This window comes from Panicum virgatum, chromosome 3K, assembly GCF_016808335.1.
Source record: "Panicum virgatum strain AP13 chromosome 3K, P.virgatum_v5, whole genome shotgun sequence".
Lineage (NCBI taxonomy): Eukaryota > Viridiplantae > Streptophyta > Magnoliopsida > Poales > Poaceae > Panicum > Panicum virgatum.
The window spans coordinates 22,548,768-22,620,283 of record NC_053138.1 but is presented as its reverse complement, the minus strand read 5'-3'; the positions used below and the strand labels follow the sequence as shown (position 1 = coordinate 22,620,283).

The 71,516-nt window shown below is 47.7% G+C and overlaps 2 protein-coding genes across 3 annotated transcripts; both read right to left on the bottom strand.

Annotated features, from left to right (window-relative positions):
* Positions 1-41,077: 41,077 nt before the first annotated feature.
* On the bottom strand, positions 41,078-49,291 carry LOC120698409 (TBC1 domain family member 10B-like). 2 transcript variants are annotated; one of them, XM_039981988.1, is made up of 18 exons: positions 49,067-49,291; positions 48,359-48,428; positions 47,814-48,278; positions 47,574-47,723; positions 47,363-47,476; positions 47,017-47,075; positions 46,867-46,933; positions 46,720-46,771; positions 46,517-46,609; positions 45,984-46,067; positions 45,456-45,874; positions 45,236-45,297; positions 44,502-44,571; positions 43,842-43,922; positions 43,662-43,763; positions 42,753-42,886; positions 42,279-42,396; positions 41,078-41,787 (listed from the first exon to the last, which is right to left on the bottom strand). In XM_039981988.1, exons 1-18 carry the CDS (start codon positions 49,108-49,110, stop codon positions 41,527-41,529), a joined length of 2,445 nt encoding a protein of 814 aa, XP_039837922.1. In that variant the 5' UTR covers positions 49,111-49,291; the 3' UTR covers positions 41,078-41,526. The 2 variants fall into 2 exon arrangements, with proteins under 2 accessions (XP_039837922.1, XP_039837921.1); XM_039981987.1 differs by having other exon boundaries at positions 41,078-41,796; positions 49,067-49,280.
* Positions 49,292-54,040: 4,749 nt separating this feature from the next.
* On the bottom strand, positions 54,041-55,047 carry LOC120701333. Its single transcript, XM_039985433.1, has 3 exons — positions 54,880-55,047; positions 54,569-54,786; positions 54,041-54,452 (listed from the first exon to the last, which is right to left on the bottom strand). The coding sequence occupies exons 1-3, from the start codon at positions 54,970-54,972 to the stop codon at positions 54,200-54,202; spliced, it is 564 nt and encodes a 187-aa protein (XP_039841367.1). The 5' UTR covers positions 54,973-55,047; the 3' UTR covers positions 54,041-54,199.
* Positions 55,048-71,516: the final 16,469 nt, after the last annotated feature.

The window sequence follows — 71,516 nt, the reverse complement described above, 5'->3', positions numbered from 1 at the left end:
AAAACAATCTCCTACCTGGGGCATCTCTAGGCAGGCTGACGGTAAAAACACTGACAGCAACCACAGTGGTCGATGAGAGTGATGATGGAGAAACAAGAAGACAAGAGGTCACTTTATGCTCTCCTCCTTACTGCTCTAAGAGCAAGGCTTATGATTCAGCCAGCTGCCAGTTGAAGCAACCGCTACCGTGGAGAGCAATAAATACAATAGCAGCAATGACAGCATGCAACCCAGCACATGCAGCGAACCAGAGTCCAGCGCGGTAGCAGTTCGGCCAATGAGCCGCATGCATGCGCATATGCTCGCTTCGGCCGGCGTTTCACGAACCACCCGCTACGCACTCTCTCTCCATTTCTCTCACTGCCAGCGGTGATTTTTCTGATGTGGCACTGCTCCCAGCCCGCCTTGCTGGCTTCATAATACTTGCTCTAAGAAAAATCACCCCAAATCCTTGTGCCGCCTCCTGTTGTCTGCACAATTGCATGTGCCTTTCATAGAAATAGTTTATCCTAAGTTAACTACATCGTGATTTTTTTTTAAAATCTTAAGAATTTTCATTACTTATAAGTAGTACAGGGATTGAGCAAAACAAGCCGGCCCCATTGAAAGTTGTATATGCACGATTCCCGAGGAGAGTGGTTATGAGTAGGGACTCGCCGAGATCAGAACGCGATGGTGCAAGGAACATATGGATTTAGACAGGTTCGGGCCGCCGGAGCGTAATACCCTACGTCCTGTGTGGTGGTTTGTATTCCCCCTGGTATTGCAAGAGCAGAGACACGATGGCTTTTGATCTTAATAATAATAACCGAGTACTGCATTATAACAATCTGGTCTAGAAAAATAGCTAAAATCCACTTACACATTAAATGGACCACATCTACCTATTTAAGCTGTTCTAACTGTCGGTGTTTTACCGTCGGATTCTCCGAGGGCTATCCCGAGGAGAGTGGTTATGAGTAGGGACTCGCCGAGATCAGAATACGATGGTGCAAAGAACATATGGATTTAGACAGGTTCGGGCCGCCGGAGCGTAACACTCTACGTCCTGTGTGGTGGTTTGTATTCCCCCTGGTATTGTTCGATGTTTTGGAGGGGTCCATGTTCGCCTTTATATAGTCTGGGAGAACAGGGTTACATGGAAAGTTCTAGCCGAGTACGTTTAGAGTCCTACTCCGAGTGGATCGGGTAGTTTCCTTGTACTTAGGCTAGTTTTACTGCTGTACGAGTAGTTACAGTAGAGGTAGAACGTACCCATACAATACTCCCTACTTTAGAATATTCCACACCCGTGAGCAGTCCTGTGGCCCCGGGTCTGACAAGCCTCCGAGCTCTTCGTAGTCGAGTCCTACAGGCGTTGAGTACTTCTGAAGATGTCAATCGAGTGCCTTCGAGTGCTTCTGGAATCCATTGCTCAGGCTTGGTGTAACACCCCGGTGGTAATTTTGACGCTAATATTGTACTTAATAGCTAATTAAGGTTAATCACTGTCATTAGCGCTAATCGAGTTCACGTAGTAAACTTCGATTAGCCATGTTCGACAGCGTTTTTCTCCCTGATTCGAGCCTCAAATCAACTTTCGCCCAAAACCAAAGTTGTAGATCTTTTCTTCCTCTACAACTTTTATTTTGGCCAAATTTCATGTTCCCATATAAAATTTTGGGTTTCGGACAGTCAAACGCGAGTCAAAATCAGTCAAAAGGAATCACTGTTCCTCCCTGTTCTTCACTGTGTCGCCGCGACGCCCATACCGGCGACTGTCGTCGTCGGCGAGCCTCCACCACGCGTCGAGCATCCCGGCGAACCTCGTCCTCCGTGCTGCGCCGTTCTTATCGCGTGCGCGCGACCCTATCCATTTCCCCTCCCTTCCTTCTTCCTCGCGCGCACACCGAGCCCTACGCGAGCAGAGCTCGTCGCCGGCGCCCCTCCGGCCGATCCTCGCCGCTCTTCTCGATTTCCTCGCGTCCCAAGCCGAGTAACCTCACCCTCCAACTTCTCCACCCATCCACGAGTTCGATTAAGCCGTTTCCCGGCCGAATCGCGCTCGCCATCGCGGCCGCTATTAACGCTCGAGGGCTGCTGGATATAGGCATCAGAGATTTATTTTTCAATTTTTTTTTGGAAAATAGACTGAAGTGACCCTCAGCCTGATTCTGCGATTCAACCTAAGGCTCGGGGGCTACTCCATATGGAGCGCGAGTACTTCGCGCACCATATATGATCAAGATTTCAGGGCTTGAGCACCTCACAGCCTCGAAGCAAACGGAAGTACTTGAAGGACTACTCGATGTATTTGAAGGAAGGACCAGGAGCAACTAGAAGGATGTTCTAACTACTTGAAGTACTCGAAGACGCCCAGCCAAGTACTCGACGCCTGCAGAGCTCGGCTACGAAGAGCTCGGGGGCTTGTCAGACCTGGGACAGCGGAACTGCTTATAGACATAGAATGTTATAGAGTAAGGGATAGCTCATGGATGTACCTTACCTCTTTTGTAACTACCCGAATAGGCATAGAACTAGCTGCAGTACAAAGGAAACTACTCGATTGTATTGTAGTAGGACTCCAACTGTACCCGGCTAGGACTTTCCATGTAACCCTGTCCCCCCGGATATATAAGGGCGGGCAGGGACCCCCTCCAAACAATCATCAACACCTAAGGCAATACAAACCACACAGGACGTAGGGTATTACGCAAACTCGCGGCCCGAACCTGTCTAAATCTTTGTGTTCTTTGTACCATCGAGTTCTAGAGCAGCCGATCCCTACTTACAAACCCTATTGTTAAGGGTATCCCTGAGCAGGCTTGGCGGTAAACACCGACAGCTGGCGCGCCAGGTAGGGGATTCAGCGAGTTCACCAACGAATTCGATGGCCGGATCAAGCAACGCCAACAGCGTGCCAGAAGGCACGACTTTCATTTTCGGTTCCTGGGCTTGCACGGCTGATGGAACGGGAGGCTTTTCCAGCCACCTTGTCACGCCTAACTCGCCTAAATCGAAAACCCGCTCCCAACTCGCCGACATCCGCGAGTCCGCGGATATCGACGAGAAAAGAGTTCCACCCGAACTCGACTCGGACAACCCAGGAAACGTGACAACTCAAAACCGAACTCTTGGTTTGGTCGAGTTCGACACAAATTCTGATTCTGAAAAGCCTTACTTTTCCAAAACTCTTGGAAAATACCTGGCTCATCTGAAGACAATCAAACGCCCTAAGATCAAAAACTCAGAACTACTCGCCGGAGTGGATCAAGTTTCACGATCGATAGAGGGCTGTATCAAACTTGCAGAAACCGCTCTCAGCCCATCTGCGCTACAGCAAATGCCTAAAGCACTAAACCCACCGCAGAAGAGGTCGGGCGACATGCTCTCAGGGATCGATCGGGTAAATTCAAAGATTGCTAACTGCATTAAGGTGGCTGAAAGCACTCTGCAAAACAAAGAGCAGAAATCGGGAGGAGAAATCTGTGGGGGAGCTGGTGAGACAAACCCTCGGCTTGTTCGGATGGGACTGTCTATCTCCAGGATACCTCAGAGCCCTTCACCGAAACCTACTCACACTCGGTCTCCGAAACCAGTCGAGTCCAAGTTCGATCAGGACTTCGATCGCTTCATGAACGGTCTCAAGAACTTTGAACCATTTGATGATCTTGAAGAGTGGTCAGACAATGTCGAGCTGTTCATGGACGCCATGGCCAAACCAACCAAGCATGCCAACGCTCTTTTGGAACTAGCCAAGCTTAAAAAAGGAAAAGCCAAGGCCCCAGAACAATCCAGCGACTCAATCTATGACAAATCCTGGATTAAGGAGCCTGAGGGGCTAACTCCTACTCAATCATGGCTACACTGGATGAACGAGAACACCCTCCGTGTAGAGATGGGCATACCGCTTCTCGCTCACCCAAAGCATACATACTCAAAAATCGGTGGGCTAACCGACTCCGAATCCGAGTACTCCTCCGACCCGGAGGAACAACTGGACGACCTAATCCAGTACAGTAAACAAGTCGAGTCCAACTCGGCTAAGAACCTCAAGTCTGATCAGGACTCCCTCCCTAAACTGATTATATATGCAACGCCGCAAGGACGAATAGTGTACCTCAGGAAGGCACAAGATGCCAACGCTTCTGCCTCACAGCTAGAGGATCTGCCCTACCAACAGAGCACTCCTTTAGACCCGTCATCAAGCAAACAAGACCAAGAAGTTCAAGACCTCTGCCGTGAAATCCTCATGGTTCGTATCGCCGAAGAGCCTGAGGACGATCCCTCGGAGCATCTTAACCTCGACGACTACAATTCTGATGATTTCAACGAGTACCTTTCCGACAATATGGAAATTACCCCTCCTACAATCACAGAAGCCCAAGTCGCTACCAAGGAGGATCTACCTGCTCCTCCTCCTCCTCCAGCAGTGACCGTCACCATCCAACTGGACGAGCAGCATCCAGCAGAAGATCTCTATGAACGTCGTCGCCAGCTCAACCAGAAGTGGGCGTTCAGGTGTCAGCGCCTCGCTAACACCCTACAAGAACAACAAGTCGACAACTACGACTACTCCAACTGTGATCTCCGCAGTGTGATCAACATTGGGCGCGATGCGCGCAACGTCATCATCTCAAGAAGAAAGGAACGGGAGGAAGTCGAGGCATACAGCCCTTCTTCCAACTACCGCATCCCGCCAAAGGCTTCCGCATCTTTCAAGAAGTACAAGCCGGCAACCACCAGTACTCGTCCTCAGGGTAAACCACGCACCCAGCATCAAGTTGAATCGTCTCAGAACGGAAACAAGATCAATAAAGTACTGCTACGCAAGTGCTTTATCCACACAAAGAGCTCTCACACAATCTTCCAGTGTGACTCACTCCGCAAGGCCCTTGGGGCACCTCTCCTAAAGGAGACACCACCAATAAATCTAGTCGACCTCTGTGTCGACTAGTGGTACTAGTCGACCATCATATCAACTAAGTTCCTTTTTCGAATAAGTCTTATTCAGTCATATAAACCATTGTTCACATCCAACGAGCAAGGGGTAGGTCTTAAGAGTCAGAGTCTGTCACTTTACAGTTATTGTAATTTCGACAAATACAAATAAAGTTGATTTCTCCCATATCGCCTACTTGGCTCTCGCTCACACGACCAATACCCCACCTTGAAAGACCTGCTCAGCATTAGAGCAGCTATCGAGTAGTTTTTATGGTTCTCACTCGAGTGCTTTTTTGACATTTACGTCTTGGGCAACCCGACGGGGTTCGTACCTAATAGTTCTGTCCTAAAAAACACTCTTGTCCTCCGGTAGGACACCCTACTCGCCCCGCTCGAGTAGGTCTTGGATACTCTTTCGGCACCTTCATCTTGGGCAACCCAATGGGGTTAGTACCTAACAGACTTGCCCTAAGAGTTACTCCAGTCCTTGGTTAAAAGGACACCTTACTCGCCTCGCTCGAGTAAGTTTTGGATATCTTTTTGACATTTATGTCTTGGGCAACCCGACGGGGTTCGTACCTAACAGTTCTGTTTTAAGGATTACTCCAGTCCTTAGTTAAAAGAACACCTTACTCGCCTCGCTCGAGTAAGTTTTGGATATCTTTTTGACATTTACGTCTTGGGCAACCCGACGGGGTTCGTACCTAACAGTTCTGTCTTAAGGATTACTCCAGTCCTTGGTTAAAAGGACACCTTACTCGCCTTGCTCGAGTAAGTTTTGGATATCCCTTCGACATTTACGTCTTGGGCAACCCGACGGGGTTCGTACCTAACAGTTCTGTCTTACGGATTACTCTAGTCCTTGGTTAAGAGGACACCCTACTCGCTGGCTCGAGTAGGTCTTGGATACTCTTTCGGCACCTTCGTCTTGGACAACTCGACGGGGTTAGTACCTAACATACTTGCCTTAGAGTTACTCCAGTCCTCAAGTAGGACACCTTACTTACCTTGCTCGAGTAAGTTTGGGATGTTTCTAGAATATTCACATCTTGGTTAACTCGACGGAGTTCAATCCTAACAGTTCTATTCTAGAAATCAATCCAGTCCATTAATAGGACATACTACTCGATACGATCGTGTAGTTTGGGATATTCTCACAAACAGTTGCATACTATCGGGGTAACCGGACAAGGTCTATCCTAAATGGTCATCTGTGAAAACCGCTCAAGGAGTACAGATAAGTTCTTGATACTCTAAAATAAGTTGACACAAGTTTCCCGCTTGCTTAGTTTACTATGGGAATCTCCGTTACAGAATCTTTTTTGCCTCGAGTACTTGACGGGTACTACTCGCTTGCTTGAGATACAAAAAGAACTCCTGTTTTCCCTTAATAATCTAAGTATTTGTCGAGAGCTTCCCGTCTTCTTATCTATCGAGAAACTTCTTAAAACTCCTAAATACTCAATAAGAGTTCTTCCCCCATTTGAACAACAAAGTTCATAGTAGCCGCGTGCTAATTGAAAATTTTTCCTCCAAGAAGGAAATTGATACTAAGCTACGGCTTCTCACACCTTTAAGTGTTATTCCCACTTGGTTAATCCCGCGGGATTCAATCCTAACCGGTCAGCACTATAGTTACGATTCAGAAACATACAAACTCGATTTGATTCGAGAATATGTTGCCTCCTAAGGCACCCACGGATACAATTCATCGTATCTACTATTATGATTGAGTGGGCCCGATACTGCCTACACTCAGAACCCACGAGTACAACTATTCGACACATCAAGGGATTCCACAATCCTAACAAGTATTTGACTTTACACAAACATCCAGCATTTGTTTAAAGTATTTCTGGCTCACACGCCAACTCAAATACAAGAAAAGCTTAAGGAGACTCTACTTTGCTCAAGGCTTCTACAATCTGATCAGCCACCCCGGAAGTTTCCGCCAAGTACTGACGGAACTGATCATCAGTACAATCAGCCTTGGCTCCTCGACCAAGAGCATCCAGACGAGTGGTTGGCCAATAAGATTTCACCAGCCAAAGTACGTGACCTACGTACTGGCGGGTAATGTGGGAAACAAACCTCTCGAAGGCCCCAGGCACCCTGCGAAGCCTCCCGGCCAGTGTGAGTGGACCATCTCCATCTCTAACTGGGATATCCACGGCCTCGGCTACCTCTAGGGCGGCATCTCTGACTTCTTTCAGCTCGACAAGCTCATGCTGCATCGAGTCTCGAGACTCTGAAAATGTCTTGAGTTGTTGCAGCATCGATGCTGCCTCACGGTCAGAGTCCTCCTTGATCTTCTTGAGCTTCTCTATTTCATCTACATTTCGGTACATAAGAATCTTTAAATCCAGTACCAAGCTTTCCTGAATCTCTAAAGATTTGGCACAATCTGCGTACTCGATAGAAAGAAAATCTTATAAACACTAAGCAGATCTACTAGTCGAGATGCATATCAAATGCTAAAGAATAACCTTTCTTAGATTGGGAAAGCTTTTTCAGCTTCCCCTCAAGAGCAGTCTTCTCAGATGAGAGCGTCTTAACCATCTCTTTGAGAGCATTTAGCTCTGTCTCATCTGGCGTCTGGACACCCTTTCGTCCCAGTGCCTCCTGCAAAACAAAAAGATCAGCATACTACTCGATCTTCTATAAAAAGTACTCGAAGCATTCGACTACTTACCCCCAGCAGCTTAAAAGCATGCTCCACCTTCTCTAGCGACAAGTCACCTCCCGATGTGACTTGGGAAGTACTCGTCACAGCAACAGCCTTCTTGGGCACTTCTTCAACCCTTCCTACAGTATTCCTCGTGTTTTGGGAATCTAAAGGAAAAACATGCTACTTAATTACATTAAGAGCAAACAAAAGGATACCTTTCTACAAGGCACTACAAGTTTACCTGCAGGGGTCTCCGCAGGTTGTTTATCATCGCCTCCCTCAGGATGCTTCTCGCCTTCTCTTTCTCTTGGAAGCCTGCCGCTTCCTCCATCCTCTGGGATTTCCTCATTGGCCCTCTCCAAGTTCGGCAATGGAGAATCTAGAAGCATAGCATTGGCCATCGCCTCCGCATCACGAGTACTCATCTCAGGAGTACTCGGGGGCTTCTCCAGCTTCGGCTAAGAATCCGAGTGGCTCTCAGCCCCCACGTCCTCTCCCAGGACCGCTGTTGGCGCTCCTTAAGTATCCATTTTATCCCCTGTTTAACTTTGATAATTGCATAAATTTAATATCAAAATCACTAACCATCCTAACCTCGGCCCAATTATTGGTCATTTTCACGTTTGCACATATATTTTGGAGGTACTTCGTTTTTGCAGGTTTTTGACCAATTTTGGAGCATGAAATGGCGAGACCCACGATCACGCGATGACACAAAGAAAGACGAAGGCCAAAGCCCGAACAAAGGATCAAAGGCCATGATGATTAGAGGCCCGTTCATGCACATCCACCCTCCAATGAAGCCCAAAAGACAAAGCCCACAAGATAAGATCAAGATACTTCGGGGCTAAGCAAAGCAAAGAGATATTTAAGGAAGGATTTTCCATCCTATCCTTCTCCTCGAAGAAATCTCGAAGATAACGACGTCTAAAGGGGTGCAATCATGAAAGACATAAACTCTAGAAGATTCCAGGAGGCTTGGGGAGAAAGTTGAGCACGAGCCGGCGAAGGAAAGTGCTAGGCCGGCCGGCCTAGGCTCATTGGGTCGGCCGGCCCAGGCCTTTTTTAGGTCGGTTCGACCTCCCCTTTGACCGAGGGTTCCCTGAGGCTATTTAAAGACCCCTCCCCAAGGTTCACGCAGAGATCAATTCGGGAGACGACGCCAAGGAGCAGAGAAGATAGAGGGACACCTCTCGGAGAGCCGAGGGTCATGCTAGTTGTCTAGGGTTTGCCCTAGCCGATGTGGGAACCTTGCAAGGAAGACCATGTCGGAGTTCTGGAGCTAGGATCATCAAGATCAAGGTAGGGCCCCGGTTGTGATCTTGAAATGTACAATCATTTATGGTGAAGTTATTTGTGTTTCCGAATGTTTAGCGACCATGTTCTCCTCTTTCAATTTCGTTCTTTTCTTTGGGTTCGCTTCATCCTAGATCTATTATCGAGATAGATCACTTAGCATGATCTTGTAGTCATGGTGGCTAGAGGTTTATGGCGGAACTACCAAAGGGGGTTCGACTTGCTTCAGGGTATCTCGTTGAAAGGGGTGGCGTCGTGACAGGCCGTTGCCACTTGGTAGGTTGGGTATCGAGGGATCGGATTGGAGATTTTGGGTTTAAAGAGGCTTTTCATTGAGATTCACATCTATCTTACTTCACTTTATCTAGCTGGAACTACAACATATGCATGATCTAGGTGATCTAGATTGGTTATCTCTAACTTTCTCTTGCTACCTTCGGTGTTTGTCGTGTTTTTAGTAGATTAGATTCGTTTTCACCATCTCAACACAAAGGAATCTCTATGCTAGTATATTGTTTCTTGTCTCTTTGGTTCCGTGGATTGATAAACCTTGGGGGAATACTCTGAGGGAAAAGCTACACGAAACCGTGCGCTTGCGGTATATAAATCGGGGGCGCTAAGGAGCGTCAACAAGCTTTTCTGGCGCCATTTCCGGGGAACCATCGATTTAAGATCCAATCTTACTTGCATTCGTAAATATTTTTTGATTTTTCGTTTTGAACTTTTTAGATCTCTTATTTTTCTGTGCTAACTAAAAAAACGGATCTATTCCACGAAAATCAATCTGATCTAGAGTTTTCTTTATTTTGCTTTATTTTTCTTTTATGTTTTAGATCTTGTATATTCATCTTTTAGATCTCGTATATATTTTTTCTTTTTCACTAACCCCTAACAGGAGATTGACAGGAGCCTCTCCAACAAACCCGAAAATTTTGTGGATGATCCAAAAAAAATTTACAGGCAAAGGAGACGAGAAGCACGATCAAGGAAGCCAGAACTAGTAGATCCAGAAGTTGAAGCCGACGATTCGTCGTCTTCACCCCAAGCAACTCCACCAACAAGTCCAAAGGAGGCGCCACTTCACCAAGGGATGGCGCTACAGGAGCCGGAGCGTACGATCGGAGAGCTATGCACTCTAGACGTTCGGGACTTGCCGATCCAAAATCTCGACAACATCGGAGTTCCGTTCGAGATCAAGACTTCAATCATAAGGATGGTGCAAAGCTCGTCCTTCACCGGAAAAGAAGACGCTAATCTACACCATCAATCGTTCCTCCAACTATGCCGCACCTTCGACATGCAAGGGATGACTCAAGATCATATAAAAGCGAGGTTCTTTCCGTTCTCTCTACTTGGGAGAGCGCTGCAATGGTTTCATTCTCTACCACCGCGCACGGTGCAAAATTGGGAGTCCTTGATGAAAGAATTCATGACGGAGTTCTACTCGCCGGGCAAGACCCAGATTCTGCGCAACAAGATTGCAACATTCGCGCAAGCCCCGACGGAGACTATTGCGGAAGCCTATGAGCGTTTCAACGACTACATCCGCGCCGTACCTCATCACATGTTCTCAACGGAGGATGTGGTCCAGAAGTTCTATCAAGGCCTCACTACTGCATCAAGGGCGATCATTGACGCATCGGTCGGAGGTTCTATCATTGAGCTCACGCCCACTCAAGTTTTCAAACTATTCAAGAAGGTGGCGGACAATGACGCATGGGCATCATCGGGGCGCCTACAACCACTCCAAGCTGTGGGCGCCGCGAAGAGTGTATTACAAGTGGAACGCGAAGAAGTGCTGGAAGGGAAGATCGACTCGCTCATGAGAAGGTTGGAGAAGATGGAAGTGGAAAAGAGAGAAGCCCAAGCTATCGATTTGATGACGGCCGAAGCAAGGTCTACATGTGAAGAATGTGGAGAGTACGGCCATGTCCAAAAGAATTGCCCGGAGGAAGCCAAGATGCTCGACTACATGAAGAAGGGAGAATGGATTCCGCCGACCAACTTCCGCTACGGGCAAGGTAGACCCCAATTTAATGCAAGCTCTTCCATTCAAAACTCGGTGCCTCTTCGTATACAATTGAAGGAGTTCATGGAGGAGCAAGGCAAGATCAACAAGGACACCGTCACCAAGTTCAAGGCTATGGACAAGATTTTGGAGAACACTGATGGCAAGGTGACGGAGGTCGGGAGCTCTAACCTTCAAGTACTCAACATGATGAAGATGCTAAAAACACAAGTAGCCCAGCTCGTCGGACGCCTATCTAGCAACGAAGGAAAATTGCCTGGGCAACCTCAAAGTCCGGAGACGGCTAAGGCAATTCAAACTCGCTCGGGAAAGGAGACCGAAGAACCCGAACATGCAGCGGGAGCAAGGAAGCCTAAGCCAAGAGTTGAAGTGGAGACCATCATCAAGGAGAAGGCACCTACTCCTATGCCAGAGATAGTCACCGAAGAGCCGGAGTTTGAGCTAGATGATATAGACACCAAGATTCTACCGCCAAGGCCACGATACCGCAAAGGTAAACATGAAGATGAGCAATTCAACAAATTTGTTGACATGGTACGCAGGTTGAGCATCAATATGCCGCTCTTGGACGCTCTACAAGTTCCGACGTATTCTCGCTACTTCAAAGACATCATGGGAAACAAGCGCGAGATACCGCCAAGCACTGTCAAGCTAACCGAGGAATGTAGCGCGGCAATCGCTAATGACGCTCCTGAAAAGAAGAGGGACCCCGGATGTCCTACCATCCCGTGTTCCATTGGATCTCTTATGTTCGAACGATCACTTTGTGATCTCGGTGCAAGTGTGAGCGTCATGCCAAAGAATGTGTTCGAGAAGCTATGCTTACCGGAGCCGGAGCCCACCGCCATATGCCTAGAGTTAGCGGACAATTCCGTTCGCTATCCTTTGGGAATCGCCGAAGACGTGCCCGTGAAGATTGGAGAACACTTAGTCCCCGTTTACTTTGTGATTCTCGATATGGGAGAAGGGAGCAAGGCGCCTCTCATACTTGGGAGGCCTTTCCTCAAGACCGCAAGGGCGAACATCGACGTTGGCAAGGGGGAGATAAAGTTCGACATCAATGGCACCACAAGCGAATTCAAGTTTCATCCACGCCTCGAGGTATGCAACATGATCAATGTCAAATATGTTCCGCCTCACCGCCGTGTCACAAAGGAGAAGACAAAGAAAGAAGAGGAACCGAACAAGAAGGAAGCGAAGAAGGAGATAGAAGTCGTCGCGTCCATCGCGACAAAGAAGATCGTTGCACCCGTCAACAAGAAAGCTAAAAGCCCGCCTGTGAAGACCAAAAAGAAGACTAACGTAGAAGACAAACCCGCACCAAGGATTGTGCGGAAGTGGGTACCCAAGACTGCAGCGCCATCACCGAGCGTTGGTCTGAAGTGAAGAAGAAGAAAGTCTAGCTATAGACTATAAACGAAGCGCTTTGCGGGAGGCAACCCGTTCGTCGAGTCAAGAATAAAGCTGCCGGGAGTTCAACCCGTTCATCGAGTCAAGAATAAGCTGCCGGGAGGACAACCCGCGAAAAGTTTAGGTAAGTGAGTCGAGAATTTTGCTACGCAAGAACATGATATACTTTTGAACAATTGGTAGTTCGGTCAAACAATTTGATTTGGATTTTATTCGCTCGGTCATTCCGATGTTATTTCTTATTTTAAACCAATGACATGAGCCATCCTATGATTTATTTGCCTCTTCTCGAGAAAGCCACATCCAAAATTCCATACCTATTTTTGGCGACCGTCCTGTCCATGACGGCCGGACCAAGTTGAGACAAAACACACGAGTAGACCTATTTTTCGACTTACAAATGTAAAGATGTTTCAATTCCCCTCTAATTATTCATTTAAACTCATTGCATGCTTTGAGTCAATTCTGAAATTTCGAAGTTAGAGGAGGATTAAACATCTAAGCATGATTTGGAAAGGGTTTATGTGCTTGATTAACATCCATTGATCAAAGTGAGTTCACGGGAAAGAGTTGTGCTCTCTACCTACCACCACATGCAAATAATTCAAAGGAGGGAGCAGCCATGCATGGGAAGGACAAGTGATTTTCAGCAAAGATGGCACCATGTGATGAATGATTAAGCATGGGACAAGGTGAATGACACAAAGTGGAGAAATAATGTTGCAAGTGGACATCAAAGGCAAAGAAGGAGTGGTTCACATGATTTGGGCGGTGCAAAGCATACAAGATCTACTGGACAAAAATAAATAATTGCACCAGGAAGCCACCAGAGAAAATTGAAGTGGAGAGGAGCCAGAAATGCCCTAGGCCGGCCGGCCCCAAGGCCCTAGGCCGGCCGGCCTGGCCCCTATTTATGCCCTCTGGTGCTCCCCTTTGGCAGGTATAGTCTTCACTCAGTTCCTTGCTTATGTTCTTCAAGTTCTTTGCCCAAAAAAGTCAGTTAGAGCTCTGAAAAAATTCGTCCACCAAAATCTACTCCAAAAATCTCAGAAAATTCACCACAATTCCTAGTTTGTTCCACTCTTCGATATATTATTCTTCCGCCGGCAAGAAACCCCCGGTGTGTTTGTTTTTGAGTGTGTGCAGCAAGGAGTCACCATGAGTGGCCTCATGAAGTTCATCGCCGGGAGGAGAAGGATGCGTTCATCAACATCCGACGCATCGGCAAGTTCTTCGCGGAGGCACTTGGTCTCCGAGTCTCCGCGGAGCATGGAGGAAGACAACCCCGCACCAAGGAACGACATGTTGCTCCTTGGTGGGATGAGAGACCCGAGAAGCTCCTCCATGAGATTCACTGAAGGGATGCCACCTCCTCCACGGCGTTCAACAAGGCCATCCGCACCACCACCATACAAGCCCAAGAATTCAGAATATGGGTTTATTATCTTGTCGAAGGAAGAAGAAGAAAGGCTCAAGTTCATGAAGGGAAGACTACGAGCAAATTATGATTTTGATGATGAAGCATTGGTGAAGCTGGGATTTCATCATGACATCTATGAGCTATTGGAGAACATCGGTTGGAAGTTATTTTCCGATGGTGTCACGGTTGATATGCAAGAAGAAGTGGCTCTTGAGATGTTCATGACATTAGAAAAATCAACGGAAGTGGTGGATGATGAAGAAGTTCCATGTCTGAAATTTAGGCTCAAGAATGAAGAGAAAGTAATCACCTATGGAGAAATAGGAAGCTTGCTCGGATTAAAAAATAATGCATATGAAATGGTGCAAGTTGAAGATGAAGAGCTTGATGAATTTTGGACAAAAATAGCAAAAGATGTCAACCGCCAAAGAAAGAATATAAGTAATGTTACCCTCCAAATATTCCACTCTTGGTTGAGCAAGAGAATTCTCGGGAGGATGAGAGAATCGAAGGTCACCGACCAAGAATTAAATTGGATGTATGCTGCATTGGTGAACAAAACAAGTAATTGATCCCACCAACATCATGGTTGAAAGGTGGCTTTGTGAAGCATCATCCGGCACAGGAGAAGATGGTTCGGGATGTTATCTCACAATGATAGCCCGAGCAATGAATCCGAGGTTACGAGTGATCCAAAAATTTTATGTCCCGGGAAGAGATATTGGGATTGAACATTTGAGGCAAGGCCATTATATCGGAGGGGATGAAAAGAAGGGATTTACTATTTCTGAGATGGATATTTCTCTCCCCGATCAAAGGCTGAAATTATTTGCAAGAGGGAGGACTGATTGTCGAGTTGAAAATATTGGAAAAAAGGTGAAGAAATCAAAAAGAGGAAGGTTAATTGAAGGGACATCGGCATCGGCACAACAAGAAGACATGGAAGTAAACCTTCCACCGCCAAGTTCTGCTTATTGGAGGAATGAATTTCAAGGTGCATCAAGTGGACAGGGATACCCGCAAGGATGGACTAGTCAATGGGAAGGAAGCCAAGAACAAGCATGGGGGCACGCTGCGGCGGCACCCCCACCGTTTAGCAACTACAGCTACCCACCCTCGTCATATCAAGGAGAGATGCCCGACCTGTCATTTGGAGCACAATATTTTGACCTCCCTCAACCAGAACAAGGAATGAGAATCATGGGTGCCTATGTGAGAAGAAACATGGAAGATATAGACCTCAACCAGAACAAGGAATGAGAATCATGGGTGCCTATGCGAGAAGAAACATGGAAGGTATAGGCGCCATCCGGAGGCATACAACACAACTAGAGGATGGAACTGCAGGAATTGCATATCAAATGGGACTGCCGGCTAATTCAATTGTGGAGGTTATGATAAATTAAGACCCATATCTTTTACTCTTGCTCTCTTACTTAAGCTTGTCAAGGAAAATTTAATTTGGATTTAATTCTGAGCTAACCTTGTCAATGATACCTTTTGCAATTGCTCTACCCTTCTACAAGCCTAAATGATATATCATAACAAACCATAGAGCAAGAATTATTTTCAAGTGAATTAATTCAGGATTTATCTTCTTTGGTACGAGACTAAGAAGCTGACCATTCCGTATTTTTGCGTACCTCTCTTTTGCTAGCCATTCTATCCATTCATTGTGAGTTTCTATACCGGGAACATCGCAAACCTCGCTGGATATCCACCCTTAACCAAAAACATCTTTTTGTGCAACACCTCCTTGACCACATCCTATATATTGAGTATATATTTATTTCAACGGCAAAACAGTGGAATCAAGAGCAAAATTCAGTAAAACATAAGCTTGGGAAGCATCAAAGAGTTCGCAGAAGAAAAATCCGAAGAAGTGGAGGCCTACAGGCAGTAGGCCGGCCGGCTCAACACCCCTAGGCCGGCCGGCCTGCCCCTTTTCCTCCTCTGTTGGCTTCAATCTTTCATGAGGAGATGCTCCCTTGAATTTCAAAGTTGAGTCCAGAGAATTGATAAAGGTTTTGTGCACTCACTCCATCAAGTTATCATCACTTCATTGCTTGAGGACAAGCAAACGTTCAAGCATGGGGGGAGGTGGAGTAAGTGCATTGTGTTGCCAACGGTTCTGAGGAGCAAAAAGAAAGAAAAAAGAAGAAGAAGAAGAAGAAGAAAGAGAGAAAAAAATGAATGATGATGAAAAGCGCTTCGGTCCGTTTGCTTCATTAAACTCCAGATACTTTGAAGATTATTCTATACTCAATAATTCCAACCATGTGGAATCCGATAACAAGGACTTCAGTCGTGCCTTGGGATCAACCGTTGCCATTTGCACATGTCCACCATCTAAAGTGTGTGTTCCATTCTCTCCCTCTCCACAAAGAAATTATTTTCCAATGGTTTTTTTTACGAGTCTCGGTAAATCCATAAGAAGTATTTCTTGTTTTGATAATATCTTAATTATAATATCTTTTGTTAGGACTAACCTTTCCAGAGCTCCAGATAAAGCCTCACACATACATATGAGAGAAAGAAAGGAGAGAGTTCTAGCAAGATTGAGAGATAAGATGAGTTGAGAGTTTCCATGAGTAAATTGCAATGAGGTTTGAATTATTGATCTTGGTTTAGCATTACTTATGGAACTTACTTTCTTAATTCTGAGACTTGTATAATTTTGAGAGCATGTGCTTAATAATTGTGGGGAAGCATTTAACTTGTATCTACCTTCCACATTGAAAAAGCTAGTTACAACTTGAATTATTAACTACAAAATATTTTTGGGAGCATTGTGTTTTCTCGTGTATGATCAAGTGCAGGGATTGGACACTGAAAGGCAGCGCTGATTTTTATCAAAGACTTACTCGAGGACGAGCAACGTTTAAGCATGGGGGGAATGTTGGCGCTCCTTAAGTATCCATTTTATCCCATGTTTAACTTTGATAATAGCATGCATTTAATATCAAAATCACTAACCATCCTAACATAGGCCCAATTATTGGTCGTTTTCACGTTTGCACTTATATTTTGGAGGTACTTCGTTTTTGCAGGTTTTTGACCAATTTTGGAGCATGAAATGGCGAGGCCCACAATCACGCGATGACACGAAGAAAGGCGAAGACCAAAGCCTGAACAAAGAATCAAAGGCCATGATGATTAGAGGCCCGTTCATGCACATCCACCGTCCAATGAAGCCCAAAAGACAAAGCCCACAAGATAAGATCAAAATACTTCGGGGCTAAGCAAAGCAAAGAGATATTTAAGGAAGGATTTTCCATCCTATCCTTCTTCTCGAAGAAATCTCGAAGATAACGACGTCTAAAGGGGTGCAATCGTGAAAGACATAAACTCTAGAATAAGAGGACACCCTACTCGCTGGCTCGAGTAGGTCTTGGATACTCTTTCGGCACCTTCGTCTTGGACAACTCGACGGGGTTAGTACCTAACATACTTGCCTTAGAGTTACTCCAGTCCTCAAGTAGGACACCTTACTTACCTTGCTCGAGTAAGTTTGGGATGTTTCTAGAATATTCACATCTTGGTTAACTCGACGGAGTTCAATCCTAACAGTTCTATTCTAGAAATCAATCCAGTCCATTAATAGGACATACTACTCGATACGATCGTGTAGTTTGGGATATTCTCACAAACAGTTGCATACTATCGGGGTAACCAGACAAGGTCTATCCTAAATGGTCATCTGTGAAAACCGCTCAAGGAGTACAGATAAGTTCTTGATACTCTAAAATAAGTTGACACAAGTTTCCCGCTTGCTTAGTTTACTATGGGAATCTCCGTTACAGAATCTTTTTTGCCTCGAGTACTTGACGGGTACTACTCGCTTGCTTGAGATACAAAAAGAACTCCTGTTTTCCCTTAATAATCTAAGTATTTGTCGAGAGCTTCCCGTCTTCTTATCTATCGAGAAACTTCTTAAAACTCCTAAATACTCAATAAGAGTTCTTCCCCCATTTGAACAACAAAGTTCATAGTAGCCGCGTGCTAATTGAAAATTTTTCCTCCAAGAAGGAAATTGATACTAAGCTACGGCTTCTCACACCTTTAAGTGTTATTCCCACTTGGTTAATCCCGCGGGATTCAATCCTAACCGGTCAGCACTATAGTTACGATTCAGAAACATACAAACTCGATTTGATTCGAGAATATGTTGCCTCCTAAGGCACCCACGGATACAATTCATCGTATCTACTATTATGATTGAGTGGGCCCGATACTGCCTACACTCAGAACCCACGAGTACAACTATTCGACACATCAAGGGATTCCACAATCCTAACAAGTATTTGACTTTACACAAACATCCAGCATTTGTTTAAAGTATTTCTAGCTCACACGCCAACTCAAATACAAGAAAAGCTTAAGGAGACTCTACTTTGCTCAAGGCTTCTACAATCTGATCAGCCACCCCGGAAGTTTCCGCCAAGTACTGACGGAACTGATCATCAGTACAATCAGCCTTGGCTCCTCGACCAAGAGCATCCAGACGAGTGGTTGGCCAATAAGATTTCACCAGCCAAAGTACGTGACCTACGTACTGGCGGGTAATGTGGGAAACAAACCTCTCGAAGGCCCCAGGCACCCAGCGAAGCCTCCCGGCCAGTGTGAGTGGACCATCTCCATCTCTAACTGGGATATCCACGGCCTCGGCTAAATCTAGGGCGGCATCTCTGACTTCTTTCAGCTCGACGAGCTCACGCTGCATCGAGTCTCGAGACTCTGAAAATGTCTTGAGTTGTTGCAGCATCGATGCTGCCTCACGGTCAGAGTCCTCCTTGATCTTCTTGAGCTTCTCTATTTCATCTACATTTCGGTACATAAGAATCTTTAAATCCAGTACCAAGCTTTCCTGAATCTCTAAAGATTTGGCACAATCTGCGTACTCGATAGAAAGAAAATCTTATAAACACTAAGCAGATCTACTAGTCGAGATGCATATCAAATGCTAAAGAATAACCTTTCTTAGATTGGGAAAGCTTTTTCAGCTTCCCCTCAAGAGCAGTCTTCTCAGATGAGAGCGTATTAACCATCTCTTTGAGAGCATTTAGCTCTGTCTCATCTGGCATCTGGACACCCTTTCGTCCCAGTGCCTCCTGCAAAACAAAAAGATCAGCATACTACTCGATCTTCTATAAAAAGTACTCGAAGCATTCGACTACTTACCCCCAGCAGCTTAAAAGCATGCTCCACCTTCTCTAGCGACAAGTCACCTCCCGATGTGACTTGGGAAGTACTCGTCACAGCAACAGCCTTCTTGGGCACTTCTTCAACCCTTCCTACAGTATTCCTCGTGTTTTGGGAATCTAAAGGAAAAACATGCTACTTAATTACATTAAGAGCAAACAAAAGGATACCTTTCTACAAGGCACTACAAGTTTACCTGCAGGGGTCTCCGCAGGTTGTTTATCATCGCCTCCCTCAGGATGCTTCTTGCCTTCTCTTTCTCTTGGAAGCCTGCCGCTTCCTCCATCCTCTGGGATTTCCTCATTGGCCCTCTCCAAGTTCGGCAATGGAGAATCTAGAAGCATAGCATTGGTCATCGCCTCCGCATCATGAGTACTCATCTCAGGAGTACTCGGGGGCTTCTCCAGCTTCGGCTAAGAATCCGAGTGGCTCTCAGCCCCCACGTCCTCTCCCAGGACCGCTGTTGGCGCTCCTTAAGTATCCATTTTATCCCCTGTTTAACTTTGATAATGGCATGAATTTAATATCAAAATCACTAACCATCCTAACCTCGGCCCAATTATTGGTCATTTTCACGTTTGCACATATATTTTGGAGGTACTTCGTTTTTGCAGGTTTTTGACCAATTTTGGAGCATGAAATGGCGAGACCCACGATCACGCGATGACACAAAGAAAGACGAAGGCCAAAGCCCGAACAAAGGATCAAAGGCCATGATGATTAGAGGCCCGTTCATGCACATCCACCCTCCAATGAAGCCCAAAAGACAAAGCCCACAAGATAAGATCAAGATACTTCGGGGCTAAGCAAAGCAAAGAGATATTTAAGGAAGGATTTTCCATCCTATCCTTCTCCTCGAAGAAATCTCGAAGATAACGACGTCTAAAGGGGTGCAATCATGAAAGACATAAACTCTAGAAGATTCCAGGAGGCTTGGGGAGAAAGTTGAGCACGAGCCGGCGAAGGAAAGTGCTAGGCCGGCCGGCCTAGGCTCATTGGGTCGGCCGGCCCAGGCCTTTTTTAGGTCGGTTCGACCTCCCCTTTGACCGAGGGTTCCCTGAGGCTATTTAAAGACCCCTCCCCAAGGTTCACGCAGAGATCAATTCGGGAGACGACGCCAAGGAGCAGAGAAGATAGAGGGACACCTCTCGGAGAGCCGAGGGTCATGCTAGTTGTCTACGGTTTGCCCTAGCCGATGTGGGAACCTTGCAAGGAAGACCACGTCGGAGTTCTGGAGCTAGGATCATCAAGATCAAGGTAGGGCCCCGGTTGTGATCTTGTGATGTACAATCATTTATGGTGAAGTTATTTGTGTTTCCGAATGTTTAGCGACCATGTTCTCCTCTTTCGATTTCGTTCTTTTCTTTGGGTTCGCTTCATCCTAGATCTATTATCGAGATAGATCACTTAGCATGATCTTGTAGTCATGGTGGCTAGAGGTTTATGGCGGAACTACCAAAGGGGGTTCGACTTGCTTCAGGGTATCTCGTTGAAAGGGGTGGCGTCGTGACAGGCCGTTGCCACTTGGTAGGTTGGGTATCGAGGGATCGAATTGGAGATTTTGGGTTTAAAGAGGCTTTTCATTGAGATTCACATCTATCTTACTTCACTTTATCTAGCTGGAACTACAACATATGCATGATCTAGGTGATCTAGATTGGTTATCTCTAACTTTCTCTTGCTACCTTCGGTGTTTGTCGTGTTTTTAGTAGATTAGATTCGTTTTCACCATCTCAACACAAAGGAATCTCTATGCTAGTATATTGTTTCTTGTCTCTTTGGTTCCGTGGATTGATAAACCTTGGGGGAATACTCTGAGGGAAAAGCTACACGAAACCGTGCGCTTGCGGTATATAAATCGGGGGCGCTAAGGAGCGTCAACAACTGCATCTCTGTAAAAATAAAGTAGTTACAAACTACTAGATTTAAAACAGATCCTACACATACAAGTTCTAAAGAACTTACGCATGAGCTCTTATTAGGGCAAACTTCTTGATGCCAAATTTGCGGGAAGGCTTTGCGATCATGGACAGCTTACCCGCATCGACTGTCTTATTTATATTGGAACTACTCATTGAAATAGTAGCCCCGATCCCACTTGATGGGTCCACTATGGTGGAGGGGACAGTTTGTCCCACCGTAGTATCATCCCCAGATGGAGAAGTCTGTGGCATCTTAGCCGCCGGACTGGGAAAAGCAAAAACACAAATCAAAATTTGCAAATCGACAACTAGAAAGTACTCGATTGCAAAATAACTAGCCATTTACCTGTCGCTAGTAGTATGGGAGGAGCTGTTACGCTTCCTCACCACTGACCGAGTATTCCTTGGACGCTCGGTCTGGGCATCAGCGCTTGGAGTGGGGCTGTGCTCCCCATCACTCCTTTCCCCAGACGTTGCCTCATCTACACAACCAAATCTGGATATCAGTACTGTTTATATGAAATCTCATATAAGCATACCAAGATTTGGTTAAAAGATCGAGAAAGTTAGAATAACAAAAGGACGAACAAATGCCTGGTAGCGAAGGACTACTCTTAAAGCGATTCACGTCCTCTTACAGAAAGCAAATCCTATCAGTTTTATACTATGTTGACAGATCAGTTGTTCCCTGATACTGGAATCCAAGTGATTCCCGAGCCTGCAACAGCTGGATTCTTCACCTCATCCAGTCAAACATGATTGCTTCCCCAATCAACATACTTTGCCTTAAAATGGCAATCCGCGCGTGTAGTTCAGAAATTTCACTCTTGACGGTAGGTTTTTTATTCCACTCGGGCCATTGGATCGGAGGGCCGGGAGTAATGGATGGAAAACATCCCGACTGGTTCTCGACATAGAGCCACTTGGGTTTCCATTCGATTACTTTATTACTAAGATCATAAGGGATATACACTCTATCCTTCCTTTGCCTAAGTTGGAGACCTGCGCCCCCTACTACATCTAAGACGAATCTATTGGGCTGCGGTTTCAAATGAAAAAGAAAGCGAAAGAGCTTAAAATAGGGCTCGATGTTCAGAAAAGCTTCGCATAAATGCACGAAGATAGAAATATGGACAAAGGAATTTGGGGTCAGATGATGCAATTGGATCCTGTAGTAGCGCAGGAGTCCAGAAAAGAAAGAAGAGCAAGGAAACCCCAATGCGTGTTCCAAGTATGAGGTGAAAGCAACGATTTTCCCCGTATTTTCATACGGATGATCTGAACCCAAGGCAGGACGCCATTGGATAATAGATTTGGGAACTAAAAGACCCAGCGACACCAGAGAATCTAAGTCAGATTGAGAACACTTACTTGTGTTCCAACCCTCATCACGAGTTGGCTCTGCAGCCACAACCTTCCCCTTGGTCGCTTTCTTGGGGGCCATCTGGAAATCTACGGATCGCTTCACTCGCATACAATGGCAAAAATCCTAGGGCGATAGTGGGGAGCAAAGGGAAATAAAAACTTTGGATCTGGGAGCTCGAGAATAAAAAGACAGATCTGAAGCAAGTGGCGGCCGGTGGGGTAAAACCTAAGTTACCGCTTTATTTTATAATGATGGTGGTAACATGATAAAAATACCCAACAGGCCAACAGTATGTTGCAAATAGAGGAAATAATGGGATTTAAAAGAGACATTCCTTTTTCTGAGATTATATTCTGGAAAAGAAAACACTCACATCCCTAGTCGACTACTCGACATTCTTTTCCTTAACTAGGATTACATCCAAAACAAAGATAAGTACTCGACATTATAACTCGAGTACTTTTTACATAACTTTACAAAACGACTCGGGTCTGCACGCACACTTCTTGGCTTCCTGAGAAGCATGCTGCAGCTAGATCGGCCCGAGGCCGTGACAAAGTACAAGAGTATTTAGGGAGATAAGCTACAAGAGTTTGGAGGCAGATTACAGTAATCACCTCGCAAGTCCTCTTGTAGCATCTTGCAGAGAAATTTCTCTTTCTCCCTAAACACTTTGTGGCAAGATCAAGCTTCCCCGCTAGAGATGTCAGTTCTTGGGCACCTAGAAACAGGCAACCCCAAGGATGTGACACAACAAGACTCAACCCAACGACTCCAAAACTGCCTCATTGGAAGATGCAAGGACATGATGTCCAGCATGGATTCGGCGAAGGCATTAGGAACGCAGGAGGAGGCAGCGGAGACTTCTCTTGTCACTCGCAAGTTCTCTTCTAGCTTCTCAAGAGGGCGAGAGCAAGAACACCAAGGAAAAGTCATGGTCGCTACACTTTGGTGCTTCTGACAAAGGGCTCTTCCCTGCCTTTTATAGCCACAAGGAGACTTGCTGAAGGAGAACTCGTGAATCAACAGCGCACGTTTCACGGACGCATTCATGACAGCATTCACGGACGCAGTCAAAGCTACAATAATGCAGATTCTCCAAACAGTAACGTCTCATGTGAGCACTGAATAAAGAGGCGTACATCCCGGGTTTTATTCCTGAAATTATTTTGGGTGCAATCAGTGTGGCGGATCCAATTGTATCATTTTTCTGGGATTTTACCCAAAAAAGAGGTCTTTTCGGATTCCGGATCTGATGAATCCTGCAAATAATCTGAAGGATAAAATCTGATGCCACGACTTAAAATCCTTAATTCCAAAATGGATTTTGATTTAATAATCTACACTCGGGGGCTACTCGCAGCAAAATGGATTTTGATTTAAGGCTCGCGGGCTGCTGGATATGGGAATCAGAGATTTATTTTTCAATTTTTTTTGGAAAATAGACTGAAGTGACCCTCAGCCTGATTCTGCGATTCAACCTAAGGCTCGGGGGCTACTCCATATGGAGCGCGAGTACTTCACGCACCATATATGATCAAGTATTTCAGGGCTTGAGCACCTCACAGCCTCGAAGCAAACGGAAGTACTTGAAGGACTACTCGACGTATTTGAAGGAAGGACCAGAAGCACCCAGAAGGATGTTCTGACTACTTGAAGTACTCGACGACACCCAGCCAAGTACTCGACGCCTGCAGAACTCGGCTATGAAGAGCTCGGGGGCTTGTCAGACCCGGGACAGCGTGACAGTTTATAGACATAGAATGTTCTAGAGTAAGGGATAGCACATGGATGTACCTTACCTCTTTTGTAACTACGCGAATAGGCATAGAACTAGCTGCAGTACAAAGGAAACTACTCGATTGTGTTGTAGTAGGACTCCAACTGTACTCGGCTAGGACTTTCCATGTAACCCTGTCCCCCCGGATATATAAGGGCGGGCAGGGACCCCCTCCAAACAATCATCAACACCTAAGGCAATACAAACCACACAGAATGTAGGGTATTACACAAACTCGCACCCCGAACCTATCTAAATCTTTGTGTTCCTTGTACCATCGAGTTCTAGAGCAGCCGATCCCTACCTACAAACCCTACTGCTAAGGGTATCCCGGAGCAGGCTTGGCGGTAAACACCGACAGCTACCGCCGCCGGTTCGCTGCCGCGCTGCCGTGGGCACTCTGCGCCGCCGCGGGGCCACCCTGCGCGGGGCCGCAGGCCGCCGCCGTGCGCCCTGGGGCCGGCATGCCTCCCTGGCCGCGAGCCAGTGTCGGACGCCGGCCGGCCCCCGCCGGCGGGGAACACCGCCGCCGCGGTGTCGCCCGTGGCCATGGCCACGGCCATGGTGTGAAGCAGGGGAGCTGGGCTGGGCTCCTCCCACTGACAGGTGGGGCCCAGTCGTCAGCCTTTTTTAGGTTTTGTTTTGTTTTCAAAATCCTTTATTTCGGCTGAAATTTTATAAATGCATAATAAATCACAAAAAAATGCTTAAAATACAAAATAAATTTTGTTGGTTTGCTTAGATCAAGATCTTCAGAGGAAAAATAATCATGCTTGTGAAATGTCAATTTTGCCCCTGCTAAAATTTTAGTTTGTGCTTAAGCTGGTTTATTTAATATCGGTTGTTCTGTTGCTCTAAAAATCATAAAATTTAGGCAGTAGTTCAATCTTTGTATGTGTAATCCATCGTAAAAATTTCATGTGCAAGTACTATGCACTGTTGAGTACATCTGTTTATGTTTAGTTTACCTTACTAGAGTTAAAATAAATACTTTATACCATCAATAAATATTGGAAAATTTATGTGGCATGCTTTATCAAAATCAGGTTATTTTGATAAATTCTTATTGCTAGATCATATCTACAAGTTGGGTCCTTGCTTTTAATTTGTTCCTAGCTATGCTCTTTCATTTTATAAATGTTGTTAGTTAATTATTTCATGCATGGGTAATCTCCATAAAACAAGCTCCTATTTTAATCATTCTACACTTGTAGGACCAGGTTGATGCTTGTTGTAAGTACTTTGCCTGGGTTTGCTTGATAGAAATTGTTGTTAGGTCCATAGTTTAATCCATGTTACTCTAGTGTTGTGTTTAATCCTTCGAAGAAAGTTTAGTAGCTGTTGTTTGGAGGAAACACTTCAGGCTAAAACAAGTTGAACTCTGAACCACACTTCAACACTCAAATCGTTCAGTTGTTACTTTCGTTGTGGTGGCTGCTCAGTCGATGCCTGTCAGTTTTATCGGTTCTTTTATTGCATTGCCTGGAAATGCATCGCAATGTGTTCTAACTGTTGCACGGCATCCTTTTTCATACGTGTAGACGCCGCGAACGAAGCCGCCTACGAGCTAGTTGCTGAGCTGGTCCAGGAGCCACAAGTAGAAGAGCAGCAGGAGGAAACCGTTGAGCACGCTTCAGAAGAAGTTGCTAACCCCGCTGACCTGCAAGGCAAGCCCCCGAGCATAACCCCTAATTTCAGTATCTAATGTTTATTATATAAGTATTTGTGCATTTACGTTCTAGGAGTTGTAAGGAACCCTAGTATGCATGTTTCCCATAGGTACCTGTGAGTCTCTACTAGTTTATAGGAGACGTTAAAAATGCTTTGCTAAGTAGGAATGCGATAGAAGTCGAGTGATATGTTGTCACTCGCGAGAGATAGGGCTATGCTACTTGTTAAAGTTCTTGAGTATGAACCCTGACGGAAAGAAAAGTGGAGACCGGGCGGAGACAAGTTAAAATAAGGATTGAGAATGAATGGAAAGTAAGTCTCCGTCTGTGTCGGTTGAGGACGGTACCATTGTTGGCACATTGATCGAGGCTTGAACAGTACTGACCACATGCCGGGAGTAGGAGGTAGTCGAAATCGGTAAGCTAATTACCTGAATTGCAATGATAATTTGAATCGCGACCCGCTACTCTGGGAGTGGAATGATGGCAGGTGTTGGATAGTATATCGCCTTCGGGTTCTCTGGGAGTTCGCCGTGAGGGGCCCTTCACCCAGGTTTTGGCAGGCGTGATTCAGATGTCAGGGCGAGGATGGGAACAGTTGAAGTGTGGGGTCTGATGGGGTTTTCACGTGTCGTGTGAATTAGGTCCACCTTGCAAGGTTAAATCAGATCGATTCGCCATCTCTCTCGGTTAAGAGAATCTTGATCTCTCTGTCACATCGTAGTAAATGATGGAAATGAGAATGGAAGGAAGATGTTTGATTGTGTTTTCCTAGAGGTTTAATCTGACCTACCATGTGTGCTCTAGGTGTTTTAAAAAAATCTAGTTGGTACTCCAATACTAAACTTGAGCTAAAATATTAAAAGTAAGGATCTCGTATTAGCAGCCTTTCAGCAAAAGAACTCCAGAGCCAAAAAGCTTTGCATGTCTAGATAATGGACTAAGTATACCCCTAGTCGGGTGAGCCTTGCTGAGTATTAGAATACTCAGGGTTGTTGTTGTAACCCTCCTGAGAAGGTTGTGTTCCTGCTGACTTCGAGGAGGTCTGTGCGTCCTGGATTGGACAACCGCTTCCCCCTGGGTGGACCGCCGAGTGGGTCCCGTCTTCTCCGTGAAGTTCGGGCCAGTTGGCAGCACATCGTGGGCAAGATGTGAGGCCCACTTTTATCATCGTTCATAGTACCTTATGGTATTTCGAACTCCGTTTTAAACTTCCGCTGTATATTTGAACTCTCTAGTTTGTAATCAAAACTTTTATGTAAACCCGTGTTGTAAATTAATTTGGGAATTTTTGTATGCTTGTATCATCTGTGCTTGTCTTCGTGCAAGACTTCTAGTGCAAATGTGATCCTGGAGTACAGTAGTTTAATCGGGACCTACCCGACGGACTGCCAGATTATACCGTTTTAAGTGTGTGGTAACTTGATTATTGATTAAGATGATAGTTAGTGCACTTAAGCCGGTTTAATTTGGGTGGATCAGCTACACTTGGATTCCTTTGAGTGCCTCGAGTAGTCTTTCGAGTACTTCCCTAGCTGCATCGAGGCTATGAGGTGCTCTAGCCCCGAATTTCTTCTTCTGATATGGTGCGCGATGTACTCGCGCTCCATATGGAATAGCCCCCAAGCCTTAGGTTGAACCGATGGATCAGGCTGAGGGTCATTTCTGTCTTCAGGTCTGTTTTTGAAAAAAGTTCGCCATTTATGACGTCTATCTTGCAGCCCCCGAGCCTTGACATGAAATCCCTCAATTTAGGGTTAAGGTTCCCAAACCGAGGCATTCTTTGTGACCTTTGGTTTTCCTGGTATTCCCAGAAATGCCATTGTCCTATTTATTTAACAGCGGAGATCCGATCTGTGTGTTCATCTTTTATTGCCTCCGGCCATTTTTTTAGAATTCTGTGTTAGGCTTTGTCTTCTATCTTCCCTTGATTTCTCAGCCCCCGAGAATATGCGTGAGAAGAGGCACGTGACCTTCCGGATGGCGCCGAAGAAATCCAAGCACTAAGTGTCCGAGAGGGAGGCGACGATGGCTAATGGGTGGAAGAAGAGTGAGTTGTCGGAAGCTGCGATCTCAGCTCTTGTTAGTCGCCATCATTTGCAATCCAGGACTTTGATTCAGTGGCAGTCGGCCGAGGGTCATGGGAGGCCATTTGAATTTTTTTTTTGAATTTGTTCTTTTTAATGTCTTTGTTGAGCGTGGCCTTGCCATTCTCGCTTGCGACTTTTTGTGGGGTCTTCTTTTCTTCTAGGGTGTACAGCTTCATCACTTAACCCCTGATTCAATTCTTCATATAGCTATTTTTGTCCAGCTATGTGAGGCATTTCTTGGGATTCATCCCCATTTTGATCTTTTCAAAAGTCTCTTTTCCTTGAATCTGTATCCCAATCTTAGGAATATTGCAAGGGTGGGGGTGCTGATCTCCAGTTTCGCCCTAGCATGGTGGAGAAGTATATCCCATATTCTTTGCGTCGTCAGATTGGGGATTGGAAAGTGGAGTGGTTTTATATCGATAACCATGCTCCTGCTCTTCCGGAGAGGACTCCTGGACCTCCGAAGCAGCGTCACAACTGGTGTGTGCCTGCTGGTAATGCTGATCAGGTGGGAAAGCTTCTCAAGCGAATTGCTAAGCGGCGAAGGGAGGGGGTGACTGGGCATATAGTTGTGTCGTCTTGGCTTAGGAGACAAATCCAGCCCTTGCAAAGCCGTATCCACCCTGGGTTCGAGTATACGGGATTGTATGATCCCTCTCAATTTTTCGGAGAAGACTGGTCGAGATGAGGCTATGGTGCTTCTTTATAACCTTTTTGAGGGTGTTACTTCCATGCCTGAGCTTCTGGATTTATTTTGTGCGAGTAATCTTCCGAAACAGGTAAGGTTCTCTATCATCGAGTGCTTTTCTGAACTGTCCTTTTGCGCTTTGGCTGACTCTCGGTCTTTTGTAGGATAATTTGTTGGTCTATTGGAGTGATCCTGTGTTGCCAGAGGTTCATCGGCCAAGCCATATGATGCCTAGCACTCATTTGCAGCCTCATGATTATCGGCCGGATTTGGATCCAACTATTTCGGAGACTCTGTCGAGTTCTGACTCAGATGATCGTGCTACCCTTGCAGACTTGATGAAGGGTAAGACGGGAGGAGTCAAACTTTTGGCTCGTGAGGGGAGTCCGGGACCCGAAGCCGGCATTAGTTGTCCCAAGAAGCCGAGGACAACTGTGCGGAAGAGAAGGGCTAGCGACGATGTCAAGTGACCAGTCGGGTGGTTTTTGTCTCACTATGAGTTTTTGCTGTCTGACATCTTTGCTTCTGATTTCGGCCCTGGTCCTGTGCCTAAGCATAGGCGAGTGGTTGAGGAGAGGGCTCCTGCTGCTGCTGCTCCATCTGATGTTGCGGAGTCTTCGAGGAGGGCTGGTGGGGCGGGATCGCAGCCTTCGGAGGGGTCCCTGTTGGTGAGCCCATCACTCCTCTTTATAATGGTTCGAAGGTTCTTCCATTTGCTCGGCTGCTTCATGAGGATAGGGCAGCAGGTATTTCACCAGAGTGGAGTGATAGCCTCCTGGAGGAGATTGCGGCATCCCCCCTCACTTCGAGTGCAATCATGGTGAAGAGCTTGAGGATGATCCGCAGTTGATGGATGGAAACATGAAGAAGTTCCAGGCTATTGTGCGGGAATTCACCAAGTTTTCTATGGTAAGTACTATTGTTGAGTACTTTTTCCTTGTGTGATATTTCTCTGTAGACTGATTGTGTTGTTGCGGCAAATGGCGAACCAGTCATATTTGAAGTCTTAGAAGCTGAAAGCGACTGAGGCGGATCGCCAGAAGATCACTCTGCTAGAAGCAGAGAATGCTGCTTTGAAGAAGGACAAAGCCGCGCTCGAGCAGAGGGTCAAGATGCTGAAGGAGGTGATCCAGAAGAACCGAGGTAACCTCTTGATCTTTGTTCTGAGGCTTTCCTTTTTGGTTATACTGGTGCTTACATCCTTTTTTGTTGTGGTTGCAGATGGTACTGAAGAGCACCAAAAGGAGTTGCAGGAGCTTCGGGTGGCGGCTCAGACTGTGGTCGAGTCCGTAGGTTCCGCCGAGGAGTCTGATGGCTGTTTGGCTGATCGGCTGCAGAAGGTTCCTCAGAAGTTTGCCGAGTACTTGGCTAAAGTTTCTAGGAATTATGTAGCACAGGCCCTTGATCTTGTCAAATCATACTGGCCTTGGGCCAAGATTGGTGTCCTTGGCGATGGCATGTGCTCGACTTGTGACCATGACAAATTTGTCAAGTTTGTAGAGGAGGCGGAACCTGTGACCGACCAAATTGTAAAGTTGATAGATCAGTAGGATGTACTGTATCTTCTTCTTTGATGTGTAAATATAAATTTTTGGTCAATGAGTTGGTAGGTTCTTTTTGTAAGAACTTTTCTTGATTGACTGTCTTGTGTGAATGTAGAGATCGTGTCTCTTCCTTAATTTCCATCTTCTGTATGAGTAACTCTTCTTGAGATGGTCGAGTACCGTAGTAGTCGATAGTTATTGTCTCATAGACGTGGAGGTCCTCTTGGGAGATAGGGAGCTTGTCTCATCTGAATGTCGAGTACCAAAGTAGTAGATCAATTGTCATCTCGTAGAGGATGGAATCCTCTTGGGAAATAGGGAGCTTGTCCCATCCGAATGTCGAGTACCGAAGTAGTCAATCAATTGTCATCTCGTGGACGATGGAATCCTCTTGGGAAATAGGGAACTTGTCCCGTCCAAAAGTCGAGTACCAGGATAGTCGACAGGATGATGGGTGTGCAACTCCTGAAGGAAGTAGAGAGCTTGTGAGGCTCATGTCCCTTAGCCCCGACTACTCGATTTGCCGTGCCTTTGACTTTAAGTGAGAAAGAAAGATTGGTATTCGAGGTAGCCGATGGAGTTATGACTCCTGAAGAGGGTAGAGAACTTGTCTCTAGGGCCGCAAGGCTCATGGCCCTTAGCCCCGACTACTCGATTCATCGTGCCTTTGACTTTGAGTGAACAAAGAAAGGTTGGTATTCGAGGTAGCCGATGGAGTTACGACTCCTGAAGAGGGTAGAAAACTTGTCTCTAGGGCCGCAAGGCTCATGGCCCTTAGCCCCGACTACTCGATTCGCCGTGCATTTGACTTTAAGTGAACAAAGAAAGGCTGGTATTCGAGGTAGCCGATGGAGTTACGACTCCTGAAGAGGGTAGAGAACTTGTCTCTAGGGCCCCAAGGCTCATGGCCCTTAGCCCCGACTACTCGATTCGCCGTGCCTTTGACTTTGAGTGAACAAAGAAAGGTTGGTATTCGAGGTAGCCGATGGATTTACGACTCCTGAAGAGGGTAGAGAACTTGTCTCTTGGACCGTGAGGCTCATGTCCCCTAGCCCCAGCTACCCGATTCGTCGTGCCTTTGACCTTAACTTAACAAGGAAAGGTTGGTATTCGGAGTAACTGATGGAGTATTGACTCCTGAAGAAGTAACCCCTTGGGAGGGAGGAGCTCATGGCTCCGGTGACGAAATCTTCTATTTCATCCAATTTTGAAGCACTCGATTTCTTTATATTGGAATCTTGTTCGGGTGGACCCATCTTGGTCTTTATTGGATATAAGATCGGGGATCAGCCTGAATATTTTGTCTTCTGCCAACATGAGTGATGATCTGAGTCAGAGTTCGGGTGAACCCATCCTAGCATTTATTGGGTGTGAGACGGGGGTAAGTCCAATAGATGACTCGAGTCAGAGCTCGGGTAAACCCATCCTATCCTTTATTGGGTGTAAGACCGGGGGTAGGCCCAATAGATGACTCATTTTAGTATTTGCCTTCTGTCAACACCAGTAGTGAACTGAGTCAGAGCTCAGGCGAACCCATCCTAACCTTTATTGGGTGTAAGACCGGGGGTAAGCCCAATAGATGACTCGATTGCCATTGCGAGTAATTTTGGGGTTGAGTCAGAGCTCGGGCGAACCCATCCTAGCCTTTATTGGGTGTAAGACCGGGGGTAAGCCCAATAGATGACTCGAGTCAGAGCTCGGGCGAACCCATCCTAGTCTTTATTGGGTGTAAGACCAGGGGTAAGCCCAATAGATTACTCGTTTGAGTAACTGGCATGCTTAATTCCTCATTGGAAAGGATTTTGCTCGTGTTGGCTCTCTTTTTTGTTGTCTTTGTTGGCAGAAGTTGGAGGTGCTCCGAGTGCTTTGCGAAGAGTGCTGCATTGGAAACTCGAGTGCTTTCCTTTGGGATGCAGGAAGCACTTTGAATGGATTTTCTGTTGAGTAGAATCAATCGTTGACTGCTTTGGTTGAGAAGGAGGTGCTGCCTTGTCGCGACGTCGTTTTCGCGGGTTGTACCCGTAGATATCAGGTATCCGGTAATTAGATGTTGGACTGTAGGCTTCGATTTCCTCATGACCTTTCCTTTTGTTGATGACGACTATTTTTGCATTACGGCCAATGTTGATAACATTGTGTAAGTCACTATTGGAGTAGTCGAACGAGTCGCCAAGTTGTTGATGGTGCTCTGTCTTGAGGACCATCTTTGGGTTGCTGTCCAAGTGGACAGTGACCGTGATTCTTCGCGGAGGTGAGATTTCAGAGCTAGCTGCTTCAGTTATCTCCGGTTCAGAGAGGAATTCATCGTAGTTCAAGTCTTCCAGTGCTGTGGAATCAACTTTTTGGTTCGTAGCGTCCGAAAGGAAAGCCTTGAAAATTTCGCGATTGTGGCCGCGAATTTTTAAATTGATGTTGTCTTCCTTGAGTGGGAGACCTTGCCGGAATGGTAGTTCTTCATCTTCTGAGAGTTGCTGCCTCTCTGAGGACTGCAGTTCCATTTTTGTAGTGGCTGTAGAAGTCGACTCCTTGTCGGATTCAGTCCTCTTGTCCGAATTGGGTTGTGATGCGAGTCGGTTTCTTTTAATGTCTTGAACCGAAACCGGGTAGGTTTCCTTGTCTTCCTTGACTCGGGGAGGGAGTTCGAGAGTATGTTGCAGAAGGTCTTCGTCGTGTGGGATGTGGTCTGCTGGGGGCCATCCGCCTTCGACTCGAACTCATAGTTCATTTATGAATTTGTTGTATTTGTCCAAATTGTCCTGTTTTTCTGAAGAACTCGTCCACGGCATGCGGTGATCTTCTTGCGGGGTGGGGGAATTTGGAGTTTGAACAATGTTACACCAGCGACTCATGTAGTTTTCGATTGATACAGAGTCTTCTGCAGGGTGGTGGTGTGATAAATGTTGATCCAATGACCTGTGCGAGTCGTCCCACGGCTTCTTCGCTTTGGACTTCTCCTAGAGAGCTTCAAGCTTGTCGGGATTAGTTAATCCTTCCATGAACATGTCAATGTCGTTTGACCATTTAGCTAGTTCGTCTTTAGAAATTGGTTCATCCAATTCTTCGAGATATTTGATGAAAGCTTGATCTTGTTCCAGTTCTGCAGAGTTGAGAGTGTTGATGTTGTGTCTTCAGCTTTCTGGAGACAGTTCTCGATCTTTTCATCGATATCATCGATGTTTGAAAAGGTATTTTTCGGCTGCTTCCTTTTGCGAGTGGTTTTCTTGAAGCTAGTCTTTGACTTTTTCTTCCGAGGACTTGGTTCAGCGGGACGGATGCAATTGGCAGGTAATGTCTTTCCATCCGTGGCAGTTTCTTACTTGGAATCTTAGTTTTTCCAAGTCCTCTTCCAATTTGGAGAGTGTTTTGGCTTTGATTGCATCGAATTTGGTTTGAATCCGGGGCTTCGTTGCTGAGGTTCGAAAATCCGATTTCTTCGAGTTGATCGATGAATTCGTCGAATTCACGGCATTTTGCAGCTTCTGAAACTTCTGGGGGATCATGATTGACTGAATAGCTTTTGAAGCCACCTGATCCGTCGGTGATGAAGATCCAGGAGCCGACGCGAGGGAGGTGCCCTTTTCGAGCACCGAGTGTCGTCAAGAGAAGCCATCGAGTTCTTCTGACGATTGTTGACGAGATGCCCCACAGTGGGCGCCAGCTGTCGGTGTTTTACCGTCGAGTTCTCCGAGGGGTATTCCGAGGAGAGTGGTTATGAGTAGGGACTCGCCGAGATCAGAACGCGATGGTGCAAGGAACACAAGGATTTAGACAGGTTCGGGCCGCCAGAGCGTAATACCCTACGTCCTGTGTGGTGGTTTGTATTCCCTCTGATATTGTTCGATATTTTGGAGGGGGTCCCTGTTCGCCCTTGTATAGTTTGGGGGAACAAGGTTACATGGAAAGTTCTAGCCGAGTACGTTTAGAGTCCTACTTCGAGTGGGTCGGGTAGTTTTCTTATACTTAGGATAGTTCTACTATTGTACAAGTAATTACAGTAGAGGTAGGGCGTACCCATGCAGTACTCCCTACTCTAGAATATTCCATGCCGTGTGCAGTCCCGTGGCCCTGGGTCTGACACTAACTCATCTTGCATAAACAATATGAGATTATTTCCTCTTGCCTGCTGCTAGTGCTGCACCTGGTCGCTAGCACGCCAGCCACACGGGCTAGCTGTTACATGCTTGCTTTGGGGGACTCCTGCAAATTCGGAGAAGATTGGTCTCGAAGACCAATGCCCAGGATTATGATCCCCTATGTGCAGGTTTCAATGTAGAAAATAGCGCGCTATAGCATCGAAATAGCGCCGCTATAGCTGCTAGAAGCAGCTGCCGCAATAATATTGCACATTTTTGCGCTATGAGCGCTATCGCCGCTATAGCGCCGCTAATGAGAATAGATTAGCGTTTCATATAGCGGTGGTATTTCCTGATTTGTAGGTTGCGTCCCAAAACTGAAGCTTTAAAATTTTAATAATTTTTGTTATTACTTTATCAGTTTATCACTTTTTGAGACTTATGAGTTATGAGTTTATGGCTGTTTGACTATAATAATTGAGCGCATGACAGTATGAAACTTATGGGATATGTCATTATGAAGTAATGAAGTATAATGCCATCATCTCATCCTGATGTTTGCTTATTATGTAAAAAATAGCGCGCAATAGCATCGAAATAGCACCGCTATAGCGTCTATAAGCAGCTGGCGCTACTGCCTATAGCATCTGCTATGGCGACTATAGCGTTTTGGTGAGCCTCCCGCTAAATTCTACAGCTCGGGATTTTAAACCTTGGCAGGTTTTGATGATTTTCTGTGAGATAGTGGCATCAGTCGAATAATGTATTCACTCAATCCCAAAACATGCACAAGAATGGAATAGGAAGGTCTACTCAAGTTGCTTAAGGCTGTTTCCAGCAATGTGTGAATGCAAACGCGCATTTTGGTCTGCATGCGAGATGTGGCCCCACACACAGCCTTCGCATTCGCAACCTGAGTTCCAGCAGACTGCGAGAACGCATGCACAAAAGGCCTGTGGACCCCACCACGATGGACCTTATCTCCAAGGCTCCAACGTCCAACAACTGCACATCTTCTCTCTGGTTCTCTCCGCGAGAACCAACGCGACAGGCTGCGGCGGCGAGGTCGGACTCGAGAGGCGACGACGGCCAAGCTCCAAGCTGCAGCTCCTATAGTTCGCCTGGCTCCGGCTTGGCTCCACTCTGGCGGATCTGGCGTGGCTGCGCAGCCACACGCGACGGTGTCGAGGCTCCGCACGGCCCCAGCAGTGGCAGCGTGGCCTGTAGCCCGTTGACGGCCCTGGCATGCCTTCGCGGGGTGAGGCAGCAGTGGCTTGGCGGGAGTCGGCGGCCCTATCGCGGGCTGGAGCATCGGGGCGCCGCTCCTCCGTCGACGGCGCAGGCCACATCCGGCAGCCTTGTGGGACTGTGGCGGCGCAGCGACGACGATGCCTCGGTCGGCAACGCAGCTACATCTGGCGGCGGGGCCTATGGCCAGTACGGCAGCAAGCGGCGGCGGCCCCGACTTGGCGATGGCTGCTAGCGGCGACGGGCTGGGGCGGTGCGAAAGTTTCACCGTGCGGGAGACCAGCTAATACAGCGGGCGTGATGTTTGCGAAGAGGAGAGAGAATACGTAGGGATCCGCATCCTCTCTCCTCGCCTCGGGTTTTGCGATTCCGCATCTGAGATCTGCTGGACGGAGGAACAGTAGCTCCCGATCCCCATTTTACGCATGCGAGACGGGATGAGGGGAAACAGCCTAACGACAACACAGCGCACTAGCCCCTGCAGAGCTAAAGCGTACATGCACCAACGCACGCGACTCCATCAGTTGTTGCTCGGTTCTCTTCTGAACTTGCGGTCCGCCGCCGCCTGGTTTGCGCCACCGCCGCCGCCGCTCGGCACCACGAGCTCACTGATGGTCCTGACGATCTGCCGCTTGAGCTGGCCCCTCTTCAGCGGCGGTCTCTTTTCCTTCTTGCTGTAGCCTCCGTCGCTGAAGTACTGGTGGTAGAACTCCATGGCTCCTCTCACTCTTCGCCTTGCTTCCTTTTCTTCGATCTCTGCTGCTGCTTCGCTGTGCGCCTGTGCGTGTGGTCTGAAGTGGAGTGCTCACTTCACTAACTCAAGGATGCGATGCGATGCCGGAACCCGGAAGGTTTGGTTGGACAGGATTTATAGGCAGCGACAACCAGTTCGATAGTTAAGCTAATTCTATGAATGCATACAGCCGTTAGTTCGGCCGGTGTGGTCTTTGAATTTTCTTGATAGGAATAAGTTGACTACTTTTAGGAGCAGCCAAGACCGGGTCTCACACGGGTCACGAGGCTTATGTGAATAATGGGATCACAATTCACAAGTAGTTAATCGGCCGGGAACTTATGCGCTTGAACCGCACGGCCGGGAGGCCCTGGATTTGTTTAACCGGACGCCGAGTTAGACGTGTGGGTTATGGAGGCGGGGTGTGTTTCTGAAGCATCCACGCATGGACCAATCGTCAATCAGCAGGGACATCGACCAGCACCATTTTTATTAGCTGATGGTGATTTGAGATGAGGTGTTTCTTCCTCGGAAAAGAGATGATGTGGTGTCCCGTGTCTGATTTTTGTTAAGCTGCTGGCCTGGTCATGTCTTTTCAGTTAACCTTAGTGCTGGGCTCCATCAGACTATCAGAGCACCACGCGAGGTAGAATCAGATAAATTTCCTTTCAGATTAGCTAAAATACAAAAGCCATCATGTTGATGATAATGAGCAAGATGTTGCTGAAGATATTTCGCTTATAGCTTGAGATATAGTACCATGTATTATCACTCGTATTATTTTTTTAAAAAAGGAAAGATAAATGGAAGTCTGAAACGAAAGAGCATGACAAGTTGTGTTTAGATTCATTTAGTTTGAATTTTGAAAGAAGATCTTTTTATATTTGAAGTAATAAATATAGACTAATTACAGAACTCATCTATAAACTACGAGGCGAATCTAATGAGTCTAATTAATCCATCATTAGAGCATGTTTACTGTAATTTCACTGTAGCAACTTAGTGTCTAATCACGGTCTAATTAGATTCGTCTCGCGAGTTACAATTTATTTGTGTAATGCGATTTTTTCGACTATATTTAATATACCATGTAGGTGATTTACAAAATTTTTAGAATTTTAAAAAATAAATCTAAACACGGCCTAACCAGCATGGATCACATGGCAAATTGCCGATCGGGAGAAAAATGCATTCGCTTCGCGCTGTACGAGACAAGCTGATAAGGTCACGGCGGCGGCTGCTGGCATTTTGGACTGTTGGGTCAAGGTGTCGCCCCGTGAGCCGGCGCATGGCAGCCACGCTAGCTGACACCTCATGTCTTTGAACCCTGTCTGACACCATCGAGATGCACTGAACCTTGCACTGTGGAAGGCGCCACTGAACATTTCAGAGACATGTCTCTCACAGGAATGGTCACGTTTATGGTCTTGTCCGGTGACAGGGATTTTTTTTTAAGTTTCTGTCATATAATAAAAAATCTTACTATTTTATAATATCAAATAAAATTTATTTATAAATATTTTTTAATAGCTGAGTGCAAATTCGTGAGACAAATCTAATGAGCCTAATTAATCTATAATTTGCTATAGTGATGCTACAGTAATTATTCACTAATCATGAATTAATATATCTCATTAGATTTGTCTCGCAGTTTAGCCCTAGGATTCTGCAGTTAGTTTTATAATTAATTTTTATTTAATACTTTTAAATACTAAAATTCTATATGGTCTAAAATTTAGCCTCTGGAACCAAACAACCCTACAGCCAGCACGTGCTGCTTAACCGTGTTTTCAGTTCCACAGTCCAAACTCAACCGCGCTTAGTGCTGTGTCTTTTCTCGTGATAAACAATGATTATGCCATGCCGGGCTTGACTTCGCCCCTATTTAGTTCCCAAAAAATTTCCTAGAAATTTTTCACATCGAATTTTTGAAAACAATCATGGAGTATTAAATGTAGTTGAAAAAATAAACTAATTACACAGTCTAACTGATTAGCACGAGATAAATATTTTAAGCCTAATTAGTCTATGATTGAACATTATTTGTCAAGTAACAACAAAATGTACTACAATACCAAAACACAAACCTTTTTGCGAACTAAACACAGCCTTCATCTCCCGGTGCAGCACTGCAAGGTTCGATTCAACTGTTCAGCCAAAGTTGCCAGAGCAAACGTGACGGTGAAGATGAACCAACCGTAAACCGTTCAATTATGCCTATGAGGTTCTTATAAAAAAAACTATGCCTACGAGGCCGAATAATTTATTTTTCAACTTTCTACTGTTTGACATGAGCTCGAATTAGTGCTGATCTGACCGGTCAGTGGTCTTCGGATGCTTCTGATCAAAGATGCACCCCTGATCTGACCGGTCAGTTAACAGTTTCCGTCTCTTTCAGGGCCAGCATAAGTTCCCTTATTAGTGCGTCGATCGCACGTTCACACAATCTCAGTAGAGTTAGCCACCGTTGCCCAGCAGTAGTCAAACTGTTCCTGCGAAGAATGGCAACAGAAAAGCGCATCACATGATTTTTTTTTAGATGATAAACGAACTGAAAACACTAGGCGATAGTAGCACTTAAAACAGCATGCGAAACACGTCAGTATGCACATGGTATGCTTCGCCATTATAAGTACCTGTCGCCTTCTGCAATCAACTTCACAAGAGAGCATCTGGCTCAAGCACTGAACGCTCGCAAGAACTGGAACACGAGAAGGGAAGCGAGAAGAGAGGGAGGCGGTCAGGCAGGCCAGCCATGGAGTGCTACTCCTGCCAGTACCAGCATGGCGGCGGCGGCAACTTCGGCTCGAAGGAGAAGAGGCCTCCACTGAAGAGGGGGCAGCTCAAGCGGCAGATCGCGAGGACCATCAGCAACCTCGTAGCGCCCAGGAACGCTGCGAGCGCTAGCGCAAGGGAGAAAGCTGGCCGGGGCAGCGGATTCAGCAGAGAGCCCAGCTACAACTGAATCTCAAGGGGGGTAGCAACAGATTCACAGGGTGTTTGGTACTAGTTGATGCCATGGCCGGACAAAGTTCGTCTGTTCCTGCTCTTGTAGTTTTTTTTTTTGGACTTGTTCTGTGTTCCGTTATGGTACAAAACATGCAGGGTTTTTTTGTAAGGCTGCTTGATAGAGTTTTTGGCATTATTATCCTAAACCTTAAACGCAAAATAGCTCTTTATTCAGACCAAACAGTCATTTAAACGAGTTAACAGTCATTAAACAGGATAAATATGTGATTAAACAGACACTGCTAGTCGGCGTATAAACTGACTAAACGGTCGTACAGACAAACAGTGCTCGTTGGTCGCATCTTCTACAAAGAAAACAGACCCGTTTAACTCGTGAGAGTCTTTACCCTGATTACACTAGAAATCTGGCGCGGCTTTGCCGCTCCCTTTGTTTATTGAATACAATTAAAATTTAAACATGTATGAGAATTATGAATTTATTATTTTATCTATGGTTGGAGCGGCTTTGCCGCGCTCTTTGTTTATTGAATAGAATTTGAATTAAACATGTATGAGGACTACAAATTTATTGTTTTATCTATAGCCGAAGAGCATATTGTGTGAGCATAGAGAAAACCTTTGCACTAAAGGTCAAATATATATGGCCATGTGTTGAAACTCTATTGTTATAAAGATATCAGGAGTTCATCTAAATTTCAAGACATATATACGCATGGTACTTGTATCAGAATTTAAATATGCTATGGACTCACCTGAACCTACCAGGAATGAAAGTGGAAACAACATCATAGTAACTCTTATCTTAACTATAATGGATTGAGAAGCATGTGTGTTTATCTACAATGAAATTAACGTTGATTCTTCATTGGACAGAAAAACTAAGAGTATATGTGAATAAATGGTAATCCCACTTAAAAGTATATCTGGTATTAAATGACTCACTCCTTCCACTTTTATAAGGCATAATCTAACATAGCATGGTCTTCTAAATAACATTTTGACCATTGATATATTATATATTATGTCATTTATGGTTATAAATTTATAATCATGGTAAAGTATATTTAATTATGAATCCAATCATATGAAGTTTACATTATAAATATAAAAAATAATAGTAAAATTGTTGGTCAAAGGTAGCAAAGTTAATTTGAATCTTGATATACATGTGTGCCTCATAAAAATGGAAGGAAGGAGTAGCATTAAGTCGGGCATATACAACAGTTTAGACAGCTGCTATCTGTTTGAGACATACAGACAACTTTACAATGAGTTATCTATTTTGTTGTCTGTGTAATATTTAATGCCTTCTATAATTGGTGTTATTTTGCCTAAGAGTACGAGCCAGAGCAGTAGACGAAAGAGTAGACAATAACACACTCTTTTCTCATGTAATGATAGCCATGTCAGCTTATTTTGCCAATGTATTCTCCCACATACTGCTGCTATCTAACTCTTGTACGTCCTCTTCGATGTTGGTTGTGGACCGTGACCTTGCTCCGACGAGTAATGCGCTTAGATTAATGGTGCCGCATGATAGCTTGGGCGTGTGTTCAGGAACGATCTAGAACGTGGGAAACCAATGCTTGCGCTAGTTTGTGTCCGGCCTCCTGCTCATACTGCGGCCGTCCGATTAAGCAATACGGTAATCCAACGGTTAATATTTATTATAGACGTGGCCTCACGGCTGCTTGATTTTGGCAAAATAGCAGGGTCAGCTTTCGTCTTTTAAAGATTGGCTTTGCGTTGGTCCGAGGAAACACAGCGGCCAAAGTCATACCAGACCAAAGAGGCCGAAGTGAAGGTTTTTCAGAGACAGGCTGAACAGATTTTTTTTTTGTAACATCAGGCTCAAGAGATTGTCATAGTAGAAGCGAGTGCCCAAATTATGGCACATAGGAAAGCCAAATGCACCGGTTTACTGAGAAAACGCCAGAAAGAAGCGCGGCATGCCTCTTAAACTGGGTATTCAAAACTCTGTAGAGCACCATCAGGCAACTACAGTATACTATGCCAAGGCTCGAGGGCGCTCGAGGGCATGGTTAACGCCAACAGAGTTCCCTTCTCTTGAAAGAGACAATAGCTTACATCCAGCACACCGGCTAAAAAATATGATAATTTACAAGAAGCGAGTTACAGTTACCCAGAATTCTCATCCATTTCATACAATTCTTCTGATGCATTTGCATCAGAGGGCAGCAACTGAACAACCATACAATCTGCTCCTTTTTCTCTTCTCAGATGATAAAAAAATGGAGAGAAGAAACAACCTATAGATCTATAGACGTGGTACCTAAAAGAATTTAAGAAACCACAAAGGGCAAGGGGGAGGAGGGAACCAGACTGGACATGAACAAGTACAGCAATACATGGTAAGAGGATTTCAAAATTTAAGCCACCCTCAGAGATACCTCAGCTGTCACCATGTTTATATGATATACCGGTATAAAGTGGTGGCATAGATATTTCAGAAAGCGCAACATTGTGCTTATCAATCCAATTTTATTTCTTGCATCTGTTCATGTTGCCCATTTAAATTGCTCATGGCTATTTGGACCCCTGGCAGCTCGAGCTCATTGTCTTTCTCAGGCATCTCTGCTCTCAGCTTGCCATCTTCTTCAGTTGACTCTGTTCTTTGTTCAGAATCTATCTCTAGTGTTTCTCTCTGCTTCTCATCATCTTTGTTGGAGGTTTCTACTGTTTCATCATTATTGTTGCTAAACTTTGTGTTTGTGGAGTCATCAGCATTGTTCTGTTTCTCCAGTGAGGAATCCATGGGGAAAACGAGTTTAAAAGTGAGTAGATAGCACCAGCATACTTTTTGCCAAAAAAGGACCAACGATACAGAATGATGTGTATGCTAAAAGAATTCAAATTCCACAACTATTACCAAAACGTACTGTATCAGAGGCGCAAAGGTCACATTTGAAAGAAATGAAAAGCAGCAAGGTAATTTTCGGTACTTGGTAGAAACAGGTTTATACAGAGCTTTACCATTGAGGTTAGGCCATGTGAACTACAAAGATAAAAATAAATCTAGCACTTTTAACTCAAAAGGATGGGGAGTACCGCCACAAAATTTTCGTTTGGAACACGAAATATTGCAAACTTGGCTATTTGCAGTGCAGACTAAAGTGTTTAAATTAATTTTCTATCTAAGCAATTTATGTGGCAAAAACAACCATATCTAGTATGCCTCATATCTCAGAATTTTTATATTTTGGTCAGAAGAAAAAAAAATACCTTGTTCTTATCACGCCAACTCAGTGAAAATGGACCGAGCAAGTTTTTCCTTCTTGGCTGGAACTCCTGTGATGAAGTCTGGCTTGCCTGACTAGGGGATGCATCTAACATTGATGTTCTAGAAGGGGAACAGGTCCAGGAAAGTTATCAATATTAGAACATTATGACAACAAATGATAGGAAGATACGTAACTAAAATTCATCATCATAGTATTAGTACACTCTGTTTTCAGTTAAAAAAACTATAAGAGGACAGATGCAGCATTAAGCACAAGTTCAATTATCAACAGTGAAATGTTAAGATATAGCATTTTTAAACATAAGCTAATTTCAAAATTAGCTTGCCCTAAACATCATATATTTAACAGATGGAGTAGCAAAAGGTGATTGGTAAATTAGCACTGCCTTATTACTAGTTTTAAGGAGCTGTTCATCTCACACAAAGAATATTGAGAGAAGATAAGACTGAGATACCTTGGAGAAGGGCAAGGGGACAATGCCTTCTGCTGGCTAGATTGGTACTGCAGTGTAGCCTCTAACATTGTTTCTGCCATTACTGCTCGGTTCTCCATTTGGGCAAGTGTAGCCATAGCTTCCTCGTACTTTTCCTGCACATAAACCATGATCCTTTAAGCGTAGAACAAGCTAAGGTGAAAGAAGATTAGAAAAAAAAAAGCACATACTAATTTGCTAATTCTGATAAAAACAATTATAAGTAGTGGCAACAAAATAATGGAAGCACCAAAACCCAGCTCAGTAATAATACAAGCATTGGTAGCTTGAAGTATACCTGTCACTGGGAGGGTATGTGCCCACCCGTGCTTATCACACCCACAACCAGTTCTCATTTACCCATTGTGTACCCTCCCCATATTTGCCACACCCAATCCCCCTACTCATGGGTAGTTGGATAACTGATGGATAAGCTTTGAACTTTGATCTGTGATGGATACTGTTGCTATACTACGCAACCCGATCACCAATGGCTGCTGTTGTCCATCCAGCAAATAGCTGAGCAACACTAGTACCATGCATATGACAGGTGGGTGGCTGTGTGCCAGGTCATTCAGGTCATATTCCGAATGAAACCTGGTTAATTTCAGAACAAGGCCAATTTTTCTATTTCAACCTTACCGAGAGATTTTTTTTAAAGCTATACAGCGGGGGAAACCCCTGCTGCGGTACCGAGAGAATTTTCCAAGTATTACATCTGCCTTGAAAAGTCTATGCTTGTATGTTAATGAACAAAATGAAGTTTATCTTCTGCTAATCCGATAATAGATGATACACTAAATAAGACTGAGTTCACCTAGTTCAACTGGAAATAGCTGATCCATGAAATGATAAAGCTGGTGTTAGCAATAGATTAAGTCAATGATTAACCTGTAGAACATTAGCAGCGTATCTCTGAGCAGCAGCATCCTGCTCGGCCGAGATGCGAGCTTCCTCTGCAATTTTCAGTTCTTGTTCTACACGCATCAGGACCTTTAACAAGATTCCTGGTTAGTGGATATGCAGTAGTAGGAAAATGAATTTAGATGAAGGCACAGACACCAACAGTACCTGAAACATTGCTTCCTCCTGTTCCTGCTTGTCTGATAGGGCCTGTCTTAGTTCAGATATTTCTTGTTCCAACTGCTCAACCTGAAAGACAAAAGTGAAATATTTTCACAGTTCTTCTGCCCAAGAAAACAAAAAGTCTTTAGCTCATAAAATAAACTATGATGAATTTGCTGAATGGTACCTTAAAAAAATCAAATAGTAAATTGTACTTCACAATTATAGAATGATACTTATATATTCATACTTTAGGAATACAAGCTAAACGTAGCTAGAAGTGATTTATGTGGAATTGGTAACAATGAGCTCAACTGTACTCCATATATGACTTTTTACTCAGGAGTTTTGAGTTTCACAAATAAATGTTTACAAACAAAAGCAAGAGTGAAGTTATAGCAACATCTCCACTCTCTACCACTAATTTAATTTGTGAAAAAGGAGGTTTAGTGACCACAGCATGCAATTTATAGGGGCATGTCAGCATGTGTGACATTTCTCATTAACTGTTCTTTAGACTTATTGCTTGGTCTGTGTGCGTGACTGTTGTGGGCCTATATTGTGAAATACTGAAATGGAGGTAGTATGTAGTACCATACAATCAAGATTCTGGATATTTCCGTTGCTAAATATCTTCTTTGTAAACAACAGTATAGTATTATATACCTTTGCACTTAATTGGCGCCTATTGTCTTGCTTAACCATTTCCATCAGTGCTGTTTCTAGTTCATCAGCTCTGCAAGGCAGAAAGAATAAAGGAAACATATATATAAAACAAACATATCGACTAAAAAGAAAAGATTCTGCTAAAAGGGCATGATTGTATTGTGTAAAGAGATCATGTGTTTAACAGTTTCTCAACACAAGTACATCAGCTAGAACTTGGCAAATAAACAGCAGTGAATAGTTTGCTTGTATTGCTCCCAGAAACAATTGATAAGCTTGTCATATTTCATGCAAGGTATGTGGTCAACCAGGTCAAGAATTATGGATTTATTTTCAGCAATGACGTTAGATTTATGAGTTGGAAAAAAAGAGCAGCTTTTTTTTTGAATCGAGGTAGCACCCCATTTCCATTGCAAACGGAAATTCAACAGGTTTGTGAAATACAGGGAAATGAGAGAACTAGATAGCGAAGTAGCTAGCTACTAACACCCCTAACCTGCTTCAGGTCAAAAAAAAAACAGCAGCTTTAGTTCATATTACTCAAAAAACTGGTCCCCTCTGAAGCAGTTAAAAAGAAGGAAAAGGAGAGAACATTTACCATTACAATCACACTAATTACTCTACTTTAAATGCTAATTACATCTAGTGAGAAATTTAGAAGTGATATATCCTGTAATGGTTCCAGCAACTTATGAAAAAAATAAGTAATGGAAACTTGGAGAGGATTAACAGACCTGAGAACAGCTGATCTTCTCTCCTCTAGCAGCCGGCATAATTCCAACTTCAGCCAGGCAACCTGTGGTGCTAAAACTAAACATTACTACCATGGGGTGGTGAACTACAACAATCTCTAGACTTGACCAAAGACAAGGAAAAGAATATGGCAAAACCACAGATTACAACCCTTTTTGAGTGTAGATAGCAGGAATTAGAGACTATGATCGAGAAGGTTACCTGGTCCTTTGGATCAGGCAAAGAGTCAATCTCAGAATTGACTGTCACACCACCATACATATCATCCATGTTTCCAGGATCACTTTCTTGATTGGCATCCCCATCTCCCACATCACTCAATTGGTCTGCTGAATCACTTAATGAGACCAGTGGTTCAGGGTCACGTTTAAAGTTATACAGCTTTGATGCAAGACCATTGGTGTCCGTCCAAGCACCTAGACCTTTCGCTCTTTCTTCCATTGCAGATATAACAGATGGGCGGTGTTTATTACTTAGCTCTTGCAATATTGTTTCATTTACGGATTGGTATCCCATGCGAGCTGTCAAGACAAGCTGGCTGCTGTCGAAAGTGGAACCAGATAAAGACTGCAAAAGGGTAACTGCATCACCGGCATCTTTTGTAGTTACAAGTGCAGGACCTACAATTGATGCGAGCATCAGTCGACAGAAATTGTTTGCTGTGTATCGGCTGACCAAATACTATATTCTTTTTGGAAACTGAAACAAAGGAAATGTATGTCCTGGTACCATAGAACTCCAGTAGCGCAAGAGCTGTCCGGAACAGCATTACTCTGTTTCCATCGAACAAAAGCACATCCCAGACACGAAGAACTGAAATGTTTAATAATATTCAGAAGTGATGTAAAGTATTTTCAAGTATATATGTATGGGATCACTACACCGAGCAGATTTTATTGCTTATATAGATGTAACTGGGATCATAATAAGTAATCATAGTAGTGAGTTTTACATGGTGTTCCTGGCCTCCTGGGTATCCCATAACTACCATTATTAATATCTAAGGCAAGCCTAGTTATCTTTCAAGCGTATAGTGAGTGCAACTTTACCCCTTATCACTCGGTCTCTCCTTATAAAAATGACCTGGATCAAAATCATCTAGTCCCCTTCCTTGGATGTCTATTACAAGCAATGTGTAGTTTGGAATCATAGGTGTTAATTGTTTTGTGCAGGTAACACCATTACATTAGCTAAGATATACTTTTAGAGAATGTTCTTCTACAAGTACTCATTAATGAAAATAATGTCAAATAAAGTCTAACCACTCTCCCAAGGAAGCACATTTGTGAAGATGGATAAGAACCACGGCCCAGTAACCCATGCAACTTGAAGTCCAAGGTAATCCAGGTGATTCGCTGCATAAAAGAAGTATGTTAAACCGTAACGCTTGGATTTCCCTTTTCCATTAGGTCAGAAAGAGTTGTGTGCCACCAATATTATATTTTAATCATGATAGGTTGCTAACCTAGTTTAGGGAATTTCTCTCGGACTAACTCCTCTAAAACAAGCTGATCCACCTGAAATACAACCAAAATTCAGAGGATGAATTGAACTTGGGGCTTCAAGCACCACCAATATGCAAAACAAACATTACTGGGCGAGTTTGCAGTACCTGTGACTCAATCATTTCTTCTGAAAAGTAGCCATCAAAGTAGTCATCGATAATGCCAACCAATGTCCTGTAACATACACCAGTGATGGATTTAACAGATTATTTGTTCCACTAAAAACATGGGATACAACAAATTGTCTTGGGCCATACCAAAATGCATTCTCCTCCGGCGTCAATAGAAGCAAGAGACCAGCAAAAAAGTTCATCGCCTACAGTATTCAGAAGATGAATCTATGCTAAAAGAAATGTTGGATTTCTGATCTAAAACGTTGGTAAAACAATACAGTATGCCAGAATATTGTTTGAGAAAGGTAGTAGTTATTTCATATTCATCAGAAGCATAGAAGATTAGGTTTTAAATTCACCTCTGTGGTGTGATGAGTACAGAAAAAGGAAAAAAAAATATTGGTTCACTATTTCGGTTTAAAAAGAAGCAATTGAATTTTGGTAATATAAAAGACAATAATGAGGCTGACCATTTGTCGGATAGAATTACCTGGCAGTAACCAACTGATGGGTTGTGTTTAGCATAAGCTATAAGCATGCGTCTCAAAGCATTTCTTCCATCCTCATCTAAAGCAGGATGACCTGGAAAAGTTCTTGGCAAGTCCTATAAGGAACCAAAGTGCAATTGAACTGTCTTAGACTTTCCAGCGGTAAGTATCCAAAAAGAAATGATTCCACATGAAAATGTCCATAACAGCTACCTTCTCTATTTGCCCTATCCACTTTTCATGGATAGCTTCTGAGGTTGAAGAATCTGAAGATTTGTTATTTTCTGATTCACCTTCTGCTGCAAGACTATCATAATACCCTTCTACCCTACGAGCTCCAGTACCAACAAATGCTTGCCATAGCTGTCAACAGAAATGCACAGAGCTGATGAATGGGCTGAATAAATCAAATTTAAAAGAAAGAAATAAAAGGCCTCAGCGCTTAGACTGCACCTCTCCCCTCAAAGCCATTGGTAGTCCACCATGGACCAGACACTCCAACTCTTCCTTTGAAATGCAAGTTTCTTCATGACTCCTGCTTCCAACATCAGCATTCCCAGTATCCCCCGAATGCACTTCTTGGCTAGGATCAACCTTATCTACATCATAGAACTCGTCTTCTGAGTCCTCTGACAACTTGCCCTCTTCAATTTTCACGGGATGGGTTCCATCATTTGCTTCCTGCTTTCCAGTAGAATATTGCTTCTTCTCCACACGCAGGCTCATCATCTGCTCGATGTTGCCAAGGGACTTCCTAATTGGCGTCCATATTTCGATCTTCCGTGGCCCTGCTGACGTCTTCTCTGGCAGTGACTCAGAACCACCACCCTTAGCATTATCACCAGCATCCTGTCCAGACGATTCAGGCTGCCTCTCCAGAAAATGCTTCCATCTATCAGATCTCTCCTCCTCTTCCTCCTGCAAGTACAGCACCAACAAGGTGTGTAGCGTTTCAAGAGCATACAATGCAGATGAAAAATCTGGGGGCTGTCTTCTACCTTGTAGATGCCTGCGTACTCCTTGTAACGCTGCAAGTGTTGGGGCCGCACAGCAAAGCCATATGCATCCCTGATTCAGTCACACGACGTCAGAAAAGAGTGTAGACCGTTCCCAACTACAATGCAACTACCTACTCTACTATTAAAACTTCGAGGAATCTACACTTGCGTCCCCTCCCAGATTCAAAGCAGGAATAAGTGTTTGCTATAACTAGTCGTGTCCATCACGAATTCGAAGAATACACGACGCAATTCCAGGACAAGCAGTCCTGCCAAAACGAATCCGAAACTGTCCGCTCCTGCCACAGGAAAACGGCCACAGACCCCAGATCTTTTCGAAAAGATACGCGCCAGTGCACCACAGAGCTCCCGATTCGGGCAATTCCACCAACAATTTCACATGAAGCTGAACGCCTCCTCCCCCTCCGATTCGTGGAGGGGAGCCAGATGCCCGCCGGCGCAAACAAGCGCGCGGAATTTCCCGCCGCATTACCAGAAACGAAAAATCCAGCAAAACAAACCCCCGCGCCGCAACGGACCGAGATCCCCGGCGAGCGAAAACAAGCACGTCCGAACCCGCCGAGCGGGAACCTCCACAGCGGGACGGAGGAGATGGAGGGACCCGAACTCGCCGGAAGCTATCGGCGTGCGGCGGAGGACGCCGCCACGGCGCGGCGGGAGCGGGGGCGGGGGAACGAGGGGACGCACCGCTTGTGCTCGAAGGCGATGAACGGGAGGCTCTTGGGCTTCATCTCCTCCTCCTCGCGTACCCGGCGGGCGGCGTCTCGGCTAGCTCGAGCGCGGGGTGGCGGTGGGGTTTGATCTGGGCCTCCGCTGGGGTGGGCGTGAGCGGGGGGGCGGGCGGAGTAGGGGAGTGTCCGTACTCTCGGGTGTGGGGACTGGGGGGAGGAGAAATGGGACTCCGGAGAAATGTGGGTGACCCTGGCGAGTGACCCGCCCTCGTGGGTCGTGGGCTCGTGGCTCGCGCGGCGCGGTCTTTTCTTGGCTGACACGGGGGGAAGGGAAGGGGACGGGGAGTTGGTCGAGGAGGACTCCCACAGTCGCAGTGGTGTACGCAGTACGGGTTCCGTGACTTGTGTCCGCGAGACCGAGATCCCGATCCTCCGTGCACAGGGAAATGGTGTCACCTCGTGTTGTTCCTCCCGCGGTCCCGCCCGGGCTCCCAGCGGTTGGGTAGATGAGGAACTGACAATCAACAACTAAATTACTTTTTATGTTGCAAGCAAAGGCAACATTCAATTATCCATGTCGATCGAAAATAGCATTGCATCCTAGTGCCTCTTTCCATTCTCTCTATTGCATCCTGTTTAGTTCGCGAAAATATTTGAGTTTTGACATTGTAGCACTTTCGTTGTTATTTGACAATTAATATCTAATTATTGACTAATTAGACTTAAAAGATTCGTCTCGTGCTAATCAGTTAGACCCTGTAATTAATTATTTTTTCAACTACATTTAATGCTCCATACATGTGTCCAAAAATTCGATGTGACGGGTACTGCAGAAAATTTTTTGGGAACCAAACAGGGCCCAATTGTGTTATGTGAGAGAAAATAAGCTGGAATAGTCTAAATAAGCAAAAATTCTCGATGCAAGCATTGTATTCAGCTCTACTTTTGAAACAAATAAATGGAGAAATTCAGATCGGATCCATGCCAAGTACGGTAGTTTTTTGTAAAAGAATAGAAAGGTAGAGTATATTTGATTAAAATTGTGGTTCAATTATCCCAGGCCTATAGTAAATAGGGAAAAATAGCATGTTTGTACAAATCAAGGCGTAAGAGTGTAATACTTTTTGTACGCATTATGGAATTGAACTGTGCGTGCCTAAACTACATGTGATTGTATTGAGGCAATAGAATGAATGGGACTTTAATTCGCATTTAGGGGTATGTGTAACAAATTTCTTTTACTTTTTAGTGCTAAACAAAGCTATTGTTTCTTTCCCAAGTATGGATGTGTTGCTTAGGGCAAGCACAATGGTTAGACGGCAGCTGTCTGCAAGTTTTTGAATGTCGTATATAGACAGCAAAATAGACAACTTGTACAATGGATATATTGGTAGGTTGTCTATTTAGTATTTAACTCATACATGGGTACATAAATTTATAGTGATTTGATGTAACATGTATCTTTGTATGCTACTATATTGTTTGCTTGTTTTAAGATAATTATATTGTCCAGAAATAATTTATTTACACTTATATGTACCTACTCTGCCTCACGCCTCCCGGAGCTCGCCTCCGCCATCCGTCTCCAAGCTCTAGAATTCAATCGACAAACAAAGCTAAGATCTTCACACTCCAATCAACATCCGTTGCGGTGGAATCGAAGGCCTGCACCATGGAATCAAGCTCCCGTGCAACAAATTGGCTAGTTGCGAGCCTGCGAGCATGGATAGGAGTAGAACCAGGTCGGCATGGGGAGTGCCGTCGGCCGCTCCAAGCTGCAGCACAGGCGAGCTCTCCGTCGGCTGCTCGGCCGAGTGCCGTCGTCCTCGTGCGGTGGAGCTCCGCCGGTCGTGAAGGGGAGCGCCGCCAGCTGCGGGGTAGCTCTGCCGGCTGTGGGGGTGCGCCGCCGGCTGCGGGGGTGAGCTCGGCCGGCTGCGGTGGTGCGCCGCCGGCCGCGACCTCCGGCGACGTTGGGGGCGGCCTGGGACGGCGGGGGCAACGCGAGGGAGCGTGCCGCTAGGCCTGCGCGGTGCGCGGTCGGCGGGAGGAGGGAGATGGCGAGCGACCACACCGGATCCATAGAAACCGTGGCTCGACAGAGACGAGGTGTACAACGGATTTTCCATCGGCGGTTTGGTCTGGGAGCACGAGCCCTCGCCGTCGCCTCGCGAGACGACGGCGCGGCCGTCTCCAACTGCAGCGAGGGTGTTTTTGCAAAAATGTCGGCTCCGAGACGGCTTGAGGACGCCGTTGTGCATGCCCTTATGGCGCAGTACTACTCCTGTAGCCTTGACGACTAAAGAATTAGGCTGTGTTTAGTTCCATGCGTAAAAATTTTTGCGTTGGAATCTTATTAATTTGAAGTACTAAATGAAGTCTATTTATAAAACTTTTTTACACAGATGCGTTGTAAATCGCGAGACGAATCTAATGATACTAATTAATCCATGATTAATCAATAATTAGTGTATGGTTACTGTAGCATCACTGTTGCAAATCATGGATTAAATAGGCTCATTAGATTCGTCTCGCGATTTACAGCCCATCCATGTAAAAAGTAAATAGACTTCATTTAGTACTTTATGCATGTGTCGAAACATTCGATGTGATATTTTTTTTACGGGGTGTGATCTAAACACCACTTCTATTACGTCATCGAAGACAAACCACACGACCAGTGGTAAGCTAAAGCAAATTAGGGAGGGTACATCTGCCTCGTGGTACATAAGATTAAGCCGTGGGATGTATGGTGAAAATTAATCTAATTATTATTTTCTTTTAATTTCCTTGTAGGTGCATTTGCATCAGCTAGATACTCCTTTGTTTCTTAAAAAAACATTCAACGCCTCTTGACTTCGAAGGTGCACCGTCAGCGACCCACTAACGCTACTGGAAAAAAAAACGGGGTTCGGCCCGCACCCACCGACAGCACTCGCCGGCACCGGTCGCAGAGATCGCGCCGCACCGGATAAACGGCTTACATTGTGGGTACCCTGTACGTCCTCACTCCTACTGTGTTAAGACTCGCGTAGTTATTTGTAACTACGTCCTAAGGAGCTGAGCAGCCGGACCCCTGGGGTCCGACTCCATCTCACCGGACCAACGGTCCCGGACCCGCTTCCCGCTCGGGGACGGGTCCGGTGTCACCACGTGTCATAGAGGTGGAAATGCTCAGTACCTGTGGCCGCGGACCCGGACCCCCCGCAGGTGGGTCCGGGACCTCCACGTGCCATCCGGACTCCCGCAGATAGGTCCTGGATCTCCACGTGTCTATCCGGACTCCGTGAGCTCTCGGCTCAGCTAGCTGCTCGGGAGGGGTCCGGAGCCGCCACGTGTCACGCAGACGCGGGCGCGGGCGCAAGTCTTCCATTGGAAGCTCCCTCCCCCACCCGCATTAAGTGCGAGTGGACGAGGCAGGCTCTGCTGCCTCTGGGCATGGGGCAGCTTTTGTCAGTCCACACTGTGGATCGCCAGTTACCGAGGCGGCTCGTCAGTTACCAAGACAAGCATTAAATACACAGCGCCGTGCGCATGGGCGACGAGTCATGATGACCAGCTACTGACTGGAGCAACAGTGCACGCTGCTACAGTGACTGAGTCAGTAGTTCGGCGCTTCATCATGACCTCGACGCGCGGCTGCAGAGGCTAGACTCTACTCTGACAGGACAGCTCAAGACCATCCCTGGTCAGAAGCTACGTACAGAAGCCGACGACAAGATCTCCGGATCTGAGGCATTAAAGGCCAAAGTGAAGTTTATAATACATCGCAGGGTCCACACGTCGGGGCCCCACTCAGTGTACGTGCTCCCCTTGGACATATAAAAGGGAGAGCACGCCCTCCTTCTAAGAGAGATCTCGGAGACAGACTCTAAGCTCTTCAGACACACACAAACTCTCGCGAACTCTCTCGAGACAAGGCAATACAACACACAGTGGACGTAAGGTATTACGCTTCGGCGGCCCGAACCACTCTAAATCTTTGGTGTTCATCGTGTTCTTGAGCGAGATCGAACTAGGACTACCTAACCCCCGAGTACACACCCTCTGGACTTAGGCGGGTGACTTCCGCTACCCGGTTGTGGTTTGCAGTACCACGACATACCTCACGCGAGGAATTGAAAGAATCGTGAGCTTCCAGCGACGCCGCAGCGGGATCCGTGGGGCCGCCGGGCCAGGCACAGGGGCAGGCGGGCAGGGGGAGCGCCGAGACACCTGTGAACCTGACAACCTGTGATCATCCTTCCTCGCCGCGGGGGACGATGCGTAACATGCGCCGCTGCTTTCAATGCCCTGTTCGGCGTTCCGAACCGAATCATGCGAGGCATGTCCCCCGCCGATCATCACTGCCCACGTTCCTTGTTCCAGCTATCTGCGTGCAGGTACTCTGCAAAAGTCAGCAGCAAGCTCTCCCCTCCTATTGTGCTTGTGCGGGTGGTAACATGCCTGCAGCAGCCCGCTGCGGCATTGATCTTGGCCTTGTTTGGGTATGCTAGGAAACTAGCACGCACGCATCCCGAAAAAAGAATCTCGCATGCATGAAGCACTAAATGAAGTTTATTTGCAAAACCTTTTTAGGGATGGGTGTAACTTTTCGCGACGGATCTAATGGCGGTAATTAATCAATGATTTGCTACAGTGATGCTACAGTAACGATCCTCTAATCGTGCGGTCAAAGGCCTCATTAGATTCTTCATGACCACTAGCGCAGGGGTTCTGAAGTTGATTTTGTAAACTGGCTTTGTTTGACACCGTAATTAGCGGTCAAAGTTGTTACTATTCACTAGCGCTACAATTGGAGCACAAACCAAACAAGGCCAATTGTTCCTCCTTTTCATGTTCCAGCTCTCCTCGATTGGTAGTCCTTAAGAAGGAGGAGGCCACGTTGTTTGTCGGATACGATTGGTTTTTAATCTTTTAAAAATCTAGACAGGAGCTCTAGTAGATGCGGGTTGGAGTTAAGGGAGAAGGATGCATCGTTATGGGCAGACGGTAGCGCCTTCACAAATAATCACAAGCTTTACGCACAAAAGGCACGGCGACGTACATGTATACACGTGATGGTACGTGCATGCATGTGTGGTACATATACTAGTATATATCTATGCCGATGCATGGTACATGTTGCGAACCACGGATAATAAGATGAGCGTCACTTCTCCTCGGCCCCCGCGCCATCCCCGCCGTGGTCCTCGAAGTAGTCCGTCCTGACGTTGCCGACGAGCATGAGGCAGACGACCCAGAAGAGCATGGCGTCCAGGTTGAGGAACGCCGCGCCGCCGAGCACCCCGGTCTCGGCCGTCGGGCAGGCGTACGCCGGGTCCCGGTGCACGTTCCGGACCTGGAGCACGGCCTCGGCCGCCGTCGCCCACACCGTCGTGCCCACCCCGGCCACCGTGACTCCTCTGCATGCAAGCCGCGCAGAAGGGGGGAAAAACGAAAAAGAAACCAGCAGACTCTCTTTAGCATTGCAAGTAACAAAGCGATTCAGCAGCGTGGGCAGTCGATCGAGATTCCTTACACGGCGACGTGGAGGAAGACGTAGAGCGGGGTGTGGGCGAGGAGCACCTGCCGCGGGACGTGCCTGCCGCCGTAGGGGAAGAAGACGGCGAGCGCGCCCAGCGCCGCGCTGCACGCCGCGGCGAGCGCGGACAGCGCCCCCAGCGCCACCGTCGGGTCGCGCGGGAACCGGCAGACCACCACGCCCCCGCCCTGCTGGATCGGCGTCCCGTACGGCGGCTGCAGGTCGCCGAGCAATGCAAGCACCCTCTCGTTAATTAATCCCGGCAGGCCGGTGGCCGGCGTTTGCGCACGCAGAGACGCAGCGGTTACCTTCTTGAGTTCGGCGAGGACGGCGAGGACGAAGGAGAGCACGCCGAAGAGCGCGGTGGCGAGGCTGAGCTGCGCGCTCTGGCTCAGAGCCATGGCACCGACCACCGGGCGATCGATCCTCCCCTGCCCCGATGAAGGATGGTCCCGCAGCTGGCTTGATTTGTCGGCCCCTCGTCAGCTGGTGTCCCTGGGGATCGAACCGGGTCGGGATCAACGCAACGAAGGATGCCATGTTAGGATCGGGGATGGTGGATGTGAATTTGTGATTATTCTTTTTTTTCTGTTCTGTTGGGTTCGATTTGCAGACGATTAAGCTTGTTGCACAGATCACGCAAACAAAAAAAATGGAGGTTTTCTGGAGCAATGTGCATGAATGAATGGAAAAGAGAGAGAAGAAGAAAAAGACGAACCAAGAAAAGATGAGCTTAATTTGCCGGTTTTACCTCATTAGGATGTTTTCGAATTGTGAGGCCCCCAGCTGAGCGCGGGTAGATTGCTGTGCATGGCGAGTGAGCAATAAATAGGGGAGAAGAGGGGGGAGGAGGGCCGCGAGGATGACAGGTGGGTCCGGGATGAACCTGGTACGCGTCGTTTGGAATGCACCACGCAGGAAAGAGGAAGCTGAATCTCTAATGAGTTGATGGCCGATGGAAGATGGAAGAGATGGTTGGATCGTTTTTTTCTCTCTTTAGGTTGGGGGGGGGGGGGGGGTGAAAAATGGTCTGCAAAAAACGAGTAGCAAGACGAGCCTAATCCTTCAAGTCAAAAAATAAAAGACGACCCTATCCTTTCTCAGCAGGCAAATCTGTTTCGGTTATGAATTTGGGCAGTAGCGAACTAGCTGTGTTCAGAGAAAAAGATGGTTAGTTGTTCACTCAGCAGGCAAATTTGTTTCGGTAATGAATTTGGGCAGTAGCGAACTAGCTGTGTTCAGAGAAGAAGATGGTTAGTTGTTCACTTTTTAGAGCAAAAAAGGCCAAAACACGTCTGCGTGCTGTCCGTTATTAGAGGCAGGTTGGGCAGACCACACCACAAAAGAACGGAGGGGAGAGCCAAAAAATTCCGTTGCCGGGACTCGAACCCGGGTCTCTCGGGTGAGAGACGAGTATCCTAACCAACTAGACTACATCGGTTTTGTGTGACAAGCAACAAAGGAAGCTTACTTGATCTATAGTCAGATGCGTTGGCGTTACTTCTCGGCAAAACCTCTCGACAAGAGGGCTTAACTCAACTGAAACCGGTTACTCCCTCCGTCCAAAAAGACGGTAATTCTTTGACTCTTAGAAACTGCATTTGACCGCTCGTTTTATTCAATTTTTTGTATATTATAAGACAAATAAAATATTACTAAAATATCATTAGTGATGTAATAAGTCATAAAAAAGTGATAATATTTGTAAAAGAAAGTTGAATAAAATAAACAGTCAAACGTAGTTTCAAAGAATCAAAGAATTACGGTTTTTTTGGGACGAGGGAGTAAAAGTTTCCCGTGCTGCTGCTGCGCATCACGTTGCCAGGTCCGTCCAATCAATCGATAAGGCCGACTTCATGAGTCCAGTGCCGCGCTGAGCCCACTTCGCCCACACCGCATGAATGCGGTTTTTTTGTTTTTTTTTCAATTTCGTTTTTTTAAAAAAATATATTTTTGTTTTCGAAATTTACAGGAATATACTCCGGCCGCCCCGTTGCCGGGTGGCCGGCATCTGGCCGCCCCGCTGCCGGGCGGCAGGGGCTTTTCTGTAAAAAAATTTTGCGGAAAATTTGCGCCCGGGCCCCTGGAGGACCGGTCGCTCGGCAGCGGGGCGGCCGGCCCCCCAGGCCGCCCGCCAGCGGGGTGGCGGGCACCAGCCGCTTGGCAGCAGGGCGGCCGCCTCCTCCTCCGCTATATAAGGGTTTGTCTGCCACCCCACTCATCATTTGCCTCACTAAAAATCGAGAAAAAAAGAAAGAGAGGATGGAGGGAGAGAGGCGAAGCCCTGCCGGATTTTCGAGCCGGCGACTGCAGGTAACCAAAATTATTCTACGCTTTACAAATAGATTATGTTGTAATTATTTTTGTTGACACAGTAGATTAGCAATCAGTTTGTGATACAGTACATTAGCAATCTGATTGCGCACTTGTGATTGTCAGAGCTCAACACCATGGCCTCCTCAGGATCCACCTATATTCCACGGAGTAAGGTGAGGGAAACAGTTCCCCAAAGAGTCAGGTGGCTATGTGATTTTGCGGATCCTTGTGCAAACTAATGAAATCCAGGGTTTTTGGGGACGACTTTGATATGAGGTTCTTCATGTGCGAGAATTACGAGTATGATCCGCCCAAGCATGCGGTAAGGATCGAGCAAAGGTACTACAAAACACTATCAGAGTTTGCCACTTTCGGATCTGGTAATGACTTCTAACATGATTTGGGGAAAGACTCCACCGCCTCTATGTGATTTCGTGCAGTGGTTAGACACCGAGCAATCTCAGCAGGATAAAGACTATGTTGAGCGTCAAGTAAGGTGGGCTGCACAAAGGTGGCAACGAATGCTGCATGAAGAACAGATGGAGGAGAAGCGTAAGAAAAATCAGGAAGAGATTCAAAAGAGGATTGCAGAAGTGGAACATCAGGAGGCAGAGGAATGTGAAGCTGACAGGGAGAGGAAGCGAGAGAGGGCCCGCCATGCTAAGGAAGCAGGGGCTGAAGCTATTAGAAAGGGAAAATATCCCCGGTGCACTCAGTAAAGCACCATCATGTAATCCCGGCATTTTACATTTCCTAAGACATGTCAGGTTTAGTCACAACATGAGGTTACCGTGTTGCACATGCCACTGTTTTTCATTGTTAAAGTACCTAGTTTACAGCAAAGGTCTCAGCGTTATTTACCGTAGTAGTACGAACGCCTTAGGCCTCTGCTTTGTAATCGTAGCATTGTTTACAAAATTGTATTGCAAGCCGGAAATTTATGGTTCGTAACCTACCTTACCCTTCAATTTTCAGTACACTACATTCAGTGAGCAATCTAATTCAAGCAACCTACACATTTAGAACTATAACCAAGAAACCTTACTACACAAATACTTTCGTATTGTTACATAATGATATGGTTAAAATACATATTCATACATAACGAAATATAATTGTCACATACAGGTAGGAATACATATCCATACATCTGGTTCAAATACATATCCATACATAACGAAATCTAAACGCGACGGGCTCCAAAATCCGGAGGCAATCCATTGGTGGGATTCCCAGAAAGTCCAATCTCGGCACCAGCATTATCTTCATGCATTTTAGGGCACTTCTTATAAGTGTGACCGTCTGCTCCACACAAGTTGCATCGTTTTTTCTTCTTTCCTGCCTCAGACTCATCTATTCCGTTACGGATACGAAGTGTCTGCCGTCGACCTACCCCTCTCCTAGCATCTGGATTGGGAGTGTACATTGGAGGGATATTTGGTGTAGCGAATGATCCAAAACTGCCTATGCCATATATCTCATGACCCCAAGTGTGCACAGCGGTTTTTTTCCTGTAATATTTAGAAACAAAAACCACAGGTTCCAACTCAGATTCTGAATATGACGCAATGACATGGGAGCATGGTAAGTGAAGAAGTTGTGGCTTCTTGCATCTGCAAAACACCTTGTCTTCCGGTGTTATCAAGCAATCCTTAACCACCCTTTGTCTGCGGACACCCTGGCCTTTTCTGTCCTTGCATAAAACTTCAAAGCTTTGATCCTTTGTGCCCATGGAGACCACTCTGTGATATTGAGCCTTTTCAATTTTTTCTTTCATGTATTTAGTGACCATATTACAAAAAACCACTCGTGAATCATTAAGTAAGACAGCAGCTGTCTGGTACCGCTCTCTGAAGTACCTTGTGTATCCGTACATGATGAACTCAACTATGCCAACAAGAGGAAATCAACGAACATGATGCATTACCATGTTGTAACACTCTGCGTGGTTGGTTGTCTCGATCTCTTATCGATGCCCACCAGTGTCGTATAGAATTGACCACTTCTCCTTAGGTGCATCCTTGATCCACTGTGTGAAAGGTCCACCACCGGAATGTCTACGGCTGAAGGTTGAGGCCTGTTCCTTTAGCAGCTCGGCGCACATGTTATCTAGCACCTGCCACAAAGCATCGAACTTCCGCTGCTGATTTTGAGTGCACAACCTCTTAAACAAATTCATAAATTCCTTATTCTTGAAGCGCTCATAAAAATTTGCACCCATATGCCTTATACACCAACTACTCACAACATCTGGCCATATAGAAGGTTGTCCTCGACTTTCTTTATGTAGTTGTCTTATTGCTGCTAGAAGACCTGCATGCCTGTCACTGATGAGGCAATCATCAGGCCTTGCAGCAACAACGTGAATCTTCACACGTTCAAGGAACCAGTACCAGTTCTCTGTGTTCTCATTCTCAACACAAGCAAAAGCGATGGGAACCACCTGCTTGTTGCAATCAACTCCAATCGCTGTCAGTATTGTCCCCTTATATCTCCCTGTCAAGAATGTGCCATCGATACACAGAACAGGAGGACAATACATAAATGCCCTCACACATGAACCAAGGCAGAAGAAAGCACGGAGCAGAAATCCAGGTCCCCCATACAAACTCGATACAATGTGGGTATCAGTCGCGCTGTCAGGATTTCTCATATGATGCCTCATATGTGCTGACAGCATGTGAGGCAAGTTATCATATGATGCCTCATATGTGCCGAACCTCATCTCAAACACCTTTTGTTTTGCCCGCCAAGTCTTTGCATAGCTAATTTTGTATTGAAAACGGTCATCTATGTCCCTAATTATCAATTTTGGCTCATAATCAATTTTGTCGAGAATCACCCCATACATCTTCTTGGCCACGAAAGTGGATGTGATGTTACGGTGATTTTGCGCAACAGCAGATAATCTACATGTATGTGGTGTAACAATTGAACACTCTCAGTGTGTCTTTTACTTGGCCTTGTAGGCATGTACTCGCCATGTACAATCGCTATTGACACACTTCATCTCATATTCTTTGCTGCTAGACTTCACAACTCTGAATTCCTTCCTCAACGATATAGCCCAAAGCTTCACAACATCCTTCACAGCTTCAATGCTAGGATACTTTGCCCCCTGCACAACCTCATTCTCTCTGTATAAGTACTCATTACCCCTAATATTCTGTATCATTGAATTTCCAAAACCCTTGTCTCGTCATTCACCTAGCAACGGGTAGTCCTCATCGTATGATGAGTCCCCACATTATTCCATCATTCGAGCCTCTTGATCTTCATTCTCTACAGCTTCCACTATTTCAGGTATTCGCTCCCCCTCATCAGCTAAACCTTGCGGCTCAGGTTGAATGACATGCACGTTCTGATCTTCTTTTTCTCCTACCTGATCAGCTATACCTTGCAGCTCAGGTTCTATGACATGCTTGTTCTGATATTCATTTTTTCCACTGCTTGGTTCATATGAGATGATGTACTTGTTGACCCTTCACGGAAATGAGCTATCTTCTAGTGAATCTGAATTAGCATTGCAAGAGGCCACTCGCGGTCAAGAGCTGTTTGTATGTAAGTCCGCTATTCTTCGGTATTTGTTATAAGCATCAACTCCCAGAAATCCTCTTCAGTTGCCCAATTCGTCACAGTCTGAACGGTTAGGAAATGAGTCTTTGAATTCACATTGAATATCTCGTGAAGGCATTTGCCTATGGAACCAAAACTCCTCTCTAAGGGTTTATCTATTCCGCACTCTCTGCGTTCAAAAGCTGATAGATTTACTTCATACGCATCATGAGAAATATAATAGTTACCATAATGAACTTGAAAACAAAGTTTGCTCGACATATCTAGTCACACAATAATGATATTAAACTGATTGCTAATCTACTGTGTCAACAAAAATAATTACAACAAAATTTATTTGTAAAGCGTAGAAGAATTTTAGTTACTTGCAGTCGCCGGCTCGAAAATCCAGCAGGCCTTCGCCTCTCTTCCTCCCTCCATCTCTTTTTTTGGTTTTTGGAATTTTAGTGATGCAAATGAGGGGTGGGGGACCAGCCAACCCTTATGTAAGGGCGGGGGAGCCGGTCACCCTGCTGGCGGGTGGCCAGGACCCGCCGCCCCACTGCTTGGCGGCCGGCGGCCTGGGTGGCCGGCCGCCCCTCTGCCGGGCGACCGGTCCTCCAGGGGCCGGCACGCAAATTTTCCGCGAAAATTTTTGCATAAAAAACCCTGCCGCCCCGCAGCAGGGTGACCGGATGCAGCCGGGCGGCCGGGGTATATTCCTGTAAATTTCGAAAACGAAAATATATTTTTGTAAAAAATAAAATAAAAAAATAAAAAAATAAAAAAACGGGCCGCAGGAACTGCGCTGCGTGGACGAGCCCGCTCCGGCCGTCGTGCTGCCTCGGTGGCCCAAGCAGCCGAACCCCGAAACGGACCAGAACCCCCCCCCCCCCCCCCCCCCCCCCCCCGCCTCATCGCGGACACTAGGCACGAGCGGCCTTGGTCACCGGGGGCAGCGGCCGGCGGCGCCTCGCTGCGATTCGCCAAGCAGCAGCCTGCTTGTACTAACTGGGCCTCCCTGATCCACCTCCACCAACTGTCCAACTCGCCGTCGTCTCTTCGCTGACAAGTGCTGATCGCCTCAGCGGCACAGAAAGGAACAGTACGTACACCTGAATCTGAATTGCGACAGTACGTATGTACTGAATCTGATTTTTTTTCCCGAAAGATTCTGAATCTGAATTCTTCAGAAGTACAGTAGTACTACATGCTAAGCGTCGGCTTACATCAGATGGCACAATCCCTTGGATGCTTGAACTTGGCCGCCACAGAGCACGCGCGCATACACTAGTACGTTTTCTGTTTCGCCTTGGCCGTCGTACGTGACGACGACCTCCACACACGGAACAGGGCTGTATTTAGTTTCAAAAATTTTCTCTCCAAATTTTACTATTCATCTATTACATCAAATCTTTTGCCTCATGCATGAAGCATTAAATGTATGTAAATTGTCGGGTACCACCCTAATCGGGGTACTAAGATCGCCTTAAAACGCAAACACATGTTAAAGCAACTGGGCCCTCGAAGGCCCACGACCTCCTTCCAATCTGAAAGAAAGGAAAGGACTCAAAGAAGCTCAGCGTGCGGCCCATTCGCATCCCTCTCGAACCCGCGGGACGATCCCCGCCTCGCTCGAGGGTCCCCATCGAGACCCTCGACTGCGCCCCGCATCTCCGATTCGCTCGAGGGTAGGTCACCTACCCTCGAGGGTGTAACTCATCTCCGCCTCGCTCGAGGCCACCTCTCGGCATAAGGGACAAACGGCCCCGCCGCTCAACCACTCGTCGTACAGAGGCATTAAAGGCCAGCCACTCCTCCACGGTTCCCAGGACGGGCGGCGTCGGGCCGTCATTCCCACAGTGGATGTGACCGGGGTCTCATCCGCCGACTTCAGTCACCGCTCCGCCATCCCGGATGCTGTAGCAGCACTGTTGGGCCTGCGACGCGAGACCAGACAGGCTCTGCACTGCTCCCGTTACTATTCTGCCTACACCGACCAACCGGACCCGCCTCCCGCTGAGGAAGGGGTCCGGCGACGTCACATGTCCTTCAGAGAGGGGCGCTCAGCACACACGGACGGGTCCCAGACCTCCCCCTTCAAGGAGTCCGGGACCTCCACGTGTCCCCCGGACCTCCTAGGTGCACGCCCGCACTCCGACCAGGGGGGCCGGGGCCGTCGCGCGCCCCGCTGTCGCTGGTGCATACAGGACTCTAGCCCGCAGGGCCCACTGAACGCCACCGCGCCGTATATAGAAGACCATACACCAGCGACGACCACGCCGCCCGCAAGGACGGGCGGGACGCCGGCACGATCTCCGCAAGACCAAGGACGATACGCACGCCCAACGCGAGGCCCCACAGTGTACTTTCTACAGTATCCACCACTGTACCCCACGATTCGGGGGAAAACGACGACTTCCACGCCCACTCATGTGTGCCGCCCCTCCTTGTGACTATAAAAGGATGAGGCGGGCTACCGGTAGACGGGCTCTGACTCTCTCTTACGCACTCTCTCTCTCTCTCGGAGGACGCTCAGACGCTCCCAGACGAGATCCATCATCACCCACGCTCCGGCATCCCTATTCGCCCTGTTCAACCCCTCTTCTAGCAGAGACTTGGGAGCCTTCCTCCCTCTCTCGCCTCGCTTGTACCCCCTACTACGAGCACGTCGGGTGCAAGATAATACAGTGCCCTCGCACATCCCCTTTGCTGGACGTACGGCCCCGCGGCCGGAACCAGGATAAACTGTGCGTTACTGTGTCGTCTCTTTCATCATCATCTGGGACGAGGAAACACACAGCATTTACTAGTTGGGATCCAGGCCCCCGGGTTGGGACACCGATAGTTGGTGCGCCAGGTAGGGGAGATGCGTGACGTTTTCTCTCTTGTTCCCATTTTGATCTCCAGGGATGGCGGGCAGATCCAACCCATACCCTATGGGTGTTCCGGATCCGCTCCCAGCGGGATTCGTGATCTGGTTCGGGAGTCTCGAGTTCAGAGCGACCGACAATGGTTACCTCATGCAGCTCCTCTCGCCCAGACGCAACCTCGTCGCTCCGACACCACCAGCCCAGCGCAACAGGCGTTCGGGCGACCGTTCGCGACAAGCACGCGCGGAGCGGCGCCATGCGGCATGCCACAGCTCCCCCACGTGGGTTGAGGCTGGCATGTCGCAACCCAGCATCGCGCCCAACGGGGCCATCGCCTCATCATCACGCGCCTCGGCGTCATCTGCGCCGGCGCTGTTATCTGCTGCAGCACCAGTGCCTCCCAGGGGGGGCTCGACCTCGCCTTCGCCCTTCCCCTTTGGGATGCGCAGCACTGCCGCTCGCACCTACGCCTCTTCGATCAGCACTATCTTCACCAAGCATGAGGATCTGTCGGGTCATCATCTTCTGTCGATCCGCAGCCTCATCGCATCGTCTCCCGGTGAATCCTACCCCGAGACGGCGAGCTCAATCGCCGACGACATCAACTTCTTCATGAACAACTTCACGGCCGAGGAGGCCGAGGACTACTCCGGGGTCTGCGACTCCGACGCTCTCCGCTCGTTCCAGCTGGCGACGGCTTACTGCCTCACCTGCTCCGAAGACTCCAGCGAGGGGGATTTCGACCCTTCCCGGGAGTGCTTCATGGTCCAACTCGCGGACGGGCAAGACGACAACGCCCTGGGTGACGACGGGAATGACGGGAATGGTGCCACCTGCAGTCCCTTCTTCTTCATCAAGCTCGGCGGCGCGGCAAGCACAGCTGGCACAGCTCAAGGATCTTCAGGCCAAGCTTGACGAGCAGCGTCAGCAAACTCAGGAGCTGTGCACCGCACTCGAGCAGCAGCGTACCACGCGTGGCGCACATGCCCAGGCGGCGGGACGTGTTGCCCAGGAGCGCATCCTGGCCGACGACAACATCGACAAACCCCCGGAACTGAAGACGGCCGGCGAAAAACTCGTCGCTGCGGCCTATCTACTCCAAGCTATGCCCGAGCCACCGACGCCTTCGGGCCGCAACCTGCGCCGCGAGGCACAGGAGCTCATCGAGCAAGCTGCCGTGCAGCAGGCCGAGAGTTCTGCGTATCGTATGCGCTCGAAAGCCCCGGAGCAGCCTGGAGGGACTGCGCACCAGGACTGCGAAGTTTCTAGGGAAAATTCGATTCATGCCACCACAACTCCGTGAATTTGGGTTTTATGTTGAAAATCATGCCACTCAATGGCATGGATTTCAACATGAAATCCAATTTCAAGAAATTGTAGTGGCATGGATCCAACTAACCCAAGTTTCTATGCACACACCACCAGCAGGGAAGGGCAAGGCAGCCGTAGCGCCCGGTGCGAAGGCACCCTCGGTGCACGAGCGCGTCGGCAGAGTTCCCGTAAGGGAGCGTATCCGTGACACGCGCGGGCATGTCGGTGACGGCGACGCCCGCAACATCATCGACGGCAGGAGGTACACCCCTCGACGGGGTGGACGCTTCGACCCTGAGCACGACAGGGGTGAGTCATCGGAGCCTCCGGGCACCCGGGTGTTCAGCCGGGAAATCCGAACAGCATCTTCTCCCCCGTGCTTTCGACAACCCAACACCCTCGTCAAGTACTCGGGCGAGACTGACCCTGCAGTCTGGCTCAACAACTACCGCCTAGCGTGCCAGCTTGGCGGCGCGGCGGAGGATGCGGTCATCATCCGCAACCTTCCTCTTCACCTTGCTGACGCCACACGAACGTGGCTCGAGCATTTGCCTGCGGATTAGATCCACAACTGGGCCGACTTGGTCCAGATCTTCGTGGGCAATTTCCAGGGCACATACGTGCGCCCTGGGAACTCCTGGGACCTCAAAGGGTGCTGCCAAAAGCCCAACGAGTCCCTACGCAACTAAGTGCGGCGCTTCTCCAAGCGATGCACCGAGCTCCCCAGCGTCACCCACGTCGAGGTCATCAACTCCTTCCTCGAGGGTACGACGTGTAGGAACCTGGTGCATGAGCTCGCGAGAAGCCGTCCGACCAACACCAACGAGCTGTTCGACGCTGCCACCAACTACGCCGCCGGCGACGAGGCTGTTGGTGCCATCTTCGACGACAAGTCGAGCAAGCGCAAGGACGATGCACCCGCGGAGGGTAGCAACGTCAAACCCAGCGCCCCCGCCAAGAAATAGAAGCGGGGGGAGGAAGGGAAAGAAGCCAGTCCCACCGAACCAGCGCGGGTCGGGGCAGGCAGAGGACTCCGAGGAGGCCCCGGACCGCAAAGGACCTCGAGGCCCCCCTCGAGGCGGTGGTGGCCAGTTCGACGACATGCTTAAGAAGCCGTGCCCTTACCACAAGGGCCCGGTCAACCACACTCTTGAGCAGTGCGAGATGCTCAAGAAATACTACAACCACATCGTGCATCGCGACAAAGATAAGAAGAAGGATGCGGGCGACAAAGGTGGAGATGACGAGTTCCCCCCAGTGGAGAACGCCTTCTTCATCTTTGGAGGAGCAACGACAAACATGACATCTCGGCAACGCAACCGTGAGCGCCAGGAAGTCTTCTCCGTCACAAAAGCCACGCCATCCTACCTCGATTGGTCGAAGGATACCATCACCTTTGGCCGCGAGGACCACCCCGACTACGTCCCGTATCCGAGACGGTATCCGCTCGTTGTCGATCCTATCATCGGCAACACCCGTTTCTCCAAGGTGCTCATGGACGGAGGCAGCAGCCTCAACATCATGTACGCCCACACCGTGGAGCTCATGGGGATCGGACTGGACAAGCTTCGCCCCAGCAAGTCGCCATTCCATGGCGTTACGCCGGGGAAGCGCGTCCAACCCCTCGGCCAGATCGATCTGCCTGTATGCTTCGGCACAGCAGCCAACTTCTGCAAGGAAGTGCTCACTTTCGAGGTGGTGGGGTTTCGAGGATCCTATCATGCCATCCTTGGTCGTCCTTGCTACGCCAAGTTCATGGCCGTCCCCAACTACACCTACCTCAAGCTAAAGATGCCGGGTCCAAAGGGCGTCATCACCATCGGCTCCTCGTTCGAGCACGCCTACGAGTGCGACGTTGAGTGCGTTGAGCGCGCGGAGGCTCAAGCGGAGGACGAGGCCCTCGCAGCCACCCTCGACAAAATGGCAAGCGAGGCCTTGGACTCCACGCACCGACACGCCGGGAGCTTCGAACCCGCCGAGGGTATCAAGAAGGTTCCCCATGACCCGAGCCACCCCAACGACAAGGCATTGCAGATCAGCGCCACCCTTGACGGCAAATAGGAAGTGGTGCTCATCGATTTTCTCCGCGCCAACGCTGACATCTTCGCGTGGAGCCCCTCGGATATGCCTGGCATACCGAGGGAGGTCGCCGAGCACTCCCTTGATGTCCGACCCAACTCCAAGCCGGTGAAGCAGCGCCTGCGACGCTTCGATGAGCTCAAGCGCCGGGCGATCGGCGAGGAGTTGTAGAAACTTCTGGCGGCCGGATTCATCAAGGAGGTATTCCTTCCCGAGTGGCTAGCTAATCCAGTATTAGTGAAAAAAAGAGTGGAAACTAGAGGAAGTGTGTAGATTACACTAGTTTAAATAAGACATGTCTGAAGGTTCCCTTTCCTTTGCCACAAATTGATCAGATTGTAGATTCTATTGCGGAATGTGAACTTCTATCCTTTCTTGATGCTTACTCCGGTTACCACCAAATCAAGATGAAAGAGTCTAACCAGCTCGCGACTTCTTTTATCACACCTTTCGGCATGTACTGCTACGTTACGATGCCCTTTGGCCTCAGAAACGCCGGAGCCACATACCAGCGGTGTATGCTCCACGTTTTCGGAGACCATCTCGGGCGCAGCGTAGAGGCATATGTCGACGATATCGTTGTAAAAACCAGGAAGGCGGACGACCTGGTTGCCGATCTCAGGGTCGCATTCGATTGCCTACGGGCCATGGAGGTAACACTCAACCCCGAGAAGTGCGTGTTCGGGGTGCCTCGAGTCATGCTCTTGGGCTTCATTGTCTCCCAGCGGGGCATCGAACCCAACCCTGACAAAGTCTCGGCCTTCACTCGGATGGGACCGATCCGAGACCTAAAGGGGGTACAGAGGGTCATGGGATTCCTAGCGTCCCTTAGCCGGTTCATCTCGCGTCTCGGCGAGAAAGATTTACCCCTGTACCGACTCTTGAGGAAAACCGAACACTTCACGTGGACCCCCGAAGCCCAAGAAGCCCTCGAAAGGCTGAAGGCGTCGCTCACTCGCGCCCCCATTCTCACGCCACCCACGGACGGCGAGCCCCTCTATTTGTATGTAGCTGCGACGACCCAAGTGGTCAGCGCGGTGATCGTGGTCGAAAGACAAGAGGAGGGCCGTACTCTGCCCGTCCAACGGCCGGTGTACTACATCAGCGAAGTATTGTCTGAAACTAAGACACGCTATCCGCAGATTCAGAAGCTGTTCAACGCAGTGGTTTTGGCTCGGCGTAAGTTACGCCACTACTTCGAGGCCCATCCCGTCACCGTGGTCTCGTCTTTCCCTTTGGGAGAGATAGTCCGCAACCGGGAAGCCGAGGGTAGGATTGCCAAATGGTCTGTGGAGCTGATGGGAGAAACTCTTACCTACGCCCCCCGCAAAGCGATCAAGTCCCAAATCTTGGCCGACTTCGTGGCTGAATGGACGGACATTCATCTACCCCCACCACAAATCCATGGCGAATGCTGGACTATGTACTTCGACGGGTCGGTGATGAAAACCGGCGCTGGTGCCGGCCTCCTCTTCATCTCACCCCTCGGAGAACACATGCGGTACGTAATACGCTTGCATTTCCCTGCTTCGAATAACATGGCGGAGTACGAGGCCCTCCTCAGTGGCCTCCGCATCGCCATCGAGCTCGGCGTCAAACGCCTCGACGCGCGCGGTGACTCTCAACGCGTCGTCGACCAAGTCATGAAGGAGTCTAGCTATCACGACCCGAAGATGGAGGCGTACTGCAATGCAGTGCGCCACCTCGAAGACAAATTTGACGGCCTAGAGCTCAATCATGTCCCTCGCAAGTACAATGAGGACGCCGACGAACTGGCCAAAATCGCTTTGGGGCGAACCACCGTCCCTCCGAATATCTTCGCCCGCGACATCACCAAGCCCTCCGTTGAATTCACGGATCCGACGGAGACGGGCCCCTCGTCCGCCGAGCCCTCCAACGAGAACCCCCCGGCGGACGAGGCCGAGGCCATGGACATTGACTTCGGGACCACCTCCGCGGACGAGGCCGAGGCAATGGAAGTTGACGAGGCCCCCACTTCGCATGATTGGCGCGTCCAGTATCTCGACTGGATGATTCGAGGGGCTCTACCCTCGAACTGTGCTCAGGCCCGGCGCCTCGCAAGGAGGGCCAAGTCCTTCATTCTAATCGACGACGTGCTATACAAGCGCAGTCCCTCGGGCGTCATGCAGCGATGCATCCCCGGCCCCGAGGGCAAGGAGCTGATCCGCGACATCCACGCCGGCATCTGCGGCCATCACGCTGCGCCGCACACCCTCGTGGGTAACGCTTTCCGGCAAGGTTTCTACTGGCCCACCGCGGACGCCGACAACACTGACGTCGTGCGGACCTGCGAGGGTTGCCAGTTCTACGGTCGAAAGATACACCTCACGGACCATGCTCTGCAGACCATCCCCATCACGTGGCCGTTTGCCGTGTGGGGGCTGGACCTCGTCGGTCCGCTGCAGAAGGCGCCCGGGGGCTTCACGCACTTGCTGGTGGCGGTTGACAAATTCTCCAAGTGGATCGAGGCTCGACCCATCGGCAAGATCAAATCTGAGCAAGCAGTTCTATTCTTCAACGACATCATCTTCAGGTTCGGGGTCCCGAACTCGATCATCACCGACAGCGGCACCCAGTTCACAGGCAAGAAGTTCTTGGCGTTCTGCGACAGCTTCCACATACGTGTGGACTGGTCGGCTGTGGCGCACGCACAGACGAACGGGCAAGTGGAGCGTGCCAATGGCATGATCCTCCAAGGACTAAAGCCGAGGATCTTCAACAAGCTGAACAAATTCGGCCGGAGGTGGCTCACGGAGCTACCCTCGGTCATCTGGAGCCTGAGGACGACCCCAAGCAGAGCCACGGGCTTTCCCCCGTTCTTCCTCGTCTATGGCGCCGAGGCCATACTCCCCACTGACTTGGAGTACGGATCGCCAAGGCTCAAGGCATACCAAGAGCAACAAAACCAGCGAGCTCGCGAAGACTCGCTGGACCAAGTGGACGAGGCTCGAGACGTGGCGCTCCTCCACTCTGCGCGCTACCAGCAGTCCTTACGTAGGTATCAAGCGCAGAGGGTCCGGTGCCGAGACCTCAACGAAGGGGACTTGGTGCTGAGGCTTCGACAGGACAACAGGGGCCGCCACAAGCTCTCACCTCCATGGGAAGGACCGTACATAATCGCCGAGGTGCTCAAACCCGTCACGTACAAGCTAGCGAACGACAAAGGCGAAGTCCTCACCAACGCTTGGAACATACAACAGCTACGTCGCTTCTATCCTTAGAATTTCGAGCTCTTTGTACTTTGTTTGCGCTCGCGTTTTCAATTTCCTGAAATAATAAAGAAGTACACATTACTTGTTTATTTTTGGGAACCTTCCGGACCCTCGAAGGCTCGGATGCGCGCTAACACTAAGGTACGCTCGGCAAAGCCGAGCCTCCCTCGAGGGCTACTACGGGGGGAACCCCCGAACGTCCCCAAAAACTCGCCAGTGTTTTTCGAAATATTTCCGTCTCGCCTCTAAGCTTCTCGTATCCTCGGAAAAACAGACGCGAGGCGTAAGCAACTACGGTATGGGGCCGGCCGAGTTGTGGGGCCGCCTACGCCTCCGGGATACGGCACCCCCCTCACCACCCTACGCCTACGTTGCTTATGAACGCGAAATTCCTCGCAGACGTTTATCTAAGTCTCATACGAGAACACGGAAAAAAGTAAAGAAATATAGGCTCGAACGCACAAAGGCCTCGATGGGCCACACAGTCAATTCAACAAAAATCCCTAAAATTCATAAGGTACGATTACAAAGTGCGACTACAATAATCACTAATCTATTACACGGGCCTCGAGGCCTAGTTTTCCTACAGGCTACCATCCCCCCCTTGCGGGTCTTCAGAGGCGTCGAATTCAGCAATGGGAGGGATGTCGGCTTCGAGCTTCTCAGCGAGTATGGTAGCGAACTCCTCCGCGGCTGTGTCGGCTTCGTCCATGATGGCCGACGCGGCGTCCGCATCAGCATCATCGGGAACGACGTACCCCGACGACACCCTCTGGAGATCCATGAGGTAATGCGTCGAGGCCACGGCGAGGGCCCGCAGGACACCAAGACGGAAGGTGCTCTTGGCATGTTCGGCAATCCGACCGCCCAGCGCACGCAGGCGGCTGATCACCGAACTGCCCGAGATGGCACCCTCCCCCTCGAGCTCTTGACACACGCTCACGGCGGTTTGTTCCAGCTCAGCGAACTCCATCTGCGCCGCCGTGAGCGCGGTGTGGACCGCTTCCTTCGCCGCGGACTCGTCCGCCACCTTCTGCCTCAGCTCTGAGCAAAGGAAATCAATGTCAGCTACGAAAAGAAACAAATCGACGAAAACTCGAAGGTACACACCTGTGATGTTCCTCTGCGCCTCCTCCCTCTGGGCTCGGGCGGCCTCTGTGAGCGAGGACAAGGAGGCTTCCTTCTCTTTGAGGGCGGTCCCCACATTCTGGAGGGCCACCTCCTTCTCCTCGAGGGCCTCGCCCTTTTCCCGGAGGGTCCCGGTGAGCGCAACCACGGCCACCTCCTTGTGGAGGAGCTCGGCCTTCTGCTGCTCGAGCGCTGTCCCGAGGCGCTGCAGCTCGTCACTCTGTGCCTCGGCTTCCCGAGCCTTCTCCTCGAGCACCGCCCGCAGGTGCTGCAGCTCGGCAGCCTGCGCCTCGGAGTCCCGAGCTTTCTGCTCCGCCGCGGCCCTCTGGGCATCCAGCTCGCTGGTTACCCGCGCCAAGTCCTCCTCAAGCGCCTGCTGACGCGCTCCCAGATCCGCCATTTTAGTATTGGCCTCGATGTTCTTGAGCACTAGCTTGGCATTGTGCTGCC

Coding starts and splice junctions, on each gene's coding strand:
- LOC120698409 (XM_039981987.1), bottom strand. CDS start 49,110: ATGAAGCCCAAGAGCCTCCCGTTCATCGCCTTCGAGCACAAGCG. Junction 47,724..47,813: donor CAATGGCTTTGAGGGGAGAG/GTGCAGTCTAAG, acceptor TTCTGTTGACAG/CTATGGCAAGCATTTGTTGG. Junction 46,934..47,016: donor CCGGAGGAGAATGCATTTTG/GTATGGCCCAAG, acceptor TGTATGTTACAG/GACATTGGTTGGCATTATCG.
- LOC120701333 (XM_039985433.1), bottom strand. CDS start 54,972: ATGGCTCTGAGCCAGAGCGCGCAGCTCAGCCTCGCCACCGCGCTCTTC. Junction 54,787..54,879: donor TCCTCGCCGAACTCAAGAAG/GTAACCGCTGCG, acceptor GGCGACCTGCAG/CCGCCGTACGGGACGCCGAT. Junction 54,453..54,568: donor GTCTTCCTCCACGTCGCCGT/GTAAGGAATCTC, acceptor GCTTGCATGCAG/AGGAGTCACGGTGGCCGGGG.